The following is a 72089-nucleotide window of genomic DNA, read 5'->3' on the forward strand; positions in this document are numbered from 1 at the left end:
TTCTCATTTAGCTACCATGTATAAGAGTTTTTGTATACATCAGGGAGTGATGTTTGGGAAAATATTGGTACACTTATATTTTTGAAGATGAAAGGATTAACAAACTCTATGTTTGTTTAAGATTCCAAAGATATTCTTTCTAATTTTTACATAATGTAACTTAAAGATATTATTGTTAAAAATGCCAGCAATACTACATACCAACTGCAAGGGAGCTTGCTCGATTATATGGAGTTCAAAGAGCTCCGATCCTCCATCACTTTGCAGAATCACTCGCAGGAGCAGCAACAATTCGTGCTTTCAACCAAAAAGATCGATTTGCACATGCAAACCTTTGTCTCATAGACGGTCATTCAAGGCCATGGTTTCACAATGTATCCGCAATGGAATGGCTTTCTTTTAGACTGAACCAGCTAGCTAATTTTGTTTTCGCCTTCTCCCTTGTTCTGCTAGTCACACTCCCGGAAGGAATTATAAATCCAAGTGAGCATCAGAAACTATTTGTCTTTATGTTGTTATGTAGAGCAGAGGTAGGAACTAAAGATGGAAAAAGCATGTTATCCACCAAAGCCATGTTTCTTAAGAAAGTCAAGTTGATCAGAAGTTTCTTTTCTCGGTTTCGTTTGCTGATGTAGTGGTAGTGTACAGGTGTTAAGAAGTTCAATTTCATAAAATAAATCAGAGGAAACTGATATTGCTTTATATTCTACAGGCATTGCAGGATTAGCAGTAACATATGGGATCAATTTGAATGTTTTACAAGCTTCAGTTATATGGAACATTTGCTATGCTGAAAACAAAATGATATCAGTTGAAAGGATTCTCCAGTACTCTAACCTTGCCAGTGAAGCACCTCTTGTGATTCAAAATAGCAGACCATCAATCACTTGGCCAGAAACTGGTACAATTTCCTTCCAAAATTTGCAGGTAAAGACAGTGTCTCATAGCTTAGAATAAAATTAGACTCGATTATGAAGTTCACAATAACGCAATAGGATATCATCCAATAGTAATAGATGTCAAAGATGCTAGACAGTTCAAAAAACTGTACAATTTTGTGGTTCTAGTATGTCTTCACTATTCCTATAATGATCAGGATGCAAGGAATAAAGCTATATTTAACCAAAAAACTGGCAGGAATATTATGTACTTATTTACATATTTTTTAGCTTGATTGAATTACAATTTCCATCCACTGACATTATCCCCGTACCTCTATCTACAGATACGTTATGCTGAACACCTCCCTTTTGTTTTGAAAAACATAACATGCACATTGCCAGGAAGTAAGAAATTCGGTGTTGTGGGCAGAACAGGAAGTGGTAAATCAACCCTCATTCAGGCTCTTTTCCGGGTCATACAACCCCGAGAAGGAAGCATTATCATTGATGATGTAGATATTTGCAAGATTGGCCTTCATGATTTGAGGTCAAGGCTTAGTATTATTCCTCAGGATCCAACAATGTTTGAGGGAACAGTTAGAGGAAACCTAGATCCACTAGCACAACACTCTGATACTGAAATCTGGGAGGTACTTATTGCACTCAGTACTGAAAAACAGTAATTTGGATCAGTGAAATAATGTAGTCAAGTCTTCTTTTGTCAGGCTCTGGACAAATGTCAACTTGGCGATATAGTACGTGCAAAGCCAGAGAAACTAGAATCTATAGGTTAGACTAGAAATTTCATGATAAGAAGTAGAATGTTACGGCATATTTCTTTGTTGAAACCTACTAATGTGAGTATTAAGTTTCACAGTGGTTGAAAATGGAGAAAACTGGAGTGTTGGTCAAAGGCAACTTTTCTGTCTTGGAAGGGCCTTGCTGAAGAAAAGCAGTATTCTTGTTCTGGATGAAGCAACAGCATCAGTTGATGCTGCAACTGATGCAGTGTTGCAAAAGATTATCAGTCAAGAGTTCAGAAATCAAACAGTCGTCACAATAGCTCACAGAATCCACACAGTCATCGATAGTGATTTTGTCTTGGTCTTGAATGAAGGTAAAATTTCAATGCACCTAAATCTCTTTATTCTGTACGTTGAATTGAATAAGCTTCTAATTCCTTGTCCTTAAACAGGAAGAATAGCAGAATATGACACACCAGCGAAGCTATTGGAAAGAGAGGATTCTTTATTCTCCAAACTGATAAAGGAGTATTCAATGAGATCAAAAAAATTTAACAGCTTAGCTATATTACAGACTTGATCTTCATTTCTACATTCTGCAAGAGGCAGTGGTAGAAGAAACAAATGATAATAGAAAGCTAAAGCTTTTATAAAAGCTGAAAAAATCGATATTCTTCCCTCTGGATTCTATCACTATGTCACAGGATGTTGAAAATTTTGTAAGCTTAGTTCAGTATAGTGAAAAACTGAACACAAAATGAAGAATACACACATCCCAGCATTGGAACTCTGTAACATTTTGTAGACTTCGTTTTCGAAATTACCAATAATTATGTTCAATTCAAAGTTGCATTTTAGGAGAGGTTATGTTGATGATGCATATAAAACCTTCCGAATTCCCACGTGTAACCCGCCAGATGAAAAGTATAGGTTCAATAAGCTTGCAATTGTCTGATATTTATGTATTCTCAACTCAAAATAAACAGTTAAAACCCTCAACAAACTAGCATACCATAAAAAAGAAACTTGTGAACAGAGGCGGATCCAGGATTCGAAGGCTAGGGGTGTCTCATTATCTAAATAGTAAACAGGTCGGTTCCTTCATTTTAGGTTAAGATTCGGGTTATTTAGTTTTTTCGATTTCTATAAATACATTGATCAAATATACATATTTAGTAATGTTTTTTTCTTTTAAATATTCTAATATTAAAGATATACACCTAAATAGTTTGTTTTTTGATATTTTTTTTAGGAATAAGATATCTTATTCTCTATAAACAAAAGATTTTTCACCTTAAAAATTCAAATTTGTATACATCATCTAATACCACATAGTTGAGAAAAAATAAAAATTATAGCTTCAATCTAGTTATCTCCACTTAGTGTGACGTTAAAGATTGAAAGAACCTTTAAATTCAAAAGCTTTAACATAATATTATCCATCATTTTAAAAACTTTTTCAAAAAAAATAATTCTATTTAAATATATTTTTATTAATATTTTATGTGACGTTCAAAATTTAATATTAATCTGTAATTAATATAGAAAATCACGCAACACTCGTATCAATTAAAGATGGATAAATAAGCAAGGAGTAGCAAATAAAGGAACTAATTGAGGGGGTGAGAAACTAAAGTAAAGACAAAAATATTGGCGAGAAATTAAACTAAAGACAAAAAAAGAGAGGAAGAGCCTGAAAATCATTCACACAAGCAAAGAATTAAAAAAAAAATTAGTGCTGTAAAAGAGATTCGAACCCTCGACGCTTACATTGAAAAGTTACATCCTTTGCAAGTTGCACCATTGAACATATTAATTATTCACTGGGTGGCAGATGTAATATATATTCATTTTGTTATACTTATACACATATATATACAAAGTTTTAACCACGGCCACTGGGTGCCGTGGCACCCCCTCCCATAAGGCTAGATCCGCCCCTGCTTGTGATAATGTTCAACTACACACACAAAATTTAATGTGTATACGATCCTATGCAATATAAAACCCAAAGATGAGTTGGAGTTGATCGCACATGGAATGGATGAATCATGTGAGTTTTATCAAACCCCAACATGTATACTATTCAAATCATTCAAACACTTTGATTCAGCTAAACAAATTCAAGCTTCAACTGTCATACAAACTAAATCAAGTCATTATCAACCATGACCTTTCACTTTAATGATCTTTCACAAGTAACATTAAAGATATAAAGTAAACAAGAGTTTGCAACCTCAAATTATAGATGAAATCATAAAGACAGATGAATCCAGATCAGATTAACACTTAATAAGCAATAAATCAACACCCAATTGTGAAATTAATCATCCATACATTGCACACCCCTAAAAATAGGGAGATTGGCTACTCATAATAAAAGGTAAAAGAACTTTACTAAAGTTATCACTCGTAGTAGCTACTTGATTGAAAATCCTAAGAAATTAATCCTTAACAACCTTTAATCTCAAGAAGGTTCTCACAAATCTTCAAGTACTAGGTTCTTCCCCATATAAAAAGAGTTTTGCAGAGAGTACAAGAAAATTCAGAGAAGTGAAAAGTATTTTTCTCTCTCCTCAAAGATCTATTTTATACATTTACAAAATTATTCAAAAAATTGCCCTTTATGGCAAATATAATCTCATCAAAGAGCTATTTTATAGATTTGCAAAATTAGTCAAAAAAATATGCCCTTTTTGATCAATTGGCAAGTTCAATCAGGATCAGCGAACTAATCAGCGATACACCGAACTGATCGTCAGTACGCCAAACTGTAGTTACCATCATCAATCTAGCTTCACTGTTTAGTTAAGGGGCTCATCAGAGGGACCCAAATGGAATTTACTGCTACGTATGGTCTCCACACCATTGATGATCGAAGAGGGTTATGGCAGGGACTAAATGCATTTAAATGCAGTTGTTAATCAGCCCTGACTAATCATGGGGGGCTTTAATGCTGTGTTGAAAGGTGAAGACACTAGTCAGATATAATGATAGTCAGTTGGCTGATGCAGAAGTCAAAGATTTTGAAGAGTTCCTATTGAGCACATGGGTCACTGAGATGAAATTTGTTGGCAGATTCTATACCTGGACTAACAGCCATGTTCTAAGCAAAATTGATAGGGCCTTAGTAAATCCACTATGCATGACTACATGGCCTCAACTTGAAGTGGCTGTTATGGATCCCTACTTTTCAGACCACTCACTTTTGTGTGTTACATTGGAAGAGCAATGTGGGAAGCAATCGAAGCCCTTCAAATTTCTCAATCATCTGACCAAACATAAAGATTTTACTGTAGTAGTGGCAAGAATATGTGCAACACTAGTTCAAGGACAACCTATGGAAAGAATTTGGCAAAAACTCAAAGACATGAAAGGAGGTATGAAATCTTTGAATGCTAAAGAGTTCTCAAATGTGGAAAATAGGATAAATGATTTGAGAAAACAACTTGAAGCGGTCCAAATACAGCTCAGATCTCAACACGCTAACCCTGATACCTATGCACTTGAGAAAGATATCAAACTGGGATTGGAAAAGTTGCTTAATGTTGAAGAAAGTACACTTATGCAAAAATCAAGGGTACAATGGCTGAATCTAGGGGATGCAAGCTCTGCTTATATTTTTGCTTCTATGGAACAAAGGGTTAGCCAAAATTACATTAGAAGCAATTTTATAAGACTCTACTTGGTACCAGGGCTGATGAAATACCTTGTATACACCATTCTCTGATGGCTGGGGTCCTATACTGAATAGATCTCAACAATTGCAATTGATATGTCCAATTAGACAGGAGGAAATTCGGCAAGCTTTACAGAGCATTGAAGATCTTAAAGCTCCTGGTATTGATAGTTTCAATGCCCATTTTTTCAAAAAAACATAGCCAGTTATTGGAGAGGAGGTAACTGAAGCAGTGAGACATTTTTTTTGAGAACTCAAGAATGTTCACACCGATAAACTGCACCACTGTCACATTAATTCCCAAAATTCCAAATCCCACTTCAGTGAAGGAGTTCAGACCAATTTCTTGTTGCACTATGTTATACAAGTTGATATCTAAGGTGCTCACTAGAAAGCTACAACATGTAATGGACTGCCTTATAGATAGCAGTCAGGCTGCATTTGCTTACAGACAATATCCTGCTTAGCCATGAGCTTGTTAAAGGGTATGGAAGAAAAGGTATCTCCTCTAAGTGTATGCTTAAAATTGATATGCGAAAGGCATACGACTCAATAGAGTGGCCTTTTCTACAGCAAATACTCAATGCTTTGAATTTCCTTGCCACGTTCATTAAGTGAGGAATGACTTGTGTGCAGACCGTGTCCTACTCTATTAGCATTAATGGTCAACCAATAAAGAAAAGAAAGGACTCAGGCAAGGGGATCCCCTGTCCCCCTTCCTTTTTGTGATGGCTATGGAATACCTTAGTAGACTTCTTAAACAATTTGGACACAACCCTCAATTTAAGTTTCATCCTAAATGTGGTAAGATAAAGCTCATCCATCTAGGATTTGTCGATGATCACCTGCTATTCAGCAAATGAGAGTCAATATTTACCCATTTGACCGTTTCCAAAGGTTCTCAAAGGCATTAGGTTTTGTAGCTAACCTTAGAAAAAGCTCTATCTACTGTGGTGGTATGTCCAGGGCAAAGGAACACGAGCTTATTGACTTACTGGGATTTAGCAAAGGTGATCTGCCGTTTAGATTCTTATGGGTTCCCTTAAGTACTAAGCGAGTATCTATTGTTCAATGTCAGCCTTTGCTCGAGAAAATGTTGGGGAGAATCAAATTATGAACTACTAAGTTCTGCACTACAAGAAAAACGCTCAATAGAGAAGGGAAAACTAGTCCCTAAAAGTGAGTTTTTGGTCCCTAAATGCCAATAACGACCGGAAAATCCGGTCGCCACACCGTCCCTAAAGCCTCCGTCGCTAAAGGCCAATAAGGACGGGCTAGACAAGCCGGTCTCTAATTCATTTTCCCGACTGGAATAAAGCTGGTCCTTAAAACTGTTTTAGGGACCGTATTTATAGTCCATGATTAGCAAATATCTGGTCCCCAAAGCATTTTTAGAGACTATATTCACTGGTCCTTAAATATAAGATCAATTAGTTTTTGATGATATTCAACGACCAGTTCAGTGGTCCTATAAACCCAATTTGGATAATATTTATCAACAATAAGTTGTGGTCCCTATATATATATAATGCATTTATTAAATTATCATAGTTAGCTTTTATATATAGAAAATATAAATACACAACATCACACATCGGTCATGTTATTATTTACACACCAGCTTCATGGGAAAAGGAAAGAAAAGTAACATTCTCTATCATAAAATATAAATGTAGATGTCTTGTTGGATTATCCAGGTACCTAGGCTCTTCGATTTCTAGCTCCAACATTTTTCATGTATGATAAAAGTCCGGTCCAACAACTATTTTGAGCAATACCACCAAAGTCTAGCTTGTGTCAAGTCCATGGAGGAGAACTGATTGTCACAAGGAATTCAACCTTCTAGGAGTGGAGTGATGCCATATTTGCCTAGTGTAAGGTCTAACAATTAGCAAAGTTAAGCGAAAGTGTGAAGGACTGGCATTTGTTATTACACGTCCTGATTTGCAAGGCTAGCAATGTATTGATGATACTCCAGTAATATAATAAACCTGCAATAGTCAAGAAGGATATAAGATTTGGCCAATGTGTGTAGAATTTAATTTAAAATCAAGGGAGCTAATTATTTGACAACCAAGATAATATACAAGAAATGATTATTCCATATGCCTTATGCAAAATGCAAGGTTCAGTGATAGTGAAACTTCAATTGAGCTAATCAGCTAATGACATGTGCTTATAAAGAGGAATCTAGTTTTCAAAGCATAAAGAGTAAGATATTTTATAAATTTATTAGTGATTTACCCTTGTAAAGAATATTGAGCAAATTCAGACAGTAAGCAAGTTTTGATGACTTAAACCAAAAAAAGTGAAGAGTTAGAATTTGCTTAAACTTGTCTCATCTTTTTTCTCCTAAAAGAAGCACATGTATAAAATAAATTCTCAACATAATCAAGTTTTTATACCTTCAACCAAAACTGTGAAGAGTTCAAATTGCTTAAACTTGTCTCATCTTTATTCTCCTAAACGAATCGCATCTTGTAAAATGGACCAGCAAATGCTATAAAAGAGGTGAAATATCTCATCTCTATTTCTAAAAAGATCAAATAGTAATTTCTAGTTATTTCAAATTTATTAATAATTAGCTCAAAACAGGTAAAAGTTCTGAACTCTTTGATAATCTTCCCTCTCTCTATAAACTTCATTGACCACTAGACTACACTCTTGGGGTGAAAAAATTCTTATTTTTTGCTAATCACAAGAAAAAATTTCCATTGCTCGCAATTACATTGGAAAACAAAACAACTACTCTGACATGAATTGAGAGTGGATGAGTGATGATAAGAAAAACAAAATATATTTAGAAATATATTTAAATCATGTAAGAGACCTGAGATACTATTTTCGATTAAATTTCAAAAACACGTAAGATACCAGTCAGTGGCAAGGAACAAATTGTAAATGTCAACATGATATTCAATAATAGTTTTTCTTCTTCTTCTTTGTGCCACACCAAATTCATGGTTCTATAAGCTTGAAATGACCCCCAAAATCACAACACAAAACTAAAAAAACTGAGCATGTTTCATCTTTTATAGTAAAATTCAACATATAGAAGCTCATATCTATCTTAGAATTCTTCAAAACTTACTAATTAAATCTGTAGAACATTTAATTGCTCATCGCTTTGGTTGACTACTCACTTTTATCAACAATGGTATTTACACAGTTCTATTGCGAAATTTATTAACATGCCATCTTTATTTCAGATAAAAAGTTTGTATGCCATCTTTAATTAAGAAAAAAGGGAAAGAACCCCCACTAGTTCCCTTAATCAAGTGCAAACATCAGCTAGGAAAGGCATCACAAGGAAATAAGTATACCAAATCCATACATACTGAGAAGTATAACTAGTATTTCACTAAAAATAAGATTGTCGGAGCAAGATGTTTGCAACCAAAGGAGCAGAGATAGCTACAAACAGTATCATTAGAACAAATAACCTATAATAGCATCAAATGAAAAAATAATTAGAGTCAATTGATCATAGATAAGTATATGGTAGTAGGAACTAACCTGCCCGAGCTTACTGGCTTTTACCCTGCGATGGGGGTTGACAGTGAAATAGGAACGGTGGAACCTTGTCAATATTTGTCTTTTTTGATTTGGTAGACACAATTGCTAGTAGGTTAGAGTTTAGTGATTGAGAACCTACTCAAGATAGAAATATGATGTTCTTGAAAGTGGTTGTGCTGGTATTGAGAGTCTCCATATCATATTTTTTGCTTAAAATCCCTGGAGGTGTCTTTACTTCAAGCGAAGTAGCTGGTTTGCTTGTGGGTTCAGCAACACATTGGGGCTCTGGTGAGCAGCAAATATTTCCAGCTTCCCTCTCCCTTTAGCTAATTCAGATAAATTAAAGGTCCATTCAAGTTTATGTGACAGAATACTGAAATTTTCAGATTACAAAGTCCTTAGTTGAAATATACTTTCTAGTGTAATATCACAAGGGATGTCCGGGGAGGGTTGTGTCTACGCAATCTTACCCCACCTTACAAAGTTAGGGAGGCTATTTCCGAGATATCCTACGCTCAAATAAATTTAAAGAAAATGTGAGTTGAAAAAATCAACCCCACTCTTTTAATAGATAAGAGCAATTACAACATATGCACTACTATTTGTCACCAAATAAAAAATAAGACAAGTACTTCTGAATCAGTGATATGTCCTTCCTCTTAGAAACTAGAGATGTAATTGAGATAATTTAGTTGTCAACTTTTTATAGAGGACAACAAATAGGGAAGACAACAATTTGGGCTCTTTTACTACTTGTTTAGCTTGAAAATTGTTTGTTGGTACATTTTTTTTACTTTTCTCCTACAATTAAATCTACATAAACACTAAATTATCATAGATAATAGTAAAAGAGAAACAAATCATTAATACTGTAAACACTCTGGAACTACACTAATCTATACCCTTAAAGATGAAATTTAGGTATCCATACGGAAAAAATCCATGAATCACAACTGAAAATGACATTACACCTCAAAGAAGCATTTAATCAAATAACCTACTTGAAGTGGGTGCTTACCCTAGTGAAATGAAGAAGTAAATTGTAGTGAAATCGATGAAAATATAAAAATTTCTTTCATTTTGAGAAATCACCAATGCGGCGTTATTTGTCGATGCTTAGCAGCAAATTCTACAAATATCAATTAACCCCAAAACATTTCCAGAATTCAATCCCAAAATATTTCAAGATTTCAACCCAAAATGTTCCAGATTTCAACCCCAAACATCGCTGGACACAGTTTCCAAGCAACACAAAATAATTCTAGATTTATCCTCTACAGATATTTGTTGTCCCTTTTACGGGTCAATTCAAACGATATAAATGCCAAGATTAATCATAATAGAGTGTATTTAAAAGATTAATTTTGACATACCTAAAATCGCCAGAAAATTTGTACCAAATTATGAATAATACAACAATATTTGATAATAACTCAGCTTCAAGAAGAATAAAATTACTCAATCCAACAGCTACCCATACATCCCCAACAGTAGAAGAAGAAATCTTGATAGATTATCATTTTGAAATTTACGGGTTTTCCGAGATGAGGTCTAGGGTTTTAACGCTTTTTGAGAGGTAGAAATAAAAAAAATAGAGAAAGCTGTGTTTTAATATTAGAATTTCATTTTCTTTTTAATAAAAAACTAAAAAGGAGTGAGTATTAAGGACCAGATGGCAACAAATTTAGGAACCAGATTTAATCCCTTCGCAATTAAAACTATAAAATTGACAACTAGGGACCAGAAATTAATATCGTCCCTAAATATAGACTTTTAAGGACGAGTTTTTTCTACCCATCATTAAATGTTGGTCTCTAATAAGCCATTTTCTTGTAGTGCTGTCATATGCAGGTAGAACTCAACTGATAAAATCAGTGTTGTTCTTTATTCAAGTATTCTGGGCACAAGTTTTTGTATTACCTAAGAAGGTGATCCAGATCATTGAGGCCACTTGCAGAACCTTCTTGTGGACTGGGGTACTGAACTATCAGAAAGAGCATTACTTGCCTGGGATAAAGTATGCTATCCATAAGTCGCAAGGGATTTGAATATTCTAGATGTGGCAACATGGAATAAAGCTGCAATCAGTAAGCTATTATGGAACATATGCACGAAGAAAGATAAGTTGTGGGTAAAGTGGATTCACTCCTATTATGGGAACAGATTTGCTGATGGACATTCCTAACCAGGCCTCGTGGATCATTCAAAGGATCCTTAAGGCAACTAAAAACTTTTCTCAAGTAGGATATGGTATGGATGACATATTAACTATGCCTAACTTCTCAATCAAGCAATTTTATGTAAAGCTAAGAGGAAAGTTTCAGAAGGTATCATGGAGAAGACTGGTTTATAATAATAGTGGCCTTCCTAGATGGATTTTTATTTTGAGACTGGCTGCACTTGGAAGATTAAACACTCGAGATAGATTAGTCAAGTGGTGTAACTACAAATCAGATGTGCCCATTGTGTGAGAAGAAACATGAATGCTTAAACCATCTATATGTTGTATGTGAGGTATTTACTGAAGTTTGGAAGCAATTACTGAAGTGGATTAGCATCATGAAGGTCCCTGCTCAATGGTAAGAAGAACTGAAATGGGCTGAAGTGAATGCTACAGGAAGGAACCCAAAAGATGAGGTCTACAGAATGATGTTGGCTGCTGCAGTATACTATATCTGGAGGGAAAGGATTACTCGAGTTTTTAAAAACAAAAGGCAGACCCCTCAGATCAGACTCATCATACAGGAAATTCATGTTAGAGGCGCAAACAAGAACAAACTTGCAGCATGGCTGGAAAATTACAATTTTTATCCTATCTAAGCCTAGATATTGATGTAATTAGGTATTGACTATGAGTCTTTTCTGCCATTTGTATCAAACGATTCTTAGTAAAGATAACTGTGGGGGCTATGTCCACCAGTTGATCTTCTTATATGCTGTGTAATGTTTACTTTTGGTAATAATAATGATTAGTTACCAAAACAACCAATCTGGCTTCAAAAGGGTGATTTCATCCTTCATGCACCTGTTACTTTTGTCCACATGTCATCCTTAAGCTCTTATGGCTGAAATTCAGATACATTTTTTTTTTCTGAAAAGTATATAAATAGGCATTGAGGACATAACTTTGGTGAACTAGAAGCCTAAAATGAATCCAAAATCCTCAACTCATCAACACCCCTAATTTAAACTTTTGTTTGTCCTCAAGTAAAATATCATATCAATCAATTCAAAAAAGATGTCTTCAAAGAGTGCTTCTTGAAAGCTGATTTGCAAGTGACATCACAAAGTTGGTTTTAAAACTTATAACTTCCAATTATGCATTAAAAGCCTCAAGCCACGACTAGCCGTTATCAATCAAAGAAAATGCTCACAAAATCTCACTAAGACGCAAAGCTTTGCACAACAAAAGTATTCAAGTGTCCTTACATAAAGAATGATCCCTTACTCTCACAAACCACAAGCATTTTACCAAATTAGGGACCATAACGAACTCTCACACTTACAAAGAGAATAACATGTATGCTTCTACCCATATCCTTGCTCATATTTTCCAAATTATCAAAGAACAATCTCCTGCGAGATCACAAAGGTCTTCCAAGGCTTGTAATAAGGTTGATGGACATGGCATGATAGATTTGGTTTATAATGACTCTATCCTCTTGAAGCATTAGCAAGACCTTGCTTATTTTACATATTTCTTCCCCATTTTGCACACAAAACTTCACCCCAAGCTTTTTCTAGCAACATTCCATAGCATCATTGATGGAGAATTCTTTTACTGAAACAACAGTATGACAAACAACCTTATTTACACAACATAGCCCCTCTCTCTCTCTCTCTCTCTCTCTCTCTATATATATATATATATATATATATAAAAGGAAAGAAATGAAGAAAAAGGAAAGGAAGCAAAAATAAGATAATTAAATAATAATCCAAGTACATAAATATAAATACAAATGCAATAAATTAGATGGCAGAGATGACCATGTGTTGCAAATAATTAATTAAAGGTAGATGACGGTGTCAACCATCATATCATATCATCATCATAATATCATATATGTTTGTCTGTCTGTCTATCTATCTATCTATCTACCTACCTACCTATGTACCTACCTACCTAGCTACCTAACTACCTAACTACCTAGCTACCTAGCTACCTAGCTACCTATCTACCTATCCACCTAGCTACCTATCTACCTATCTACCTAGCTACCTATCTACCTATCTACCTATCTACCTATCTATCCATCCATCCATCCATCCACCCATCCAACCTATCCATCCATCCACCCATCCAACCTATCCATCCATCCATCCATCCATCCTACCTATCTACCTAACTACCTACCTACCTACCTATCTATCTACCTATCTACCTACCTACCTACCTACCCTACCTACCTACCTACCATCCATCTATCCTACCTACCTACCTACCTACCTATCCAATCCATCCATCCATCCATCCATCCATCCATCCATCCATCTATCTATCTATCTATCTATCTATCGTTCTATCGTCTATCTATCTATCTATCTATCCATCTATCTATCCATCTATTTATCTATACATCTATCGTTTATCTATCTATCTATCCATCTATTTATCTATACATCTATCCATCTATCCATCCATCCATCCATCCATCCATCTGTGAGACCCTGTGGTTCTTCCGTATAGTATGCGTATCATTGCATGAGTGTATGAGGTTTATATGACTTGGAGTATCATTAGAAGAATAAGTTTGCATAGGGGTGGTAAAAATGAAAGAATTAAACTAACGTTATGGGTCAAGGATTCCCTTAAACAAGTTCGAGTTAAAGAATGTCTCTTCTAACACCCCACCCGTTTGTAAGGTTTAAGTTAACCAGTACCTTTAGGGTAAGACAAAGAGTGTCTTATAAGGTGATATAGTCTCCCAATGATCGTAAGTTAAGTTTTGAAGTCAGCAAGTTGGGAAATAAAAGTTGACAAAGGTTGGAGTAAGTTTCTTTAATAAACCTTCTGAAATTTGGGTTAAATGTCTCGGAGCTTTTCTCCCAATATATAAAGCGTTAGAAGAACCCCAATAAATGAAATTAAAGGTCTACGAGTCTACTTTCCAACGCACTAAACCATTTGTCCATATGACTTCAGAATTGAGAGATATTTAGATTTTAGTGAGACTGCACAAGCAGGCATGTGAAGGTGGGTCCCTCACCCCTATGTCGGTTTAGCTCTATAAGATTATGTTTCCCTTCGTTCTAACTCTTTTTTTTTTTACCAAAATAAGAAGAAAACAGTCCTAAATCCTCTCTAAAGGTTCCCCTATCAATCAAGCAAAGATCTACAAGATTTCAACGTGGTTTCACCATCGGAATGTTCATAGAGATTGTGTTACTTCTTTCCTCCTCGTTGGTTGTGATTTGAAGGATTCTTCGTGGTGAAGGAGTCTCGTTTTTAGGTGGTGTTGTTGTTGTTTTGAGATAATAATTAACCCTTCATTTTATTGAGTGATTCCAAGTTATAGCTATGCTATATAAGCAATAACATCAATAGACGGCTGGAAAATCGTAATTTGATAGTTATGTGATGTTGGGCTGTTTTTGAAGTATTTTCTGATGTTGTTGTTGCTGGAATTTTTGGAAATTATTTGGTTGTGTGTGGTTGTTGTTGATATGAATCTGGAAGAGATGAAGAAGTATGATGGGTAATTAATTATAAGATAAATAAGTGTAACGTTGGTTCTATTATTGCATTGCAACTTTCAAATGACTTCTTCTTAGTTCAACGTCTTGTGTTTAAGGAGACTCTTTGTAATTGAGGAGACATGCTAAAATACTATAAGCTCCATGAATTTTAAGTTAAGGTTCTGCCCTTTTATTCTTGTATTGCTTATGAAGATAAAGACGTGATTCCAAACGTAATTATTGGACGAACTTACAGGATGGTGATTGGAAGTCGTAAGTTCGACTTTTATGGTTATATTGAACAATTATAGGACTGTATTACATATTATTTTCTGGATTTAATGGTTTGAAGACTCATGGTTTGGATTTGGTTGTGGTTATTTTGTGGTTGGAGAGGAGGGGTGTGGCGATACGCCGAGTTTTTATTATTGTGCAGGCATACTCTATTTAGTTGTTGTTGACTATTGTGTAGGCCTCCACTAGTTAATAGATGCTGCAAAAATGTATGTTACGTCATTAATTTGGGGTTGTAATTTGCAGAAGAAAAGGTAATGAAGCATACATTTAATAAGGGTCTGGTGAGCTAATTACTCTGCTAGTAAAATCTAAATTGCTACTTTGACCCTGCCGTGTTAATATTCTGCCTGTAATGGTTGGTGACATGATTTTCTGTAGATTACATACTGTAAGGAAGGGGTACAATCCATATTGATACAATAAGACCCAGAATTGAGGTATTTTAAGGCTAAGCTTTGTACTTCCTTTGAGCACGAACTTTGAAATCCTAAATCGTCAAATATTGTTTTACTACTCTATTACTAGAAAGACCTTTGGTGAAAGGCATTGATATTGCAGCTGGTGTATTTTTGTGACTCCATTATGTTGCTATTCCACTCGTTCGGTTAGATAGGGTATTTGGCATCTTTATGTCATTTTGTTGATTCTCTTGACTATAGGTCTATGTGTACATATTCTTATTCTTCTTTAGGTGTAGTCACTTAAAAAGATTAGAGATGAACAATATGAATTTGAAATCAGTCTTCCTTCCTCGCTAATTTATATTTTTGAAAACTTTAAAATAAAACGTCGATCTCCAAAACTCTTAGATATAAATCGTAGGTTTAAACTACTAAAGTACGGGTTTTTCTGAAATACTTTCTTTTAAAAACCACTAAGGAAACATATATAGATACTAAGTGAAGAACTTTAAGCTCTTTATGAACATCCTCAAGTTTAAGTTGCCTTTCTAAATCCAAGTTAAGTGTTCTAGTTTAATCTACAAGTATATAAGTTTCACGAGATATTTATATGTGATACGAAAGTGATTACGAGATTATGAGGACAAGAGTACCAATGAGCCAAGATTGGCAACATGATTCGGGTAACAAATGCATTACGGATCCATGACATTACATGCTATGCATTCTACTTTCGAGCTATAATCGGAAGGTATGGAACCTATTGCCTATATTTATAAGTATGAGACACAGATGGCCACAAGTTGGCGAATATGATGCAGGTTCGCTACCGAAAGGCACCACCATTGCTAGCACTTGCTTGGGTATGACATGCATTTGCATCTATATATATATTCACGACATATGATTATGCGGGCATACCATGCATATTTAATTTATATAAGGTTTGATGTCAGCCATGGTGGCTACCCGAGTTTCTGTTTCAGGTGGCATCTTTATTCCCCTTTTTACAGTAACTATTTATTATTCTATTTTCTGCCTTACATACCAGTACATTTTTATTCGTACTGACATCCCGTTGCCTGGGGATGCATTTTTGTTTCGTGAGTGCAGGTCCAGGTAGGGATTCTGATTGACCCCTCTGCTAGGATTCGGGGTTCATCTGTGAGTTGGTAAGCTCCACTTCTTCCTGGATCTTTCATAGGATGTTACTTTTATTGTACAGTGTGGGTATAATCGGGGCCTTGTCCCGACCAGTTCTTATGTCACTCATAGAGGCTATTGTGGACACAATATTCTGAGTTTCTTTTTGCAACTTCCAGTTTCCAGCCACATAGGCTTGGCATGTATAGATATGTATGTATGTGTGTATATCTTCATTGTAGCCTTGTCGGCTAGCTAGTACCTTATTATCTTTGGCTTGTCTACCTTCGTCTATATGACTTACCGATATTCAGGTTATGACCTTAAGGGTCCAGTCATAGTATTTTAGATGTTATGTTGCCCGACCTTCTAAGCCCTCGGTTAAGTCAGTTGGTATGTTTATGTGGCTAACTCGATTGCTTAAAGTCTCGAGTGCCAGTCACGCCTTCTCTAGTTTGGGGCGTGACACCATCCATCCATCCATCCATCCATCTATCTATCTATCCATCCATCCATCCATCCATCCATCTATCTATCTATCTATCCATCTATTTATCTTGAATGTTGAATTACTATAATACCACCAATTAGAAATACTCCATTTATTTTAATTATTAATTCCTTAGCCAGAAAGAGTTGTGACATGACCTTTTTTATATGTCAACAGTATTGGAACATTGGGGTTCCACTGAACAAGCAGTTGAAAAAGTTGTAGCAATTGAGAAGGATGTAGAAGACAACAACAATATTGATGATTGAGAGGAGAAGGACATGTTGCTAAGATGTTGAATATCAAGCACCTTGATAGAAGAAAGCATGTACATGATTGTAGGCTGATCAACTGTCAAGGAGATGTGAGAATGCTTGGAAGAAGCTTATCTTCTAGCAACGAAAGATAAGGATTTCCAGCTCAAACAACAATTGCAAAGTGTTAGGCTAGGAACCAAAACGATTGATGAATATATTAAGGAATTCAAAGACATATGTGATGGTCTTGCATCCATTCACAAACATGTGGGCGAAGGTAGCAAAGTAAGTAATTTTTCTAGAGGTTTACATCTCAAGTACAAGACCTTCAGGAGTGTCATGCTAGGTAAGACACCATATCTCACTCTTAATCAATTTGTTAATGCTCTCAGGGGTTTTGATATGATGGAGGATGAAGAAGAAGTGTCACAACAAAACCATAACATGGCATTCTCTTCCCAAAGGGGCAGGGGAAGAGGAAACTACTCTCAAAGAAGAGGAAATAATAACTTCAATTCCAGAGAAAGAGGCTTCAAGCCTGCTGGACAAGGAACAAGTTCGTATAACAACAAATATGGACCAAATTCTCAGAATAGTCTGTCAAGTGGAAATCAGGAGAGGACAGTAGTGATGCGTGTCAAATATGTGGTAGGAATAACCATACTGCTTTGTAGTGTTTTTATGGGTGGGACTACTCTTACCAAGCTGTAGATGAGCTACCACAAGAATTGATTGATACTAATCTACAAAACACTACTAATGAAACCTTGTAGATGGACTCAGGAGCAAATAGTCATATGACACATAACTCAGGTATTCTAACTGATTTTAAACACTACAATGGACAAGATAAAATCATTATTGGGAATGTATCAAAGTTAAAAATAACACATGTTGGGAACATATTTCTTGTTCCCACACTCGCTAACTTGGCTAAGTTTGTGCACTTACATCACTCCACTTTGACTTTGACTTGAAAGACTAAGTTTTTGCCTTTGTTGTTGAAAAGTCAGGACCCATTGGGGAATCTATTCTAGACCCGCCTGTCGGCCCTAAATGTATCTTACTCTTCCTTGGTCTGTTCCACAGATCGGTTGATATAAATAGAATGAATTCAAGGACAAAGTCACCGGTATACTGTGATCCAGACCCAGGAAGGGCCACACATCAACCAGAATCAGGTGTAAAGTTAAGAGGAGTTCTTGTAGTTCCAAAGATTAAAAATCTACTCTCAGTTAGTAAAATTTCAAATGATAATTGTTGCACTCTTGAAGATGAAACTAACTTTATTGTAAAGGACAAGAAGACAATGACACTACTAGCCAAGAGATCTAAAAGGAATAGACTCTATGTTTTGGAAGATAATAATCTCTATGTTTTAACTGCTGCAAGATAACGTTCAAATATACTTCTTGAAAAGAAATATAAACGATCGTATGCAATATATTTACCCAACTATGAGTCGGGGTCGATCCCACAGAGAATATGAAAGAATATTGTCAATAGTAAATATTTAACTCGATAGTTGTTATAAAAATGGGGGATTTAAATTGAAATAAAATAAAATTAAAACAATAAAAAAATAGCTTTGAACTAAGTATTTATTTATATTCAGATTATTAAATGTAACTAGGAATGTGTTCCCCATAAGCTCATAACGCAGTAATCCTAATAATAGTAATCCTTTTTTAGTGTATTACATGCAAAGTGATAAGTTAGGTATCTCTAAATCCTTGGTCCGACATCTAGAGAATTTCACCCCGCACCTTGGTCCGGCTACGTGTGTATAATTTACTAACCCTTACCTTTACCTCATATTAGACATCATAATCGATGTTTGGCTTATTTATTACTTCACACCAATCGACACTAGCCTATTAGATAGTATCACACTAAATCTATGTTGATAGTTCTTTTCTTGTTAATTACCTCCTTGGTCCGGCAAGTAGTAACAAGGCGAGTTCTAACGTTGGCCACCGTTAAAAAGACTTCTAAACGAAAGAATTATCAATGCATGCAAAATACTAGTCAAGAATTGCTTATTTACTATTCATACTTTGTTAATCGCTCATGGTTCCCACAACCCTAGTTATGAAAGTTAGCTACTCATTATCTCAAAAACACAATCAAAATTTATTAAAATAAATATGCTTGTGTTAATCATAAAATGTTAAGAACAATAGCTAAACTATCTTTTATTAATCACGAATACAAATAAATAATAAAGGAGAAGAAAGAATAAACCACAATTCTCCGGCCTCCACGACGGCTCTTCCAAAGTTCCTAAGCTACAAGAAAATTTATATTGTGTCTTGTATCTTGGTTCTTGGCGCCTTTTCTCTCAAATAATTATTTCTATGCACTATTTATAGATGTAGGAATCCTAAATAAAACAATTAAGTTCAAGACAAATTAGGAAAACAAAACCCAATTAAATTGGGTTGTCCGTCTCTTTTTTTTTTCGCGTTGCTGGAAGTGTACGCCGCTTCAAAATTGTGACAGCTTCAATACTTGGCACGTGTACAACAAACATAACAATTAAAATTCATCAATTTGCAGCTGCCGTTTCCTTATATATATAAATATATTATTTTATTCAATTTAATCCATTAAGATGTCTGCTTGATTTCCTTTTTCAACCTTCCATCTTTAATTCGTTTTAGCTCCAAACTTTTTCATTTTTCCTCTAATTTAATCCTACACATAAAATACACAATTTAACACAATCCATCAAATTAATGCTCAAAAAGGACAAATATAAATAATAAATGTGAGGAAATAATGATTAAAAATACGTATTTTTAGCCTCACATCACTGCACACGATTGGAAAACATCAGACAACATGTGGCATTCTAGATTAGGACACCCTAGTTTGAAGTCTTTAAAAGTTGTGAGTAGTAATAGCTGCATCACTGTTAGTAGTGAAATAAATGGTTACTTGTTTGTTCAAGTTGCCAGATGGGCAAGAGTTGTAAACTTTCATTTGGTTTGAGAAAATGAAAAGGAACCTTTATTAAAATTAATTGGGACTTTTGGGGGCCTACTCTCGTTGAATCTTCTCAACATATGAATATTATGTCATTTTTGTAGATGATCACACAAGATATACATGGATTTATCCACTGAAAAAGAAATCCAAAATTTTTGAGTTCTTTGTAAAATTCCAAAAAATGGTGGAAAAATAATTTCTAAAGAAATTAAGATATTTTAGTGTGATGGAAGTGGTGAGTTTATCAAAAAAGACTTCATCAACCATTTGGAAGATTGTGGCATTATGAGACATATTTTATGTCCTAACACACCTGAACAAAATGAAGTTTCAGAAAGAAAACATAGGCACATTATGGAGACTGCTTAACTCTAGTACCTCATGGTAACCTACCTTTGTTTCTATGGGTTGAGGCTTTTGTCACGACCCAAGGGTAACCCTTAGACGTAACAAGGAACATAGAACCCCGAAAGGCACCATGTAAGCCACTTAGCATATCATAACATAAAACATTAGAACAATAAGAGTAAAAATGCATTTAAGTCTAAAAATCTTTATAAAGGAAAACAGAAGTCTAGATTTGTCTCAATTAACCATCTATTAAAATACTTGAGTCAAAATAGAGTCATACCCCAAAACAACATAATCCGAAAGTGAAAGTACAAGAATGAAACAACAATGATAGCATCCCATCCTCGAATCATAAGGACTCATCACGAGCAAGGAGAAATGAGCAAATCCAAGCTCTATCCACAACGGGGACCACCTTGAGAACCGGACCCTACACTTGGGAAAAAATGTAGGAAAATATGGGTTAGGACAAAAATGCACTAAGTATGATAGTCATGCACAAAATCATGAAGACATGCTAAAAGGGACATTTTAGTTAAATGCATGCCATTTACTAGTTTAAAGCATCACTTAGAAGATAATAGAAAAGCATAAGTCATAAGCACAATCAACTCATATACCATCATATCATAATAGGATCATACCATAAATACCCTCAAAGATTACTTGTGCAATGCATGAATAAGATCCCATAATCCCACCCATACTAAGTGAAGCTTCTTGAGTAACTATAGTTCATATCTCATATTCTTGTTCATACTATCATAAATGGAGATTAGCCTTAACTGACATAGACCATGTGAGCTTACCATAGAATCTGGTGTCTACCTCACACCGAAAAGGGGTTGTCCTACTTGCCTAAGGTAGAACCATACTCTTAGCTTAGGTGGATCCACTAGCTAAAGACCTATGTGGGCACATAGTTATGGGATAGGGAGATTGCTACTAGAAACCCGGAATCTACTAAGGTATAAGGTTTCGATCTCATGAGATACATACTTTGGGAACCCAAACTCAACTATGGTAGAAGGAACCCATTTGGAAAGACAAACTCAACTAGTGTAAAAGCTTTTATCTCATATTCATATCCACTTGGTGCTAATAATTAATTCCCATAGATTACATATTAAGTCTTGACTTAAGTGCATATTCATGGAAGAATGTCTTGACACTCAATCCAACATAATTCATACTATAGCTAATAGATTCAATAGGTGAGAATAGCCTTTCAACCCTAGAATCATTATATTGTGAGAAAACCTTTCAATTCATATCATATTCATACACAAGTGTGTACCCGAGGATAATCATCCAATCAACACAACAACTAGATCATAATCATATTCACTTTACTCTCAAAGTATTCGAAAAGCATTACATAACCCTCATAATCATGCATAATTATCATACTTTGCCCTTCAAGGGCCATAGCTCATATTTAATCAACACATCTAGAATTACTACATTAGACATGGATAATAACATGATTCAATTAATCAATTCACTACATTCACAATTCTATAATATTCTACTTGTATGAAGCGATGCCCACACTTTGAGATCCAATTTGGGAAAATAGGGGAATTCATGGATTCTTGGGGAATTCAACATTAAACCATATAAAATCATCAATTTATCGATAATAAAACATAATTCAATCATTAAAAAAAAAATTGAAATGAATCCATGAGATTGAAGTCAAACCCTAACTTTTAGGATTTTTAGATTTGAAATTGGTTTGGAGGGACTCAATGGATGAAAACTATCTATGGATGAAAGACTACCATAACTTAGCTTTGAATTCCAATGAAATTGAGTGGAAAACGTGCTCCTTCAAACCCTAGATTCACCTTTCTTTTTCTTCTTCTTTGGAGTTATAGAGAGAGAGTTTTGGGGGAAAAGTTGGTTTTGGTTTGGGATTTTGGAATTACGAGGAAGATGACTCGATTTGGGGGTCTTAAATAATTATATAGTTAGTCTAATTTAGTGTAAAACAACGTCACTTTATATTAAATAAAAATGGAAAACCCCAAAGTACCCCTTAACTAACTCCCAAAAATAGTTCCCAGTCATCACCCATGACACCCTCATAGACGGACCGTGGTTCGACCATAGCCCGTGCTGGTGAAGCGTGGGTCGGGGTCTGAGACCAGATCCTGCAGGTTCCATCAACGGCCCCTCACCCATGAGGCGTGGGGGGCATACGGGGAGTGAGTGTCCCCTCGTGGGTCACTGCCCAGGTGCATTCTTGGTTCATTCCTCAAGGACCCATGGTTGGTCCTTGGGATTAGAACCTTGACGTTTTAACATGAAAACATTTATTTTAAGGTACGTGGAGGTACATTTCAAGGCTCTAACCCTAACATCAAGCTCTAGTTTAGCCTACTAGTTTTCGAAGTGTTACAATATCTCCGCCTTGAGAACATTCATCCTCAAATGACGATCTAGACACTTTACGAAATTAAAGACTCAAAACTAGCAACCCAACATGCATGAAACATCAAAATAATGTATAATTCAAAAGGAGGAAACTTCAACTCCGTCTAAAACATAGCCAATGCAACACAAGGAAGTAAGAATTACATCTAACAACCCATTGTGTATGAAACTCAATATTTCACATATTCATAGGAGGAACTACCTTCTCCAACTAATATCATGCTCAACACAATATCATGGAGCCAATATGCAATTACTCTCAAAAGCATACTAAAGCATGTTCATCAACTTTTCTCATGAAGTCAAATAGGCACTCATACTAAATGCACAACAACATGAGGAGCATATATCATGAAAACTCATTTTTCTAATAAACATGAATTTATCAAGAACATGCATAACATAAGGAAATCATGGAAACACACATATAGAACATATGACTTCCAAAACATTAAAACTCAAAAGGAACTACTTACCTTAAGCTTGAATAGAAGTAGAAGGAAAGAGATGAGGGTACTGGGACTTCATATTGGCCTCGGCCTTCCAAGTAGCACCCTCAACTAAATGATTTCTCCATAAAACCTTCACGGAGGCAACTTTCTTGTTTCTCAACCTCTTGACTTGCCGGTCTAGAATTTCAATCGGCACCTCTTCATAAGCAAGATTCTCTTTAACCTCTAAACCCTCTAAGGGGACTATGGTTGATGGATCCCCAATATATTTCTTCAACATTGAGACATGGAACACTGGATGCACCAACACCAGCTCATTCGGCAAATCTAACTCATATGCAATCTTGCCCATACGCCTCAAAATCTCATAAGGACCCACAAACTGAGGACTAAGTTTCCCCTTCTTTCCAAACCTCATAACACCCTTCATGGGCGAGATTCTCAAATAAACCCAATCATGGACATCAAATTCTAAATCCATTCTTCTAACATCAGCATATGACTTTTGCCAACTTTGGGCCGTTCTCAACCTCTCTCTAATTACCTGAATCTTCTCAATAGCTTCATAAACCAATTCAGGACCAATAAAAGCAATTTAACCTACCTCAAACCAACCAACCGGAGACCTACATCTCCTACCATACAAGGCTTCAAAGGTAGCCATCTCAATACTTGAATGGTAACTATTATTATAGGCAAATTCAACTAACGACATATGGTCATCCCAATTGCCTTTAAAATCTATCACGCATGCCCTCAACATGTCCTCTAAAGTACGAATGGTGCATTCCCCTTGACCATCCATTTGTGGGTGAAAAGTTGTGCTAAGCTTCACCTTTGTACCTAGCCCCTTTTGGAAGGACTTCCAAAACTGTAAAGTAAATTAGGGGCCCCGATCTGAAATAATAGACAAGGAAACTCCATGTAACCTCACCATCTCCTTCAAATACAATTTAACATATTCTTCTGCCGGGTTGGACACCTTGACGGGAATAAAATGAGCGGACTTAGTCATTTGGTCCACTATTACCCATATTGAGTCATGTTGCTGCCTAGTACATGGCAAGCCTACAATAAAATCCATGTTCACATCTTCCCACTTCCAAGTAGGAATAGGATTATCTTGTGACAAGCCTCCCGACCTTTGGTGCTCAACCTTAACTTGTTGACAATTAGGACATTTGGCTATAAATTTTGCGATGTCCTTTTTCATCCTATTCCACCAATAAACTTCCCATATGTCACGGTACATTTTGGTGGCTCCCGGATGAATAGAATATCGAGAACTATGAGCTTCCTCTAAAATTTGCCCCCTTAAACCATGAACATCCAGAACACATAATTGACCTTGGGAGAAAGCCTCAATGGACTTTTTGAGTACCAACTCTTTCAATTCAACTAATATAGGATAAAGGCTTTGCTTAGCCTTCACATCTATTACAAAGGATGATTCAGACCCATTATAAACCATGACACTACTCTTGGCGGAATCCACTAGTTGAACACCTAGCCGAGCCAACCTATGCACATCACGAACCAACTATTTCTTTTCATCATCTACATGAGCCACACTACCCATAGACAACCTACTAAGAGCATCTGCTACCACATTAGCCTTGATGGGGTGATAAAGGACACTCATATCATAATCTTTTAATAACTACAACCACCTTCATTGTCAAAGATTTAAGTCCTTTTTGACTAAACACATATTGAAGACTTTTATGATCAGTGAAAACATCCACATGGACCCCATACAAATAATGCCTCTATATTTTTAAGGCAAATACAACCGCCGCTAATCCAAGATCATGGGTAGTATAATTCTTCTCATGGACTTTAAGTTGCCTTGAAGTATAGGCAATCACCTTACCGTTTTGCATAAGCAGACATCCCAACCCCACTCTAGAGGCATCATAATACACCATAAAACCATTCGTACCTTTCAGTAAGGTCAACATCGGAGTGGAAGTAAGTCTATCTTTCAATTCTTAGAAACTTTTATCACAAGTTTCCGACCACTCAAACTTAGCCTTCTTTTGAGTCAAAGTTGTCAAGCAATGGAGGAAAACCCCTCAACAAACCTCCTATAGTAACCGGCCCAACCCAAAAAACTTCTAATGTCGGAAGGAGTTAGAGGTCTAGGCACCCTCTTGACCGCATCCATCTTCTTAGGGTCTACCTCAATAACCTTGCTTGACACAATATGACCAAGGAACGCTATGGACCTTAACCAAAATTCACACTTGCTAAACTTTGCAAAAAGTTGATGGTCCTTAAGAACTTGAAACACAATCCTCAAATGGTCCACATGTTCATTCTCACTCCTTGAATAGATCAAGATATCATCGATAAACACAATCACAAACATGTCTAGGTATTGCCTAAACACTCTATTCATCAAATCCATAAATTCCGCCGAGGCATTTGTCAACCCAAATGACATAACCACAAATTCGTAGGGAACATACCGGGTCCTAAAGGCTGTCTTTGTAATATCAACCCCTCTCACTCTTAATTGGTGATAACCCGAATGAAGATCAATTTTGGAGAAATAGCAGCCCCTTGAAGTTGATCAAACAAGTCATCAATTCTTGGAAGGGGATATTTATTCTTAATGGTCACTTTGTTCAATTAACGATAATCAATTGACATTCTAAGAGACCCATCCTTCTTTCTAACAAACAACACTGGAGCACCCTATGGAGAGATACTCGGTCGAATAAAATCCTTATTTAGAAAATCTTTTAATTGCTCTTTCAACTCTTACAACTTGGCCAGAGTCATTCTATAAGGAGGCATGGAGATAGGTTGCGTATCCGGTAAGAGGTGAATACCAAAATCTATTTCTCGTTCGAAAGAAATATCTGGAAAATCATCAGGAAAAACTTCCAGAAACTCATTCACTATCAGAACCGACTCTAAAGAAGAAGTTCCGGACTCAACATCTATCACCCTAACTAGATGGTAAATACACCCTCTTGAGATCATTTTTCTAGCTTTAAGGCAAGAAACAAATTGACCTCTAGGAATAGAATTTCCCCCCTTCCACTCTAAGATAGGCTCATTTTGAAATTGGAACCTAACCACCCGAGTCCTACAATCGATAGAGGCATAACATGCATGCAACAAATCAATACCCAAAATCACATCAAAGTCTAACATGTCTAACTCTACCAAATCCACCAATGTAACTTTAAGGGACAAGGAAATGGGACAACTTCTATAGACTCTTTTAGCCACCACCGAGTTACTAATCGGGGTAGAGACCGAAAAAGTTTCTACTAACACTTCGGGTAGTATTTCAAACTTCATGGACACAAAAGGTGTCACAAAGGACAAAGTAGCACCGGGATCTAACAAGGCATATACATCAATAAAAAAGACTTTTAACATACCAATCAGCACATCCAAGGATCTCTCTTGGTCACCTTGGGATTGAAGAGCATAAAAGCGGTTTTGCTTTAGCGCATTGGAGTTGGAACCGCTTGGAGGAGCTTGTTTATCTTCCCTTCCATTAACCTTGAGCATTGGACAATCCCTCATCTTATTTCCAATCTTCCCACAACTAAAACACCCATCGGTACCAGCAAGACACTTGCCATCATGCTTTCTACCATATTTTGCACAATTAGGCCTAGCAACATAAGAGCCACCACTATCACCTCCTTGAGGTTTAGGGTTGGAAACCCCATCCTTTTTTACCCTTGGAGAACTACAGGAGCCTTGGTTGGAGAATCTTTGTCTAAACCTTGGTCGACCTTGTCCATCGGACCTAGCATTGGAGAAGTTCTCATCACCGGTTCTAGCTCTTTTCACCTCTCTATTTCTTTTCTTGAGTTTTGACTCCTCAATTTGTTGAGCATACACCATGATCATTGAGATATCTATGTCATGAAGGATCATTGCCGTACGACATTCTTCTTGAACCAAATCGAACACACCCATCAAAACCTACTCATCGCAACCCTTGAATCCGCCACCATAGATGGAGCATACTTGGATTGTTGGGTAAATTTCAAGGCATATTCCTTGAAACTTATGCTACCTTGCCTAAGGTTAATGAATTCCTCCACCCTAGCTTCCCTCAACTCTCGGGGAAATAATCTATCAATAAATGCCGATTTGAACATTTCCCATTCTAGTGGCCCCGCTCCTACGAGTCTTCCCCTCTTCCACAATCCATATCATACTTGAGAAACATCCTTTAATTGGTAGGTGGCTAACTCTGCCTTCTCTCCCGAAGATACCCCCATAATATCAAGGACCTTATACACCTCATCGATAAACCTGTGGGGATCCTCTTCAACTTTAGAGCCATGAAATTCGGGAGGGTTCATTCTAGAAAAATCCCTAACCCTAGAAGCAGCCAAATTCACATTAGGATTTTCCGTAGCTATCACTTCTCTATTGGCTTGAGCCGTCATGACTTGAGCCAACATTTGGATTGTAGATCTAAATTCCGCATGGGTCACATTCTCAACCGGGATCAATCAGAGCTTGGTTAACTTGAGTAGCTTGATTAGCTTGAAGATCTTCCTAATTCACATTGCCACCCTCCATTCTTCTAGTGTTTTCCCTTCGTGTGTTCATATCCAGAAGACACAAGAGAGGGATTAGTAGAGAGACTTTATAGAGTTAAACTCTAAGGCACGACTTAAGAGTAGTGAAAGAACTGACATTTCCTAAACATCTTATAGCCTCTCATTCATAAGTTTGGCGTGCTTCACACTCATGAACAAGACACTACAAGACGTAGTTTATGAGACATCATCTTAGAACCATTCTAAACCTTATGCTTTGATATCAAGTTTGTCACAACCCAAGGGTATCCCCTAGACGTAACAAGGCACATAAAACCCCGAAAGGCACCATGTAAGCCACTTAGCATATCATAACATAAAACATTAGAATAATAAGAGTAAAAAAACATTAAAGTCCAAAAATATTTATAAAAGAAAGTGGAAGTCTAGACTTGTCTCAATTATCCATCTATTACAATACTTGAGTCAAAATAGGGTCATAATCCAAAACAATATAATTCAAAAGTTAAAGTACAAGAATGAAATAACAATGATAGAATCCCGTCCTCGAATCATAAGGACTCACCATGAGCAAAGAGAAATGAGAAAATCCAAGCTCTAGCCATAACGGGGACCACCTTGAGAACCGAACCCTACACTTGGGGAAAATATGGGTTAGTACAAAAATGCACTAAGTATGATAGTCATGCACAAAATCACGAAGACATGCTAAAAGGGACATTTTAGTTAAATGCATGCCATTTAGTAGTTTAAAGCATCACTTTGAAGATAATGGAAAAGCATAAGTCATAAGCACAATCAACTCTTATATCATCATATCATAATAGGATCATACCATAAATACCCTCAAAGCATACTTGTGCAATGCATGAATAAGTTCCCATAATCCCATCCATACTAAGTAAATCTTCTTGAGTAACTATAGTTCATATCTCATATTCTTATTCATACTATCATAAAGGGAGATCATCCTTAACCGACATAGACCATGTGAGCCTACCATGGAATATGGTGTCTACCCCACACCGAAAAGGGGTTGTCCTACTTGCCTAAGGTAGAACAATACTATTAGCTTAGGTGGATCCACTAGCTAGACCTATGTGGGCACATAGTTATGGGATAGGGAGATTGCTACTAGAGACCTGGACTCTACTAAGGTATAAGGTTTCCATCTCATGAGATACATACTTTAGGAACCTGGACTCAACTATGATAGAAGGAACCCATTTGGAAAGCCAGACTCAACTAGTGTAAAAACTTTCATCTCATATTAATATCCACTCGATGCTAAGCATTATTACCATAGATTACATATAAAGTCTTGACTTAAGTGCATATTCATGGAAGAATGTCTTGACACTCAATCCAACATAATTCATACTATAGCTCATAGATTCAATAAGTGAGAATAACCTTTCAACCCTATAATCATCATATTGTGAGAAAACCTTTCACTTCATATCATATTCATACATAAGTGTGTACCTGAGGATAATCATCCAATCAACACAACAACTAGATAATAATCATATTCACTTTACTCTCAAAGTGTTCTAAAAGCATATACATAACCCTCATAATCATGCATAATTCTCATACTTTTCCCTTCAAGGACTATAGCTCATATTCAATCAACACATATATAATTACTACATTAGATATGGATAATAACATGATTCAATTAATTAATTCACTACTTTCACAATTCTATTATATTCTACTTGCATCAATCACTGCCAACACTTTGAGATCCAATTTGGGAAAATAGGGGAATTAATGGATTCTTGGGGAATTCAACACAAAACCATATAAAATAATCAATTTATTCATAATAAAACATAATTCAATCATTAAAATGAATTTGATAGGCATCCATGAGATTGAAGTCAAACCCTAACTTTTGGGATTTCTAGCTTTGAAATTGGGGTTTTGGAGGGACTCCATGGATGAAAACTATCCATGGATGAATAAATATCATACCTTAGCATTTAATTCCAATGAAATTGTGTGGAAAATGTGTTCCTTCAAACCCTAGCTTCATCTTTCTTCTTCTTCTTCTTTGGAGTTCTAGAGAGAGTTTTTTTTTGGGGGGGGGGGGGGGGGGAGTTGGTTTTGGTTTGGAATTTTTGAATTATGAGGAAGATGACTTGATTTGGGGGTCTTAAATCATTATATAGTTAGTCTAATTTAGTGTAAAACGTTGTCACTTTATATTAAATAAAAATGGAAATCCCCAAAGTACCCCTTAGTTAACTCCCAAAAACAGTTTCCAGTCATCACCCACGATCCCCTCACAAACGGACCATGCTGGTGAATCATGGGTCGGGGTATGAGACCAGATCCTGCAGGTTCAATCAATGGCCCCTCACCCATGAGGCATGGAGGGGTCTACGGGGCATGAGTGGCCCCTCGTGGGTCACTACTGAGGTGGATTATTGGTTGATTCCTCAAGGACCCATGGTTGGTCCTTTGGGTTTGAACCTTGACGTTCTAAGATGAAAATATTTATTTTAAGGTACGAGGAGGTATATTTCAAGGCTCTAACCCTAACGTCAAGCTCTAGTTTAGCGTACTAGTTTCCGGAGTGTACAACTTTCCTCACAACAGTGTTCCTCATTAATAGACTGCTGATGATTCCTAGATTTTGACTCATGTAGGGATTTGTTTTGATTGTTTATTATCCTCAAATGCCTATTTTATGCTTCGAATTTATGTTACAGTGTTGATTTGTAGCAAGGAAGCAAAATGAAAAAGGCAAGGACATTACCGGACAAAAAGGAGCTAAAAAGATGAAAAAGATTGAAGATAAAAAATGCCGAGAATCGCCAAAGCTTCTTGGCAACTCACTGAGTGGCAATTCAGCTCGCCTAAACTTCCAGACTACCAACCCTGGGGAGAAGCCAACTTGGCGATGGATTTGGACCTTTGGCAAACCGCCGAATGGATCGGCGACACAATCTGGATCGCCTAAAGTTACAAAACCTTGAGGATAAATAGCCAAGGAAGACCGGCGATGGAATAGAGCGATTGGCGCATTGCCAACCTGATCGGCGACATTCGACTTACCTCGCCTAATTGTTCTTGTAGCTGAAATTTGAGAAATGATAAATTGAATTTAAAAGAGTTCAAAGGAATCCTAATTTTTATTATTGAAGTCCAGTTTTAGTTTTCTTCCATTTATAGAGAGTTTTCTTAGTATTTTCCATTGGAGAACAACTTTGAAGGGGTTTTCAAGTAGATTCGAAGTGGGTCTTTGAATTTTAGCACTTTGGATCATTTTAAAGATTTGGGTTGCAATACTCAGATCATGGAGAATGTTTTTGGTATTGATTTCTATCTTTTTATGATGTTTGGATAAAACCCCAATTCTTGGGGTGTGATCATGTGATTATTTGCCTAATTAGGTTATGGGTATTGTTGTTTAGTGATTTAAATGTTGTTTTAAGGCAGAATGACTTGAGAGGCCCTTGTACGTGACTTGATTTGTAAGTTGGATCCCTGTACTTACGATATTTTCAACTGAACCCTTAAACTTATTCAAACACTATTTTATACCCCTTTTTTGTCTAATGGGTGTGCGTGTAGTACACTCATTTTACACATGAAATACCACATCATTTTTTAATGAAACGTCATTATTTTTATTAATTTTGTAATGACACATCAGAAATTAAATATTTAAAAATAAATAATATTTAAAAAAATGCATTTTTTCTCTCTCGCTCTCTCACTCTCTCTCTCATTGTACTCATTTCATCCCCTTCCCGCTTCATCTTTTTTGTTCCCACCTTCTACCATTTTCATCCCAAAAAATAAAAACCACAATTTTCATCTTTCATCATAGTTCACACTCAAAGATTTCCTCAATCACAAAACGTGATAGATTATAATTAGTTTTCGCACATGCTTTAGGGTTCTATTTATTTTGATTTGATAAAAAGAGATATCAAGAAAACTTCAAATTGAAGTTTATATGTAAATTCAAGTAATAAATTTTAAAGATTTAAGTTTATAAAAATGGTGAATGGTGTATTTTCTTACAAAACCTTTTTTCAAATTGTTTTTTGATGAATTTATTGTGATGATGTGTACGTCAAAGAAGAAGAGTAGAAAAGGAGTAGTGGCGGGGGAGGTGGGGGTGAATGAGGGTTGAGGTTGAAGAAGATGAGAAAAGGAGTAGGGGTGGGGTGGGGGTGGGGGCTGAAGTTGAAGAAGAAGAGAAAAAGGGTGGGGCTGAAGAAGAGAGAAGGGGTGGGGGTAGGGCGAGGTGGGGTGGAGTGAAGAAGAAGGAGGTTTTCAATATTTTTTCTAAAATTTATTATTGTTGTTTTTCTTATAATTTTGACAATTTTAAAATAACAATATTGTATTCACTTGCTTAAAAAACGTGTGTGGTCATGTATTTGTCCAACTCAACCATTTTAGTGTCACATAAGTTTGGTCAATGGTCAAAGGGGCTTAAAAATTAGAGTTTCATCGAGTTTAAAGGTTCAGTTGGCAAAATCATAAGTACAGGGATCCAACTTACAAACCGAGTCAAGTACAAGGGTCTCCCAGGTCATTCCACCTTTTTTAAATGTGGGTTTGATAGATAGCTGAGTAGTAATTTATGAATTGTAGTTGCAAATACAATTTTAGTTTAGTATTCTCGGATTGCTCGAGAGAGAGGTTCCATTACCAAAGTTATCGATTGATGATTGTAGTGTGTGGATTGTTATGGGTTCAGCTCGAGAGAGTGAATCTTAACTAATTCCTACGTATCTAGCTCGAGAGAGTAGATAAATTAAGGTTTTGGGTTGTGTTGTAGTGTCAAGCCTGTCGAGGTTAGAGAGAAATCGCCTGAACTGTAGTAGTTATTCGAGAGAAAACTGTTGCACCTATAGTGTAGCCTACCCACAGTGATTCAACACTTTATTAATAAACTTCAATTACCCATATAGTGATATTAGCCTATAATCGATCACATCCCAAGAATTCCGTCCTACTTGTCTAATCCCTTTTTTTAGTGATTATTGTAGTTGTTGATTGACACCTTAAACCTCCCCGCCCCCTCCCCATCTGACATTCATTGTCAAACCTTTGACTTATATTGTTTGATTTCGACAATGTCTACTTCTATAACCAATTAGAATCACATCTCTACTTCCTAATTGAATTTGATACGATACTGTTCCTTGTGGGTTCGACCCCAACCTTTTGTTGGGTTATATAATAGATCACGATCGCCTACACCTAGTATTGGATAAGGTGTAGTTGAGCGTTTATTAAAAAATAGCACCGCTGCTGGGGAGTGGTGTTATTGAATTCTTTTATTGAAGTGTTTGTGATTTTATTGTGTTATAGTTGAACCCACTTATTGTTTGTATTGTTTGTTACCTTTGAACATGTGACTAAATGAGCGTAAACGGTAGCAATGCCAACCAGCTAGGCCATAATGACGATATTGGCAATCTGAATGATGTGAACGAGGCCAACGTAAATGATATACATTTGGGTGGTGTTGGAGCGATCAGGATAATTCCCGTCATGGGGAATGTAGTGTTCCATGTAACGAGCACAATGATGCAACTCTTACAAATGAATGGGCTATTTGGTGGTTTAGCACATGAAGACCCCCACGACCACATTAGAAACTTTAGGGACATTTGTGGCCCTTTCTCGTTCATGAATATATCCCAAGAGTCGGTTAGACTCAGGTTGTTCCCATTCTCACTTATGGGAGAGGCTACCAAATGGTTAGCCGATCTCCCAAGAGACTCAATCACGAATTGGGATGAATTGACGAAAGCATTCTACACAAGATTCTCTCCTCCTTCGAGGATGATGTCTTTGATAGATAATATCCAAAGTTTTAAATGCTTGGATGGTGAACCCATCCACGAGACTTGGCTCTTGTTTCAAAAATTGCTAATTCAATGCCCGACTCATGGACTCCCAAACAACGTCTTGCTACAGTATTTCTACCGGAGTCTAGATTCGGTGAATAAGGGTATGGCTAATCAACTTGTCCAAGGTGGTATTATGCAACAGCCGTTTGAGATTGCTTTTGTGTTGTTTGATAACATGACCAAGATCAACCGAGCTTGGTATACAAGAGAGGATTAGGTATCTCCCTTGCCATTTAGGATGACGAAAGAACAGATTGAAAAGGATCAAGAGAGGGATCGGAGCATGGCCAAAATGATGACCCAATTGGATCTCTTGTCAAAGAATGTCATGGGTAGTGGTATTAGAGCGGTGAATGTTGTTGGTGTTAGCGGGTGACCCCCGAGGATGCACATTTTGATGCTCTTTACAATGATGAAGTGACCTTCCTTGAAAATCAAGGTGGTGGTTTCTGTCTGAGCTATCCTAGGTCGGGTGGGAATAGAGAACGTGATGACGGTTGGAGAGACCGTGAAAGGGAATGGCATGATCCAATGCAAGTTGGAAGGAGAGATATGGGGACAAGGAGAGATATGTACCTCTCCATAAACGTCAAAATCCCAAATATCAAAAGGTTAACCCGGAGAAATTCCACACTGAAGATATGCTCTCACGCATTCTCAAAAAAGTGAAAGGGTCAGACAAAGTGTTGAAAGAGATGAAGGATGACGTCTCAACTCTCAATCAGAAGGTGACCTCTCACTCTGTCTCCATGAAACAACTGGAGAAACAAATGGATAAAATCTCGACTCATTTGAATCCAAGAACAAAAGGAGGGTTGCCAAGTGACATAATGGTAAATCCCAAAAATGAAGCTTGAATTGGTATCTCTGTCGTGCAACGACATTAAATAAGGAGCTTCTTGAGAGGCAACCCAAGTTTTTAATGTTTTTAATATTACTTTTGAATAACGGGTGTTGATTTTGTAGGGTGGAAAGTTGAAAGTGATGAAAAAAGTGCAGTAGGCGAGCCAAAAGTCTAGTCGGTGACACGCCAAACAGGTTGGCGTGCCCGATTTGGACCATCATTTGAACCACCCAGCCTGATGGGAACTATGTAAAACTCAGCGAGCCAAAAGTCCAGTAGGCGACTCGCTGAATAGGTCGGGGAGCCCGACTAGGACCGCCGTTTGAACCCCCCCAAATTGCTGGGAAGTTCTATAAAACTCGGCGAGATGAAGTACCACTCAGCATGTCGCCGAGTGGGTCGGCGGACACGACTTACTTCGCCGACTGGTGCGCGAACTAAAGGGTTTTCAAAAGTCCAACCGTTTTAAATTCAAATTCTCTTCATCTTCTTACTTTTATACTTTCGCACTCTCACAACTGATATTATATTTTTCGTATTTGTGTTCTCGTTTAGCTTGGGTTCTTTTACTTGGGGATTATTTTGCTTCCTAGCATTTCAAATCTTTTGACAGTACGTGTTGATTTTCCGAACCTTGTTTTTAAATACTTGGTTGAAATCGAATGCAAGTGCTTTTTGTGATGTATGTATGTGCTTAATTGTTGTTGGGTTGATCGTGTGGTAGTTTGTTTACCTGTTCTGAAGTGAAATGGTAATTAATTGGTCGTAAATGGTTATATCCCATGTCGTTAACTAATTAAATTGTTAGGTTGCCTCGATTATATTGTGAGTCTAGCGGGGTGAAGTCTGAGTAACCCTGAATTGTGCTAATTGTCGAAATTTGCCTAATGATGGAGTAGTTGACATCATTCTTAAGGGCAAAAGACATCAATTGGCCAATTTGGGCTAAATCGGGGGAAGTCTGAGTACCCCGAGTGTATGGGTCTTGCTTTAATTGCATAATATGAATGTTCAATTTTGTATTCATGGGCTGCGGGATTGATTTTTAAGTACGGGGTAAAAATCTGGCACGTTGGCTATTTGGCGAGTTGGGTCGAGCTCGCCGAGTGGTTCGGTGGTTCGCCCAATGTCCCCTAGATCGCCCATTAATTCTCTAAATTTTGAGTTTGAGTTCTATAACTTTCAGCTATATTCCTGGGCTCGCCAAGTTCACTCGGTGACTCACCGAAAGTATTCCTTGATCGCGCTTGTACGCCCTAAATTATTGGAATTGTTCTATAACTTTTGGTGAGCTACTTCTAGTTCACTGAAAAGTGTCGACGATCCTCCGAATAGCCCTAGACATCGCCAACCAACTTTTATTTTTGAGCATTTCTGTTTTGGAACTTTCGGCGAACCCAACCTGGCTCGCTAAAGTGGTTCGGCGACACGCCAACTGTTCGGCGAGTCTTCCTGCATTTCTTTTTTCTGAAATTTTCTTAAATTTATCTAACGTTTTCTACATTGTTTTGAGGGAATGGCTAGACCCAAAGTTGCTGGTAGAGACATACCTCCCAAAATGCGAGCACAAGGGATTACAATTAATGAGGAAGCACCTGATTATCGGGCTAAAGCTACGAGACTTCCTCCAAAGGGAGGCAAGGGCAAGGGCAAGGCGCCCATTGAGTTGACATTTAGGGAGGAGAGCTCTGTTAGTGAGGGGGTATACGCCACACACTTCACTACCTCCGACAGTGGGAACCAGCCTGAGGAGGATTCTCCGGCTTCCATATCTAAGCCGGAAGATGACCAGCTTTTGCAGGCACGGAGAGCGGAGCTACGCTCCAAATCTTTAAATGATATGTCTAAGGTCCCAGTGCCTCCAATGCCTACTTCTCCTCCCACTTCTCCAGCTCCTCCTCCAGCACAAACAGTGGTCCCGGCACCACCAGTTCAGGGTTCTCCTTCCCAGTCTCTCAACAGACTAAAGGCCAAGGGATTGAGGACAAAATTGGAAGAGAAAAGGTTGTCTACCAACAGTGTGGTGGACAGACATCCAGAGGTGTGGAACACTCTAAAGTTCCACAAGTTTGAGGTTTTTACCAAACCCCGAGGCCAATACATTCCTACTTGGGTCCGAGAGTTCTATTTGGTCTACAGAGAATTGGTACCGAAGGGGAAGAAGAAGGCAAATGCCTTTAAGCCTGTTGACTTCATGGTTGTTTGAGGCAAGAAGGTCAAGTGTAGATGTTCAGATATCAATGAGATACTTGGGCACTCAACAAACTTCATGCACGATTACATCAATCTAGTGAAGAAGAAGACAGTGGATGATCTAAAGGGTCGGTTGGCACCCTTCTCTCTGATGTCACCCCGAGGTGGATTGAGGCAGGTGCCCCTATAGAGTAGAAGGACCTGAACGTTGCTTCCAGATACTGGTTCGAGTTCATCAGTAGCACCATTATGCCATCGCAAAATGATTCCATTCTCTGACACCCGAAGGCAATCTGTCTAGGGTTAATCATAGATCACCAGAGGCTGAACCTGGGACTGCTGATTGAGGAAGAGATGGCCATGAGGGACAAATAGAGCAAGACATCACTCTGGTTCCCCGTAATAAGAGCCTATTTAGATTGTTTTTAAAAAATAGCTTTTAAGTTAAAAATAAAAAGTCAAACTGAAATGACTTTTAAGTCGAAAAATAAAAAGTAGGGGGAGACCTACTTTTGATTTTTGACTTATTTTAAGTCATTTTAAACTTAATTTTAAGTCATTTTTACCTTGCCAAACACTTTTCAACTTATTTTAAGTCAGTTTTTACTTCTTTTAAATTATTTTTTATATTTGCCAAACACTTCCAGAAGTCAAAAACTAACTTAAAAGTAGGTTTGACCAACTTTTAAGCCAATCCAAACACCATCTAATTACTAAGCTGTGTCGACGAGCTCGAGTTTTGAGAGATGAGAAACGAATGTGGAGGTGACACCCACATCTTCTACTGATATCCGGTGTATTGAGGCCGATTACATGCGGCATGAGGCTGACATAAGGAGGGCAACACAGGTGGATATGTCCATGGAGGTCGATGTTGATATGTTGCCGACTTAGGCAATCATGCCCCCTCAGGCTAGTGGACTATCATGTACATTAAGCCCTTATATTTCTGAGACTCCTAGTACTATTGTTTCATCCCCTCCCTCTTCTTCTGATGCTTCTGCCTCTAGGCCCTCTATCACCCAGGCCATACTTTATAAGATGGGCCATCTGGCTCATTCAGCCGATGTGTGTACTTTTCGGGTTGAGGCTGCTATACCTGGGATGACAGAGTGGGCAATAGCTGCTGCATTGGTCCCAATTAGGGCTGAGATAAGAGATCACAGGTTGGCACTAGATGCCCTTAAAGTTAGGGTCGAGGCTTGTGAGCAGAGCTAAGGTGCTACAGATGAGGTAACGACCTTGAAGGCCGATGTGATTGGGATGAGGAAGGATGTGGACCAGCTGAAGTCGACTTATTTGACGATGTCATTTGGGATGGTGAAGATTCCCAACATGCCGAGCACTGATATTCCAACCAGTTCTGAGGTTCCTCCGGCTCCTACCGCAGGAGATGATACTATGCCTGATGATGTAGTTGTCGAGTCAGAGGCTAAGAAAGATGAGGAGAAGCTTGGTGTCATAGAGGAGGCTGTGTATGGTGATTTGGCAGACTTAGAGGGTGACATGGTGGAGACAATTGTGCAGGCCTCGTTGAGGGACGTGTCTATGGTAGGATCCAGTGGAGCCAAGGTTGTTGATATGCCGGGCACTAATGCCCAGATAGAGGGAGTTGATGACATACAGACTTCACCCCAGGCCTAGCCTGGCAGGATGACTCTTTGCCTCTCTTTCTATTATTTTTAGACTATTTTTATTATCTCTTTGCATTTGAGGATAACTGTTATTTTTGTTGGCGGGGTGAGGTATTTTCATACCCACCTCTATTGGGCTGTTTTTGTTTTGTGAATATTGTTACTTTTGGGTTTTTTGAATGTTGGATCTGATATTTGGTTTATATATCTATATCTTGGTTTCTAATCCATATTGGTCTATTGTTTTGAATTACAAATGGTTTTGAACCAATTTTTAAAAAAATTGCCACCTCTTGTTGTGTGAATGTTGTTTTTATCTTTCAATATCGAGTGTCGATTTTGGTCAATATCAATGACTTGAATAGTGCTCTTGTTTGAACGACATGTGTGTGCAAATCCGAAGAGGGGAATTCTGTTGCATAAGCCATATGTGAACTCATAGCATCTTATTGTGACTATGCAATTTGTTGAGTGGAACTCTTGTGATGACCATTGCACGTTTGCAAAAATGGTTAAGTCTTGCTTTGATAATTGTGTCGGATGCCATATGTGGTGATATTGACTTGTAATACATGCTTGGTTATACCTAGAACTTGCCCCGTTGGTCTGATTGGCTAATGTGAGTGAATGAAAGAGATGATCTTAGGTAATTTGTGGAGAGTGTGCCAATGTTTTCATTATACCTCTTTGTGACCACCTTGTGAGAGTGTGAACCTAGCTTGGCACCATTTAAGCCTATTCTTTTCTTCGGTAGAACCTTAAGCACAAGTGACCCTTTTCTTTCCCACCTATAATCTTCGTTAGGTGTTGGTTGTTATAAATAACCAACTTAGTCCAAAATCCTAAGTTAGGGGTGCGGTGAAAAGGGAGGTAAATATAGAAGTTTGAGAAATTCTCCCTTTAAAAGATCTTGTTGGAAAAGATGGAGCCCCTCCATACAAAAAAAAAGAAAGAAAGATGAAAATGATTGAAAAAGAGAAATGTTGTGGAAATAAAGTGTGTGAAATGAGCAAAGGAAATGGGATATCCAATAAGTTGTGCTTAAAAGAATGGGGTGTGACTTTTGAGAATCAAATAGTGTTGTAAGAGAAGGTGAAAGAATGGGATGCAGGTCATGCTTTATGAAGGTAGTAGTCACTAAACATGAATGATCATACAATTAACCTCAGCCTCATTACAAACCTTAAAAGACCTTTGTGATCTTGAATGAGCTTATTATCTTGTTGATTGGAAAATACGGGCAAGCCTATGGAGAATGATCATGCATGTGTTGGTTTTTGAGAGAGTGAGAGTTGTTTCTAATTTCAAATTCTTAAAGTTGATGAGCTTTGTGTGAGCATGAAATCGTTTTTTTTGTGTGAGGGCATTCGAATGTTGTTGTTGAGCTTGAACTTGCATTTGAAGCAAGCATTGTGAACATGGATCCATTTGATGATGTTTAGTCACAATTTGAAACTTAGAGTGCACAATTGAACATTGCATGTGTAGTTTTAATCTCTTGTGTGCACGTGTGTTGAGTCTTGAGTAGCACTGTTTGTAGACATCCCTGTTGAACTGATTGATCTTGAGATTTACTTGAGGACAAGCAAAAGTTTAAGTTGGGGTTGTTGATGAGTCCTAGATTTTGACTCATTTACGGGTTTGTTTTGATAGTTTATTTTCCTCAAATTCCTAATTTATGCTCCGAACTGATGTTAAAATGTTGATTTGTAGCAAGGAAGGCAAAAGAAGCAAGGCAAGGACACTACCGGGCAAAACTGAGCTAAAAAGGTGAAGAAGGCTGAAGATAGCAGAATGCTGAGAATCGCCAAAGCCACTCGGCGAATCGCCGAGTGGCACTTCAGTTCGCCTAAAGTTCCAGACTGCCAGCCATGGGGAGAAGCCAACTTGGCGATGGATTTGGACCTTCGGCGAACCGCTGAATGGATCAGCGACATAGCTTGGATAGCCTAAAGTTACAGAACCTTGAGGATAAATAGCCAAGGAGGACAGGCGATGGAATGGAGCAATTGTCGCGTTGCCGACCTGATCGGTGACGTTTGACTTACCTCGCCTAATGGTCCTTGCAGCTGAAATTTGAGAAACTATAGATTGAAATTTAAAAGAGTTCAAAGGAGTCCTGATTTTTATTATTGAAGTCCAGTTTTAGTTTTCTTCCATTTTTGGAGAGTTTTCTTAGTATTTTCCATTGGACAACAACTTTGAAGGGTTTTCCAAGTAGATTCGAAGTTGGTCTTTGATCTTTAGCACATTGGTTCATTTTAGAGACTAGGAATGCAATACCCAGATCATGGAGAATGTTTTTGGTATTAATTTCTATCTTTTTATGATGCTTGGATATATAAAACCCTAATTCTTAGGGAGTGATCATGTGATTATTTGCCTAATTAGCTTCTGGGTATTGTTTTTTAATGATTTAAATGTTGTTTTAATGTGGGTTTGATTGATAGCTGAGTAGTAATTTATGAATTGTAGTTGCAAATACAATTTTAGCTTAGTGTTTTGGGCTTGCTCGAGAGAGAGGTTCTAAAACCAAGGTTACTGATTGATGATTGTAGTGTGTGGGTTGTTATGGGTTCAGCTTGAGAGAGTGAATCTTAACTCATTCCTACCTATCTAGCTCGAGAGAGTAGATAAATTAAGGTTTTGGGCTGTGTTGTAGTGTCAAGCTTGTCGAGGTTCAAGAAAACTCACCTGAACCGTAATAGTTATTAGAGAGAAAACTATTGCACCTATAGTCTAGCGTATGCACAGTGATTCAACAATTTATTAATAAACGTCAATTACCTATATAGTGAAATTAGCCTATATTTGATCACATCCCGACAATTCTGTCCTACTTGTCTAATCCCCTATTTTAGTGATTATTGTAGTTGTTAATTGACACCTTAAAACTCCCCATCTGACATTTGTTGTCAAACCTTCGACTTATTTTGTTTGATTTCGACAATGTCTATTTCTATAACCGATTAGAATAGCATCTCTACTTCCTAATTGCATTCGCTACGGTACCGCTCCCTATGGGTTCAACCCCAACCTTTCGTTGGATTATATACTAGATCACGATCGCCTACACCTAGTATTGGATTAGGTGTAGTTGAGCGTTTATAAACTGCCCTCCTCAGTCCTAAGATAGTGACTCAATTTGTTGAGTTGTATGGAGAGCAACCTGATTACAACAGCCTAAAGGTGTTTGGGTGCATATGTTTTCCATATATCAAGGGTAGCAACAAGTTTAGTCCAAAGACATACCCTTGTATGTTCATAGGGTAAAACAGCTTACACAAAGGATATAGATGTTATCGTCCCTCTACAAGGAGGGTGTACGTGTCCAGACATATTTTGTTTGAGGAGAACACATTACCTATGTGTCTCCAAGTAAATCTTCGACTAACGTTGATGTCTCACCTCACCTTTCTAATTTTGTTGAATCTCTCTCTAAACTTCAGACACATAATAATCATTATTGAGGGGGAAGTACAGGCAGATAGTATGCAAGTTACTGGTGAAAATGCTACTACAATAACCCATATACTCTTTGATGATAAAAGTGCTATTGACCCCTCAGGTGCAAGATCAGATGATCATCCTAAGGAACATGTTGAAAGTGATGATCCTAAGGAACATGTTAAAAGTGACGATCTAGACAATGGTAACGAAACTCAAATTGAGCAGATTTCAGATGTGCAGGTAGGAGTGAGGAACATGTTGCACGTGCAGGTAGAGTTAATGGTGGTTTATCCTATCTCACTTTCTCTATGTTTATTCCACATGGAATACATTTAGAAGTTGACTTCTTCAAGTGGAATCTACCAGAGCATCATCAACATGAATATACTACACTACAATCAACTGCTTCAACTGATGTACTTCCTACACCACCAGGGCATCATATGATCACTAGAGACAAGGAAAAGGAACAAAACCTATCACTTGTTACTCGCAGCAGCAAAGAGATCTTAAGGGAACCAAATACTACTAAGGAATTACTAAGGTCACCCTATTGGCTTGCAGCAATGCAAGAGGAAATCAATGATTTAGATACTAGCAAGACATGGATATTGGTGCCCAAATCTCCTGGTATAAACTTGGTTGGTTCAAAATGGGTGTTTCAAGACAAAATTGAAAGCTGATAGAACAGTAGATAGATACAAGGCCAGACTTGTTGCCAAGGGATTCTCTCAGCTTGAAGGGATAGATTTTGAAGAAACATTTAGCCATGTGGTTAATGCCACAACTATTAGGGTACTATCCATTACAATAATCTCAAAGTGGAAGTAGGCAACTAGATGTCAAAAATGTCTTTCTCCATGGTTTCCTACAAGAGGAGGTGTACATGATTCAACCTTCTGGATTCATTGATCACATGTATCCTAAGCATGTGTGTCTACTGAAAACGACATTGTATGGTCTTAAATAAGCACCAAGAGCCTTGTTTGATAGGTTTAGCATACATTTCCTACACCTTGTTTTATCTGTATTATTGTAGATCCCTCATTATTTACTTTACAAACTCACCAAGGCATCAAATTTCTCTTTTTATATGTAGATGATATTATTTTCACAGGAAGTCACCATCACATTTCTCAGAGTTGGTTCTACAACTTGGGAAAGAGTTTGTTATGAAATATCTTGGCCCTTTACATTTCTTTATAGGAGTAGAGGTTAAGTATTTTGAAGGAATAATTCACATAAGTTAGAGTAAGTATGTTGTCGAGCAGCTGGACAAGACATAGATGACTTTGGAAAAGGGTATAGCCACTCCTTTGGCTCAAAAGCATGGCTTACACGAAGATGTGGGGAGTCTTGTAGATGCACCCTTATACAAAATGATAGTAGGGAGTCTTTAATACTTGACACTCACAAGACCTGATATCACTCATTCTTTGAATTTAACAAGCCAGTTTATGCAAAGTCCAAACGTTGAACATCTTTAAGGAGTAAAAAGAATTCTCACATACATCAAAGGTACTCTATACTTTTGTAACACCCCAGATTCGAAAGAGGGAAGCATAGAAAAATTGCAGAAGTTACAGGTGCCATCCACGCAGGCCAGCCATGGCTCGTGGGTTGAACCAAGAACCATAGGTAGGACCATGGAAAGGCCACTAATAAGTCTGCCTAGGCCATGAACCATGACTGGACCTACGAGCCATCGATGGGTCCACACCTCATGGTCTAGGGCCATAGGGCCAGGCAAAGCCTCTGACCACCAACCACGAGTATGCAGGACGGACCATTAGTCAGCCCAAGGTCCATTAGTGGTGGGTCAAGGGTCACTGCTGGCAGTTGAGTTTCAGGGTTAGTTGGGTCTTTTCCTAATTAATTAATTCCAATACTACTTCGTTTTACCATTCACTAAAACCCCTATATAAGCTTTTTCAACCCATAAATTAACCCATTTACTTCATTCTTCCAAATTAACAAACGAACAACTCTCCAAAATATTTCTCTCTCTAGAAACTTGAAGAAGAAGAAGATTCAACCTAGAATTTCAAATAAAGGTCTCAATTCCTCCATTGAAGGCTAGTTTTTGGATTCAAGCTATGATAGTTTTCATCCATGGATTCCTTTCATGCATGGAGTTCCCGAATTCCTCTATTTCTAAAGGTAGAATTCCCCTATTGAGTTAGGGTTTTCTTCAATTATCATGGGTTCTCTTCAATGTAGATTTAAATGATTGAGTTATGATCTATTTTGAATGAATTGATGAAATACTATGATTTTATGATGAATTCCCCATGAACCCATGTAATCCCCATGTTTTCAAGTGATGAATCATATGATGTGGGATTTTGATCTTCAATAAAGAGTTTTTTGAAATTAAGCAAGTATTGAAAGCTTTACATGATTTTATGATGAAATCCATATCTAACCCATGTTTTCTAAGCATTGATGATTGAAAGTGGATTTTGAGCCTCAAGAGATAAATTATGAACTTATGCATTTTCTTATGAAATCCATACAAATGTTTTAAGGGTGCTTTGAGAGTAAAGTACCAATGATGATGTTGTGTTGTGAAAAGATATTCTCATAAACATATACTAGCATGATGGGAAAGGTTTTCTCACATAGAAAGTATTATTAGGTTAAGGCTTTCTCAACTAATTGAACCAAAGAGTAGGAGCTATCTTAATGAACTAGCTTGGATTGGTTGTACAAGGGTACCATTCCATGTTTAATGAAGTCAAGTAAGAAATGACTATTATGTGGGATTTATGCTTAGCACCGAATGGATGTTGATGATGAGATGGAAGCTCTCCCGTTAGTAGAGGCTAGATTTCTAGAAGCAATCTGATGAGATGGAAGCTCCCTCGTTAGTAGAGGTCGGGTTTCTAGTAGCAATCTCCTTATCCCTTTACTATGTGCCCCTATAGCTTGAATTGTTAGTGAATCCACTTAAGCTAGAGTTCATGGTTCTACCATGGCATGTATGAAAACCCTTTTCGGTGTGGGAGACACCGGGGGATCATGTTGTAGCTCACATAGTCTCTACGTTTATTAAATCTAATTCCCCACAAGTAATAATGAACTAAGGTTACTATAAGAAGTATCGCATATGAGTTCAAAGGTTTTAAAAGATGAAGTTAGCTTGCATTGACCATGATTTTATGACTTATGTTTCTAACTCTTTTATATCATGTTTTAGCTTGGTCAATTACATGTCATGGAATGAAATGTCCCCTTTAGCATGATTTAAATGTTTTATGCATGGCTATCATACTTGGTACATTATTTTGTATTAATGCATACCCTTGCCTACATTTTCCTAAATGTAGGGTCGGGAAGTCAAGGTACTCAACTTTGTGGCTAGAGGTTTACTTGATATACTTCTGAGCTTTGGTGAGTCTCATGATTCCAGGACAAAGTTCTATTGTTTCATTTTTTTTCATGTATTTTCTCTTTTGGACATGATGTATGGGCTAGGCCCAATTTCATTCTATTGTATTAGATGGCTATGATGAGACAAGTGTTTTAGACTTTCTCTTTGCTTTATAAAATGTTTTGGACTTGGACTATTGTTTTACTCTTATTGTTCTATTTCTTATGTTATGAGAGCTAAGTGACTTGTATGGAGTCCTTCGAGGTTCTATATGCTATGTTACATCTAGGGGGTACCCTTGGGTCGTGAAATACTTGGTAATCAGAGCACAAGGTTTAGAATCGTTCTATGATGTCTCATAAGACACGTCTAGTAGAGTCTTGTTCATGAGTGTGAAGCGCACCACATTTATGAATGAGAGACTACAAGATGATTAAAAAACTTTACTCTTTTCTTTACTCTTAAGTTGTGCGATGAAGTTTAACTCTATAAGGTATCTCTCCTAATCCTTATCCTATTTTCTTTAGGATATGGCCTCACGAAGAGCTTATACTAGAAGAAATGTGAGGGAAGATCTGGAACAAGAAGCTCCTCCCCAAGATCCTCAAGTTTCGATCGATCCTTTGGCCGAACAAGTTTCTAATGCAGAGTTTAGGTCTGCTTTTCAAGTGTTGGCTCAAGCTATGACGGCCCAAGCCAATAGGGAGGTAGTGGTTCCCATGAACCCAAATGTGGATACGACGGTCTAGAGTGAGGGATTTCACAAGGATGAATCCTCCGGAGTTTCATGGTTCTAAAGTTGAGAAAGATCCTCAAGAGTTTATCGATGAGGTCTATAAAGTGTTGATGATCATGGAAGTTATGCTGGTGGAAAAGGCAGAGTTGGCCACTTATCAACTAAATGGTGTGACTCAAATAAGGTATAACCAATGGAAAGAAGGGAGACAAGAAGATGCGGGTCCTCTTGATTGGGGGAAGTTTAAGGCCACTTTTCTTGATAGGTTCTTTCCTCTTGAGATGAGGGAAGCCAAGGTGCTTGAGTTCATTAACCTTCGACAAGGAAGTATGACTATGAGGGAATATGCTATAAAGTTCACTCAATTGTCTAAGTATGCTTCATCAATGGTTGCCGATTCTAGGGCTAAGATGAGTAAGTTTGTTTTGGGTCTGTCCGAAATCATGGTTAAAGAGTGTCGAGCCGCTATGCTCATTAATTACATGGACATCGCTCATCTCATGGTTCATGAACAACAAATTGAGTAAGAGAAACTCAAGGAAAAGTCTAGGGAGGCAAAAAGGGCTAAGACCGGTGATGGTAATTTCACTAATGTAAAATCTGATGGACAAGGTCGTCATAGATTTTGACAAAGGTTTTTCGATCAAGGTTCCTCCAATGCTCTTCCTAAGTTCAACCAAGATATGGTGTCTAACCCTAAGCCTCAATGATGTAATGGTAGTGAATCTTCATTCCCTAGGTCTAAATGTACTAAGTGTGGAAAGAAGCACGTGGGTAAGTGCCTAGCCGGCATGGATGGTTGCTTTGGTTGTGGTATGAGTGGTCACAAAATTAGGGATTGCCCAATGCTTACGTCTTAAGGAAGAGAGGGCAAGAAAGCTACTACTAGTGGTGCGAGTTCCAATGCTCCTAAGCAAAATCGATTCTACGCACTTTAGACTCGTGGTGAACAAGAGAGTTCTCTCGATGTGGTTACCGGTATGTTAAATGTTTTCCAACGTGATGTATATGTTTTACTTGATGCCGGTGCTACCTTGTCTTTTGTGACGCCATATGTGGCTATGAGGTTTGATGTTCTTCCAGATGTGTTGCTAGAACCTTTTTCTATCTCCACTCTTGTTGGTGATTCTATTGTGGCTAAGAGGGTCTCTAGAAAGTGTCCCGTTTCCTTGTCCCATAGAGTTACTCTTGTTGACTTGGTAGAGCTTGATATGTTAGATTTTGATGTTATCTTGGGTGTGGCTTGGCTACACCCATGTTATGCTTCTATCGATTATAGAACCCATGTAGTCAAGTTTCAGTTCCCAAATGAGCCTATCCTAGAATGGAAGGGGGGAAATTCTAATCCTAAGGGTCAGTTTGTTTCTTATATTCAAGCTAGAAAGATGATTTCTAATGGTTGATTTTACCATCTAGTAAGGGTGAGGGATGTAGATGTTGAAACCCCTTCTCTCTAGTCGGTCCCTGTTGTTAATGAGTTTCAGGAAGTGTTTCCACATGACTTACCCAGTATTCCTCCCAAACGGGAAATAGACTTTGATATTGACCTTCTCCCAGATATGCAACCTATATATATATTCCTCCTTATCGTATGGCTCCGACAAAACTTAAGGAGTTGAAAGAACAGTTGAAAAATTTGTTAGATAAGGGTTTCATCCAACCAAGTATCTTTCCATGGGGTGCTCCAGTTTTGTTTGTGAGAAAGAACGATGGTTCTCTCTGTATGTGTATTCACTATCGACAGTTGAACAAGGTGACCATTAAGAATAAGAATCCTCTTCCAAGAATAGATGATTTGTTTGACCAACATCAAGGGGAAAGTTATTTCTCTAAAATTAATCTCTAATCGGGTTATCACCTACTGAGGGTGAAACATGATGACATTCCGAAGATGGCTTTTCAAACTCGGTGTGGTCATTATGAGTTTTTGGTAATGTCATTTGGGTTGACTAATGCTCCGGTGGCGTTTATGGATTTGATGAATAAAGTGTTTAGACAAAACCTAGACATGTTTGTTATTGTGTTCATTGATGACATTTTGATCTACTCAAGGAGTGAGGATGAGCACATTGATCATTTGAGAATCGTGTTGCAAATTCTTAAGGACCAACAACTTTTCGCAAAGTTTAGCAAATGTGAATTTTGGTAAAGGTCTGTAGCTTTCCTTAGTCATATTGTTTCAAGTAATGGTATTGAGGTAGATCCTAAGAAGACAGATGATGTCAAGAGTTGTCCTATACCTCTAACTCCTTCGAATATTAGAAGTTTCTTGGGTTTAGCCGGGTACTATAAAGGTTTGTTGAGGGATTCTCTTCAATTGTCTCTCCTTTGACGGCTTTGAATAAGAGGAAGGCTAAGTTCATATGGTCCGAAGCATGTGAAAAGAGTTTCCCAGAGTTGAAGGATAGACTTACTTCCGCTCCGGTGTTGACCTTACCGCAAGGGACGGATGGTTTTGTGGTTTATTGTCATGCCTCGAGAATTGGGCTAGGGTGTGTTCTTATGCAAAAAAAGAAAGATTATTGCCTATGCATCAAGGCAACTTAAGATACATGAAAAGAATTATCCTACTCACGACCTTGAGCTAGCGGATGTCATTTTTGCATTAATGATTTGGAGACACTATTTGTAAGGAGTGCATGTAGATGATTTTACCGACCACAAGAGTTTGCAATATGTATTTAATCAAAAAGATTTGAATTTTCTCCAAAGAAAGTGGCTTGAGTTATTGAAGGATTATGATATGAGTGTCCTTTAGTCGGTAATCTATGGTAGTGTGGTTCATATAGAAGAAGAAAAGAAAGAGTTGATCTGAGATTGTTCATAGATTGGCTCGACTAGGTGTTCAATTGGTGGACTCCACTAAAGGTGGTGTAATGGTTCACAACGGTTCCGAATCTTCTTTTGTGGCAGATGCAAAAGCTAAGCAAGGTCTCAATACAATTTTGGTAGAATTTAAAGAGGCGGTGCTTAAGAAATCTGTTGAGTCTTTCTCCCAACCAGGAGATGGTGTGCTTAGATACCAAGGTCATTTATGTGTTCCAAATGTGGATGCCTTGAGGGAATAGATCTTATTAGAAGCTCATAGTTCGTGGTATTCCTTTCACCCGGGATCCACCAAGATGTACTGTGATTTACGAGAGGTCTATTGGTGGAATAGGATGAAGAAGGATATTGCGGGATTTGTGGCTAAGTGTCCAAGTTGACAACAAGTGAAAGTTGAGCATCAGAAATTGGGAGGTTTGTCCCAAGACATTAGCATTTCTACTTGGAAATGGGAAGACTTGAATATAGACTTTATAGTTGGTTTGCCTCGCACCCGGTGACAACATGATTCAATTTGGATGATAGTGGATTGGATGACAAAATCGGCTAATTTCCTTCCCGTCAAGGTTTCCTATTCGACGGAGGAGTATGCCAACATATACTTGAGAGAAATGGTAAGGTGGAATGGAGTGTCTTTGTCCATTATTTCCGATCGTGGTACCCAGTTCACTTTTCAGTTTTGGAAGTCACTCCAAAAGGGTCTTGGCATTAAGGTTAAACTTAGCACGACTTTTCATACCCAAACTAATGGGCAAGAGGAGCGTACTATCCAAACATTGGAAGATATGGTAAGGGCTTGTGTGATCAATTTTAAGGTCAATTGGGATGACCATTTGCCATTAATAGAGTTTGCTTGCAATAACAATTATCACTCGAGTATTGGTATGGTTCCATTTGAGGCCTTATATGGTAGAAGGTGTAGATCTCCTATAGGTTGGTTTTAGGTGGGTGAAGTTTCCCTAATAGGTACCGATTTGGTACAAGAGGCCATAGAGAAAGTTTGGCTTATAAGGGAAAAGTTGAAAATGGCTCAAAGTCGACAAAAGTCTTATGTCAATGTGAGAAGAAGGGATCTAGAGTTTGATGTTAACAATTGTGTTTACTTCAAAATCTCACCCATGAAAGGTGTAATGAGGTTTGGTAAGAAGGGGAAGCTCAGTCCTCGGTATGTAGGCCCATATCAGATTTTGAGGCGTGTTGGTAAGGTTGCTTATGAGTTAGACTTGCTGAATAAGTTGGCAACAGTGCATCATGCTTTCCATGTCTCTATGCTTAAGAAGTGTGTTGGTGATCCGACATCCATAGTTCCCCTAGAAGGGTTGGGAGTTGATGAGAGTCTTTCTTATGAGGAAGTTCCGGTTGTGATTTTGGACCGGCAAGTCAAGAAGTTGAGAAACAAAGAAATAGCTTCTGTGAAAGTATTGTGGAGGAATCAGTTAGTTGAGGGTGCTACTTGGGAGTCCGAGGACGTTATGATGTCCCGCTATTCTCATCTTTTTACTTCTAATCCTACTCTAGCTTGAGGTAACGAGTTCCTCTTGGTCTGTCCTTGTTTTGGGATACATGTGTTTTATGTGTTTCCATGATTTCCTTATGTTATGCATGTTCATGAGAACTTGTGTTTTGAAAGAAAGTGAGTTTATATGATTAATTTTCCTCATGTTGTTGTGCATTCATTATGAGTTGCCAATACACTTGATGAGATGAATTAATGAACATGCTTTAGCTATGCTTTTTGAGATTGAATTGCATATGAGCTCCAGGAAATTGTGTTGAGCATGCTTTTATCTTGGAGAAGGTAGTTCCTCCATGAACATGAGTAGTTTTGAAAATTCATGCATATTGGGTTGCTAGATGTAGTTCCTACTTCCTTAAGATGAATTTGAGTATGATTAGCTTGGAGTTGATGTTTTCTCCTTGTTTATGTGAATTACATGCATAATGGGTTGATATAGTTAGTTTCACCCCTCTTATGACGTTTTGAGAACGTCCTACTTGGAGTCGATAGTTCATCCTTGGTTGTATTCATTGCATTGTAGGTTGGGTTGTTAGTTCCTCTCCTACTATTTTAAAACCAGTTTGAATCTCATTTGAGGACGAATGGTCCCATGGGGGAGATATTGAAACACCCCAGATTCGAAAGAGGGAAGCCTAGCAAAATTGCAGAACTTACAGGTGACATCCACACAGGCCACCCAAGGCTCGTGGGTTGAACCACGGACCATAGATGGGTCTATGGAAAGGCCACCAATAAGTCTGCCTAGGCCATGAACCACGGCTGGACCCATGAGCCGTCGATGGGTCAACGTCTTGTGGTCCAGGGGCTGTAGGTCTAAGAAAAAGTCTCTGACCACCAACCAAGAATGTGCAGAACGGACCATTGGTCAGTCCACAGTCCGTCTGTGGTGGGTCTTGGGTTACTGCTGGCAGTTGAGTTTCAGGGGTAGTTGGGTCTTTTCCTAATTAATGAATTCCTATAATACGTCATTTTACCGTTCACTAAAACCCCTATATAAGCTTTTTCAACCTCCAAATTAACCCATTTACTTCATTCTTCCAAATTCACAAAAGAAGAACTCTCCAAAATATTTCTCTCTCTAGGAACTTGAAGAAGATATAACCTAGGGTTTCAAGTCAAGGTCTTAATTCCTCCATTGAAGTCTAGCTTTTGGATTCAAGGTATGATAATTTTCATACATGGATCCCTTTCATCCATGGAGTTTCCAAATTCCTCTATTTCTAAAGGTAGAATTCCCCAATTGAGTTAGGGTTTTCTTCAATTTTCATGGGTTCTCTTTGGTGTTGATTTAAATGATTGAGTTGTGATCTCTTATGCATGAATTGATGAAATACTATTGTTTTATGATGAATTCCCCATAACTCATGTAATCCCCATGTTTTCAAGTTACGAATCATATGATGTGGGATTTGGATCTTCAAGGAAGATTTTATGAAATTAAGCATGTATTGGAAGCTTGACATGATTTTATGATGAAATCCATATCTAACCCATATTTTCTAAGCATTGATGATTGAAAGTGTGTTTTGAGCCTCAAGAGGTAAATTATGAACTTATACATTTTCTTATGAAATCCATGCAAATGTTTTAAGAGTGCTTTGAGAGTAAAGTACCAATGATGATGTTGTGTTGTGAAAGGATATTCTCATAAACACGTACTAGCATGATGTGAAAGGTTTTCTCATGTAGAGAGTATTCTTAGGTTGAAAGGCTTTCTCACCTAATTGAATCAAAGAGTAAGAGCTATCCTAGTGAAATAACTTGGATTGGTTGTCCAAGGGCACATTTCCATGTTTAATGAAGTCAAGTATGAAATGAATGTTCCGTGGGATTTATGCTTAGCACCGAGTGGATGTTGATGATGAGATAGAAGCTCCCCCGTTAGTAGAGGTCGGGTTTCTAGAAGCAATCCCATGAGATGGAAGTTTCCCCATTAGTAGAGGCCGGGTTTATAGTAGCAATCTCCTTATCCCTTAACTATGTGCCCTCATAGGTTGAATAGCTAGTGGATCCACTTAAGCTAGAAGTTCATGTTTCTACCTTGGCAAGTAGGACAACCCTTTTCGGTGTGGGAGACACCGGGGATCATGTTATAGCTCACATGGTCTCTATGTCGGTTAAGGCTAATTCCCCACAAGTAATAATGAAGTTACTTCAAGAAGTATCGCATATGAGTTTAAAGGTTTTAAAGATGAAGTTATCTTGCATTGACCATGATTTTAAGACTTATGTTTCTAACTCTTTTATATCATGTTTAAGCTTGGTCAATTGCATGTCATGAAATGAAATGTCCCTTTTAGCATGATTTTAATGTTTTATGCATGGCTATCATACTTTGTACATTGTTTTGTAATAACGTATACCCTTGCCTACATTTCCCCAAATGTAGGGTCTGGTAGTCAGGGTACTCAATTTCTTGGCTAGAGGTTGACTTGATATACTTCCGAGCATTGGTGAGTCATCATGCTTCTAGGATGGAGTTTTATTGTTTCACTTTATTTTATGTATTTTCTCTTTTGGACGTGATGTTTGGGCTAGGCCCAATTTCATTCTCTTGTATTAGATGGCTATGATGATACAGGTGTTTTAGACTTCCGTTTTGCTTTATAAAATATGTTGGACTTGGACTATTGTTTTACTCTTATTGTTCTATTTCTTATGTTATGAGAGCTAAGTGACTTGTATGGAGTCCTTCAAGGTTCTATACGTCATGTTATATCTAGGGGGTACCCTTGGGTCGTGACAACTTTGGACTCAGAATTATTTCACAATCACCATGTAGGTTGTATGGATATTCAAATATTGATTGGGGAGGTTGTACCACTACTAAGAGATCAAACTACAAGCTATAACATCTACCTAGGTGCAAATCGTATTTCTTAGACTTCCAACAATCATACTACAGTAACCCGATCGAATCTTGAAGGTGAGTATAGAGGACTAGCCTCCACTGCAGCAGAGATGACATGGATCATGTATCTACTTCATGATCTTGGGGTGTTCCTTTTATATATTCCTACATTGTATTGTGAAAACTTAAGTGCCTTGTACATGACAGTTAATCCAATTATGCATGCTAGAACCAAACATGTTGAAATGGACTATCATTTTGTTCGTGAGAAGGTTGCCAGAGGACAACTTCTTACTCAATTTATGATGTTTAAGGATTAGCTACCTGGCATTCATACCAAAGCATTGACAAACGAAGTATTTGCTGGATTTCACAGCAAGCTAGAAGTTACAGTTCCTCCACTCACTAGCTTGAGGGGAAGTGTTGAAGATGAAGAAAGATGATGATTGGAACATGTCAAAGAAACTGGTCCAAGGAAACTGACTGACGCGTTTACTGTTGTAGAGTTGGAGTCACACTAGAACTAGACTACTAAATCTTAACTTCTGTACGACTAAGTTGATGTATCGTGTATGGGTCTAAAGTCGACTAGGATAAGGTGTTTTAGTTATTGTAGTCATGATATTCATGTATATATATATATATATATATATATATATATATATATATATATATATTGTGGTAGGACTCCTAGTGTAGGTAGCATATGACTCTTCTCCTATATAAGGAGCACGTACTTAACAATTTTCATTATCAATACAATCCTTGATTTCTCTATACTTTACATGATAATTCTACAATAAATATAGATGATTAACTTCTCAACTTTCTTTCAAATTATTTTGTCCCCTTTCAATAACTTCCCTTCATTTTTTTAAAAGTGTCAAAGCCGTCGAATTAATAGGTTAATAATATGAAAATTAGATCTTTATAAAATCTCCATATATATCATCAAAAACAAGTTTCCCTCTCATATGCAATATATATATATATATATATATATATATATATATATATGGTGTGTGTGTGTGTGTGACACCTACAAAAATGAAGATGTTCGGTACCCTTTGACTACACCATTCACAAAGGCTGAAGCTATCAAGATCATCATTGCAAAATAAAAATAGAGGAGAGAGAAGAAGAAAGTTACTCCTCTCAACATGTACTAATCTATGCAACGATTACCACCAACATGTCAATAAATAGGAAGTAAACCTGCAAAATTAATTAACTTAAAATCAATAAATTATGAAAATTATAAACAACAAACAAAGAGAAAAAAACACAACATTTTCAATTGAAATTAATAAATCATAGAGAAATAGATAGCAAAATTAATAATTCTTATCAACTACAATTTGAGATATAACCAACAACATAGAAAACAAAAGAGGTGAAGAAAGATCCCAAGCTTGTAGTTCCTCTTTGTCTGAACATTTGGATCCATAATATATTACAACGGGTTAAATGAAGTTTCTATAATTAAGAGGTTTAACGAGTTTAAATGATATATAAGTTACAATATTGAGTGTAACTTAAATGAGCTAATTATGGTGCAAATATTGTGTGGGTATAAAAACTACAATAAATAATTTGTTGTGCTTATATGAAATTATGGTTCTGTTTTTATTACAAAATGAATAGGAAGAAGTATTGTGATTAAGAAGAATTAAATATAAACAATTATAAAATTTTAAACATGTCAGTCATCTACTTTTGGAAAGTCCAAATCCAATTGTTGATCATTATTAATTTAATTACTGAATTATTACATTATATAAAGAAATAAACCAACAAATGCTCAAAAAAGAGAAAAAAGATAATTAGGAATACTGCACATAAAGATGTGTCACGTCTTTGGCTGGGCATTCAGTTGGTTCGGTTTACAAATTTTTCGATTCGATTTTTCGGTTTGGTAAAAATGTAAACCAAAACCAAACTAAAATAAATTTGGTTCAATTCGGTTTTCACAATTTTCGTTCGGTTTCTTGGTTTAAATATTATCATATTGGGAACTTTTCTTTTCATCATTATCGCTGGACTTTTAAAATTGGATCAATTTTCTTTTTTAAAAAATAGCTTTCCAAACTAAACTAATGAACAAGTCTACAATATCATAGATATGTGAAGCAAAAACAAGTGATTTGGTACATTGAAATCCATCCAAAACCATCAAACACTTTTATCCAAAACCAACAAACATTTCAGAGTTCTTTGATTGTCCACATTGGATACGGAGTTGTGGAAGACACCATAGTTGGCATCGGATCGACGTGGTCTTGTAGCGTTGGTGATGGTGGACTCTACTTTGAGCCTATCGGCAATGCCACAATGGTGGTTGGGTTATGTGAATTTTGAGATTGGAAATTTTTTATTCACTAATTGTGGTTAAGTTTAGGGAATTAACATTTGGGTTGGGCTGAAATTTTTATTTGGGTCAGTTTTTCTGGGCTGTAAATGTTGTGATAAATATCTAAATATTTGAGTTGCAACAAAATTTAGTTTTTCGGTTAACCGAATTTAATTATTTCAAAATTGAAAAACTGAAATTTTAAAATATAAAGCCAAAATTTAAAAAGATTCAATTCGATTGTTTTTTTCGGGTTCAACCAAAATATGCCCATCTCTAGTCACATAAACTTCTATATATATATATATATATATATATATATATATGTATACTAGAAAGGGCTCCACATCATGTATTGAGGTAAACACTCAGAAATGTGCCAATTACAATCACCAAAAGATGCAGTTGACATAAACTAAGAGCACTCACGCTTGATTTTCGACAATGATGTAAGAGAATGTCGAACGCCCTCCTTTGAAAACCAAAACACAAGATTACAGGTTGAAGTGAATTAAATACTTAAGTTTAATCTAATATTACTAACACATTGGAAACCACTCAACAATATACTTTTTTTCCGGTAAACGAGTTTTTGACAAAAAACATCTTTTAACTATAGCCAAAACTTAATAAACATCCTTCAACTATCAAATGAACAAAAATCATCCTTAATATATTTTAACCTTAGCAAGTTCCATCCTTATATGTTAAGAAAACTAACAGACCCCTCTCCATGGTATCTTAGTTTAATTTGCTTGTGTCTTTTGGTTAACAAAGATATATTTACTTTTCTTCTAGAATATATACATATAAAATAATGCATATGTTTAAAGAGAAACAAAAATTGATTACGAAATGAGAATATCATACTAGTAGTTAAATTAATTTTTTCCACAACAACAATAACTAATATGATAAGCACACATGAGCAATATCCTACGCTTAGCGAAGGGATGAAGGGACATAGATTGCATTATTCATAAATACACAACACTAGCAACAGACCCAAATTTAAAAAAATGATAAACACATATCTATGTCCCATACATAGAGAAGGGACACATAGACATTATTCATTTTACGACATACAACACAAAACTAGTGTCGAACCCTAATTAAAGCAAATCATTAGCTCTGACGCAGTTAGGGTGGACCTCCTCAACCACAACATTACAGGTTGCGCACCGGACTATGTTGTCAGGGTTAGGTAGGCGATGAACATTCCTTCATGACATATCCCCCATGAGTAGGTTGAGGTAACATCGTGTGTGCAAGGTGTGACGACACGGATGTGTAATGACGAACCACTCTCGAGGCAAGTGGGGGTAGTTGCAACAACTAGAACGGTAATTTGGAAGTGCAACATACAGCTCCAAGGGGATGTTATACGAGGTCAATGGGAGATGTTGGGTAGAGGGAATCAAATGAGGATGAGGTGGAGACACGGCAGTAAGGTGAATGTAATAGTTTACTACGAGCGGCATTGCGCATAGTGAACAGATGGGATTGACATGGCGAAGATTACTGAGTCGCTCTTGAAAGAGGTTTGAAGCTTCTTGATCACTCATGTTGTTTGATATCACAACAGTGTCGATCAAATGTTGACGAGCATCATAGTATTGTTGCTCCACGTGAATTATCCAGTTCAAAAAGCACATGCACGTGGGCAGGGTGTCCATGACAACCTTGGACGAAGGTAATGGCTCTTTTGGTGCCATTTTCTGAATAGTCTGTTAAGTTGAAAATACTGTAGTTAAATCATGCACATCCTTTCGAGAACAAGTTGAAGGAAGGGGAACCTAATTATAAGATCATTATTAGCAGCCATTTGATATTTATTTTGAAATATTGCAAACACAATTGAAAAGTAATAATTTTTTGTAGTATTCTAAGGCGGTGTACAAATGTTCAATTGAACTTGTGAGCCCATTTTATACTTAAACTTACCATTCCTAAGATGTCACATAGCAGAATGGGCTAAGAAACCACACAATTTAGACTTAATTATCAAAAACACATTTAAACTATTTTTTTTTAATTTCGTACATAAACTATTGAGAGTACAAATCTATACCTAAATTGTTACTTATTTGTTTAAGATTTCGTAATTAATTGTAATCTTTTTTTTCTTATAAATTTTAGCTAGTATAATTGTGTATCTGTCTATAATATATACACTAGTATCTACGTTAATTATACAAACTATTATGACTAGGTGAGTGAGTTCTTAGTTTTAATTCATTTAGCTAAAACTTGTGATTCTTCTTTTTGGTATGAAATTAACAAGTTATCCCGTTAACATTTAAACAATTTTTTTCCACTTTTAACGAAATTTCTGTGATCCAAAAATCAAAGTTATAATGTAAAAAGTCTAATATGATTTTCCATAAATATGGGAAGTTAACAACCCCTTTGCTTCAAAATATTTCAATCAACATCACATGCATGTAAATTTGCTTTCCCCTTTGTGACTACAAAGTTTTAACAGTTCACTCATGTGATTCCAAAAGTTATCTTCATCCAAACAACTTGACTCTTTCTAATTTATAATTTAGTTTATATATATATTTATATATATATATATATATATTAAAAAAAGTGTCACGACCCAACCCACCGTGCCATGCGGGCACCTACGTACTATCCCCTAAGTAGGAGAACTCTCATATCCCCATAATTAAAACCATGCAGAGCATTAAATAAAACAGAAATAAAATATACCAATGAAATTTTATAAATAAGACCTTTAACCCAATTTGGTTAAGAATTGTAAGATAATAAACACCCCCAAGGATCTAGTCTAAATAGATACAAGAGCTACTAAGAGTACAAAATGGACATAATAAATAAAGACACAGCTCCCACCATGCGGAAGGAAAGATAGAAATTGCTGGAGAATTTCTTCGTCTTCACCTAATGAAACATCACCAACCTGCATCCAGACTATGTCAAAAGACATAGAAAGAGTAGTATCAGTACAAAACATGCGTACTGGTAGGCATCATCGGACAACCCGACACCCACCACATAACATAAGAAACCAACTAGTAAGATCATGGAATAAACCACTTGCTTCTCCACCTTTACCCTTTCTTGAAATACCTCAAAATTACACTAGTACCTTGACTACTAACCACCTTCTTGATTAACCTACTTACCAGGTACTTGATCATAGCCTAACCATTCTAACACATAGAAAAGTCCCTGAATATAACCACAAGCATTCCAACTAACCTCTCACATCATACCCTTACTTCCTCTTCACATTACCCAACCATGGTCACATAGTACATTATGTCACGCTTTCTAACCACTACACACAATTACCTTTCTCCAAGTGAAATCTACCTAAGCACTTACAACACGTACATTCCCCCCACTCCTTGCCATTACAGAACACGACTCCCTCAATTGGACATTAGCAATTCTTGAGATGCTGACTCCCCACCTCCATTTCACCTTTCATCAATATAATTACCAAGTCTACTCAAAATAGAAGAACAATCAAGCATAAGACCCCATGACCATAACACAACTCTGAGAAGTACAACATTAATATCATTGCGAACCATGATCAAATTCACAATATCCAGTTACACAATTATGACAAGTAGTTGGTACTCTCATGGAACCCAAACCCAAATCATTAGCATACCGGAATGTGGTACCCGATCCAATGATTATCTCGAAACGTGGCTACCGATCCAAATTAGTTATGCTTGAATGTGGCAATAGATCTCATAATTATGCCGAAACGTGGCAACCGATCCAAGTTAGTTGTGCCGGAACGTGGCAACCGATCCATTCAACATACCACAATCACAAGTACATTCTCAAGTTCATACAAATTAGTCATGATTCATGGCATTCATCATCCCTCTATCTTATTTACACAAGTGTGATCAATAATGCAACATTCACATACATACATGTATCATAATGAAGCAAGAACAAACATATATCACACAATTATAAGATTATGACCATCACCTAACCCTAGATTATCATCTAAGGCTTCTTCCTAGGATTGAACCATATTATGTTCGGTGCACGAGGGCCTACACATAATTCTACCATTGATTTACATATATTACATGGTGAACACAGATTTATAACTACTCAATTCATAAAAACCTAGCCTACCTGGGCGCCAAGCAGCTACACGGAGTTTTGGTCTTTGGTTCTTGTTTCTGGGATTCGTGATGGTAATCTTGACCGGAAATCCGCAATATATCGATATCTTTACTCTATAAATCCCTCTCTCCCTTCTTCCCAAGCTTGCAGTAGCTTTTTGGGGGATTCTAAGGTGTTTTACGACTAAATTATATATTTTAGGAAGAAGAAGAAAATATGTTTTCGCATTATTTGCATTCTGTCTCACTTATCTCGCTCTGGCGCCAACTTGCGCTGCCCTGGTACCGCTGCCCTAGAGACATCTGGCCTGCCCTGGCAGGACAGTGGCCCAAAATTTCCTGAATTTTTGTTTCTCCTAAATAACGATGGTTTGGGTCGTTACAATAGATACCAATTTACCCCTCGTTTGTCCCCGAACGACTAGTGCACGAATCATTACGCACCCTATCTCGTATTAATTTTGTCTAACAATTTGGTCTATTACCAAGTCACGGGTGGGGATGGTTTTTATTTATCAAGCGCGATTCACGACAGGTTCTATACTTTAAGAGGCCGGTCAGGGATATGACGCAACGTTTGAAAAAATTGTGTCCTGTATTACACAGCCTGACCCCGCTAGGGCGGCAGCCCTCCCGCTAAGGTAGGGCCGTTGTGGCGAGAGATCTCCCGCTTCACCAGTACATAGGGGGAAAATAATTTTTTTCTCCCATTTCTTTCTATTCTCTTCAAACTCTCTCCCAAAAATCCTCTCGGCTCAATTGTTCGAAACGTCAACTAAAGGTAAATTTCTCATCTCTCACACTCTTTACTTCTGTATTGATTAATAATGATTGCATAATACTATTCGCTTGATTATAAATGGTTTTTTTGGGGGGAGGGGGTTTCAAAAATGAAGGAGGTTTCTAGTTTGGTTAGATAATCGTAGCATGGACATTTCCCTTACGTCCCCAACGTATTCACAGCGTCCTGGACGAAAGGATTTCGTAAAAATATGGTTAAATCGATACAAAAATGGGTAGGGGAAGTTGAAGGGTATCTTGGTGTAAAACTCCCATTTAGGCCTCATTTAGGAGTTATTTTACCGAAATAAGTGTTTATTCAAGTTCTAGTATAGTTTATATACTCCGATCTACTGAAATTCTGTCGAAATAGAGGTTTTGGGACGAAGAGACGCCATTATCGCGCCTGATGTTCGTCTTCATAATCCCTTAAAGGCGGGATTATGGCCATTGTGGCAGGATACGCCAGACTAGTGGCTTGCACCCTTAACACAGAAATTTCTCTCTTCTTATTTTTGCCTTAAACCGACTATCCTATAATGTTCTACCTTATATTCAACTTATTGCAGGCTCTCTAAATGGCAGGTCAAAATGAAGAAAACTTACCTTTCATCCGGTTCCCCGATGCCGTGAGTCGGGAAAGGCATCACGACAACCGCAACACGGGGTTATGTTGCAAGAGAGGGTTCTTGTTATGCAAGCTAGAGGAGAAGGCACCTACATTCTATGCTCGCCTGATGGAGTTTAGATGGGCTCTACTAACTGAGGCTCCCCCAGATGCACGTTCCACTTAGGTGAGGGAGTTCTACGCCATCCTGCCTATTGTGTGATGGGACGACTCTCACCCCGTCATTCGTATTCGGGGAGTTGATATTCCCCTGAATGCCACTGCCATTAATGAGGCTCTAGAGGTGTCGGAGGTCTCGAATGCAAAGTACGAGGCCAAGCTTAGGGAGATGGATTTGGAGTGGTTTAGATACACCATGGTGGAGCCTGCGCGTCGGGATCCGGTCTACTGGGCTACTGTAGAGGGCATTACTAGCACTGATTGGTCGTCGGATGCAAAGAGGTGGTTGCACTTGGTGACTAGGAGGATCCACCCGTCGGGCAACCACACCGACATGACCTTTCCCCAAGATTTGGTGGTGGTGTGCACCATACAGGGTATAGATTTGAATGTGGGGTGCAGATCATTTCGGAGCGGAAGATGTTCTATCGTGGTAATAAGAAGGTTTTGTTCCTACCGGACTTATTACTGTACTGTGCGAGCAGGCGGGAGTGCTATTTTTTTACGCCGATGATGTACTTACTATGGATCCCCCCTCCACCCTATTTTGGTCAGGTCAGATTCTACTTCTAGGGGAAACAGGAGGAGAACGGGCAAGGCTAGCAGCAGTAAGGAGGCCGCGGGTTCGGACGACGAGGGCCCACTCTCAGGTGCACAGGTCGAGGAGGATCTGGCGGCCTTTCGAAAGAGACTAGGTAGTGCCTATGTTGACTTCACTATGATTTCACCCAGCACCGCCCTAGAGGTCGAGATGATCCGTCGTGAGCTACGCCAGGAGCGGAGGAAGGGTCTGGAGAGGGATCGTCTGATGGTCCAGATATGGAAGACCGTGAGGACCATATTCACTTGTGTTGCCCCTAGTCATGAGCTTCCCGAGTAGAGAAGGGAGATTTCTAAAGTTCTTTCCTCGACGAGGCCGTGACAGGCCTTGTGCCTCCGGAGGATCTAGACTCAGATGTTGACACCTCTCAATCCCAGAGTCCCTAATTTGGCTTTCTCCCTTCTTGGGTTTGTAAATTCTCGGACAACACTGTTTTTATCTTTCGTTTTCCTAAGATTTTGTAGCACATGGATGCTGGTTTTCAAGCTGTTTTACGCAGCTTGTAATTAATTGCTAAGTTTTTAAAATCTAACTGAACACTGGAAGGATTGTAGGGAATTACCCGGATCCCATTTGGGGTTGAAAATTTGAAATTAGGGGGAGACAGGGGAGGCAGGGCTGAGGTTCTGTCTCGCCCTATCCCTCTCTGGCGGTCTCGATATGGCGGGAATAATCTCGCCCCCGCAGCTCAGACGGTACCAGAACCTAGGCCAATAATTAATGGGTTCTTTTCATTTTCTAAAATTCTCCCAATGTTCCCAGCCTCACCAAACAAATTTAGGATAATTTTCCGAACTAGGAAAATCATCGTCTACCCCAAAGCAATCCCATGATACACGAACCAATATTTATTCTCGTTATTTTAGGACCACAACCCACACATCCCCAGGATACACCCAGACACTCGTATAGTTATTACACAAGCACAAGATACGTTCAGCTCTTCCTCGCAATTCGCCTCGTAGTTTTATCTATCCCTTGTATCGAACCTTGTTAGGATCTTCTTTTCACCACTAGTTTTTCACGATACTAAAGCATGTATGACTCGCATAACTTCGATCAATTAGGCCAACACATTGAACATATCAAAGTTCAAACACATATTTATAGTTCACATAATTACCTCATCACATTCAAGCAATTACAACTTCATATTGCAATTTGTTCAAACAGGAAGAATCATGCATTCCCAATTTCCAAGATACACACACAGTTAAGTCCAAATTATTAGTTAATTCGCTCCATGGATGATCATTACCTATCATGCATGTATTTATATCCCCCCTAAGGATAGATACCAATTAGAACCTCCTCAGTTCTAATTTACCTTGCTTGTGTTCCTTCAGTCGTGACTACGACGTCCGGTCCACTTTGTTGAGATACAAATTGGAATCGGAAGTGCCAATTGGACTCAACTCATACCACAAGCGACACTTCGCAGGAAAGGAGAGAATGAGTGGAACTATTTCCTAGAATGCTTCCTAGCTTCCTGAAGATTAGATGTAGACGTCAACACACCAATCCGCATGAGTCTAGTCCACATTTTGCTCTTGTACTGGAGACCGGTAACCTAGGCTCTGATACCAATTTGTCATGACCCAACCCATCGCGCTGTGCGGGCACCTACGTACTATCACCTAAGTAGAAGAACCCTCATATCCCCATAATTAAAACCATGTGGAAAATTAAATAAAATGAAAATAAAATATACCAACGAAATTTTATAAATAAGACACTTAACCCAATTTGGTTAGACTTGTAAGATAATGAACACCCCCAAGGATCTAGTCTAAACTGTTACAAGAGCTACTAAGAGTACAAAATGGACATAAAAAATAAAGACACAACTCCCACCATACGGAAGGAAAGATAGAAGTTGCTGGAGAATTTCTTCGTCTTCACCTAATGAAACATCACCAACCTGCATCCAGAATATGTCAAAAGACATAGCAAAAGTAGGATCATTACAAAACACGCGTACTGGTAGGCATCATCGATCAACTCGAAGCCGACCACATAACATAAGAAACCAACTAGTAAGATCATGGAATAAACCACTCGCTTCTCCACCTTTACCCTCTCTTGAAATACCTCCAAATTACACTAGTACCCTGACTACTAACCACCTTCTCGATTAACCTACTTACCAGGTACTTGATCATAGCCTAACAATTCTAACACATAGAAAAGTCTCTGAATACAACCACAAGCATTCCAACTAACCGCTCACGTCATACCCTTACTTCCTCTTCACATTACCCAACCATGGTCACATAGTACATTATGTCACGCTTTCTAACCACTACACACAATTACCTTTCTCCAAGTGAAATCCACCTAAGCACTTACAACACGTACATTACCCCCACTCCTTGCCATTACAACACACGACTCCCTCACTTGGACATTAACAATTATTGAGATGCTAACTCCCCACCTCCATTTCACCTTTCATCAATATAATTACCAAGTTTACTCAAAATAGAAGAACAATCAAGCATAAGACCCCATGACCATAACACAACTCCGAGAAGTACAACATCAATATCATTGCAAACCATGATCAAATTCACATTATCCAGGTACACAATTATGACAAGTAGTTGGTACTCTCATGGAACCAAACCCAAATTGTTAGCATACCAGAACGTGGTACCCGATCCAATGATTATGTCAGAACGTGGCAACCGATCTCATAAATATGCCAGAACGTGGCAATCGATCTCATAATTATGCTGGTACGTGGCAACTTATCCAAGTTAGTGATGCCAAAACATGGCAACTGATCCATTTAACACACCACAATCACAATCACAAGTATATTCTTAAGTTCATACAAATTAGTCATGATTCATGGCATTCATCATCCCTCTATCTCATTTACACAAGTGTGATCAATAATGCAACATTCACATACATACATGTATCATAATGAAGCAAGAACAAACATACATCACACAATCATAGGATCATGACCATCACCTAACCCTAGATCATCATCTAAGGCTTCTTCCTAGGATTTAACCATATTTTATTCAGTGCACGAGGGCCTACACATAATTCTACCATTGATTTACATATATTACGCGATGAACACAGAATTATAACTACTCAATTCATAAAAATCTAGCCTACCTGGGCACCAAGCAGCTGCACAGAGTTTTGGTCTTTAGTTCTTGTTTTCAGGATTCGTGACGGTGATCTTGACCAGAATCCTCAATCCATCGATATATTCACGCTAGAAATCCCTCTCTCCCTTCTTCCCAAGCTTGCAACAACTTTTTGGGGGTTTTAAGGTGTTTTACGACTAAATTAGGTATTTGAGGAAGAAGAAGGAAATAGAATTTCGCGTTATTTGCATTTTTTCTTGCCTATCCTGCTCTAGCACCAACTTACCCCGCCCTGGCGACATCTGGCCGCCCTGGAGGGACAGTGGCCAGGAATTTCCCAAATTTTTGTTTCTGCTAAATAACGACGGTTCAGGTCGTTACAAAAAGAGAAGTATCGTTTAAAAATATTGGTTTATTGGGTAAACTAATAACTCATTAAAACTATAATAATTATTTATTACTTTACTCATACATAAATATTAAATATTAAATACTAATTATTTATATTCTTTCTACTATATTAAAAGCAAGAAGACCAAAAAAACAGTCAAAGAAAAGTTCAAATAATTGGAGAATCTTGCAAATGCAACCCTAATGCTTTTCAGACGTTTGCATACTCCTCTTTCACGGTCATGGACCAAATGCAGTATATCCCAAAATGGAGTAAAAGAGGGATTCACGCTTATAATATGTATGTCCCAAAATGGATCATACAAACAATATTTAAAAGTAAAGAAATGACATGAAAGCACACACATTTATCTATATTGTTTATAGGGCTGCACATGGACATGTTGGTTCGGGTTTTCAAATATCAAACCAAATCATTTGTGTCGAACTTTTAAATTTATAAATCAAATCAAATTAATAAAACTTGATTTTTTCAACCTCGATTTTTTTCAGGTTATTCGGATTTTTCCGATAAAGTATTCATACATGATACAAACATATAATTATTTTGTGCTTTAAATATTTCCTTAGTCCTATCAAAATGCAATATATAAGATGAGTGATGATACTAAAGTATTCAACAAAAAATAATAATGGAATCACAGAAAATGAATATTACAAATTAATTAGTCATAATAAAAATAATCATAATTTAAAAATACTAAGTCATACTAAAATAAGGCTAATAAATATTAGCTACATCACTAAATATTAAAAAAACTCCAGAATAAAATTATATATTTTAGTTGTCTAAGAAATGTAAACTAAAGAACAAATATTCACCCATTCCTTATTTTAATAGTAATATTTTTTACCGGTCGTCTATTTTAGTAGTTTTGGTTGAGTTCTAAAAGGTAAGCATATTAGAGCACGTGCTTGGATTCGTTGTTTAAAGCTTATAATAATAAGTCTTAATGATGATTTTGGATAAACAAAGCTTTTTAATTATGTCTTAAATTAAATTCATGTCAAATATATTAAAATGATTTTTAATTTTATAATCTTAAACACTATCAACTATTGAATTAAAATATTGTCGAAAAAGGAAATGCAACTATTGAAAAAACCACATTATCAACTATTGCTTTTGGCCATGAATTACTTATTTTCCATCTTCACTCTACTGATCATATAGTGTTGACGGACAATAGTACCCTTGGTTTTTACAAATAATTACTTTTGTGATTTCTTATAATATTAATTACAAGTTGATTTATTTATTTATTTCAACAATTACAGGTTGATTTATTGATTTTTGTATTCTTTTATATTCTAGATTATTTCTTTTATATTCTTCTTTATTATTATAATAATTACTCATGATTTCCTAGTCTACATAGCCTCCAACAATGATTAAAGAATTTGGAGGGTAGATTTTCGTTTTCCTCCATGGAGCGAAAATTTTGCTAAATATTTTAAATTTATTGATAAGAAGGTTATGTATTTATAGTGTTGTTGAGATTTTTTACCTTTTCTTATATAATTTCACTGTTGTATTGTCTATTTTAAGCTTCATCTCTATTTTAATCTCCTACTATATGTTGTACATACAAAAACAATGAACTCACAATTAAACTCAATTACAGTAAATTCAAGACTAAACTGTAAGGATCGCCAAGCTATTGGTGAATGGCTTTTGAAAGAAAGCAAAGCAGGGCACCTCTAATATGGGTCTGTAAAGCAAGTTGCAGAGTTATTTCACACTTTGGAAAGTACGGTCAAATGAATTTGGAGACAAACAAGATTATCTCTTGATAATGGCACTACATTAAATCTTTCACCGAGACTTGTTGGTACAGTTGGGAGAAAACAAATTCAAATCGATATTGATAGAATAAAAGAAATTTCTCTTTATCGTCGAACAAATATTCGATCTTTAGTATGTGCAGTCGACAAGAAGGTGCTATAAGGTGATTAGTCTGAGATTTCAACTCATTTAGTGCTTTGTTTTGATAGTTTTAGTGTCCTCAAATGCCTAATTTATGCTCTAAACTGATGTTAAAGCATTTATTTGCAGCATTTAAGGCTAAGGAGCAAGGCAAGGACACTATCGGTCAAAAAGGAGCAAACAAGCTGAAGAAGTGAAAAAAAGTGATCCTGGTGATTGCCAAGACCACTCGGCGCACCGCTGAGTGCCTCTTTTAGCTCGCCTAAAGTTCTAGCATGCCAGCCCTGGGACGAAAACCAAGTCGACGACAGAAATGGGCATTCGGCGAATCGTCGATCAACTCTGCGATGGCAACCTTGATCGCCTAAAGTCACAAAACCCTAAGGACAACTGACCAATGCAAATAGGCGATGGATTGGGGCAAACGGCGGATCTCCAACCTGTTCATCGAAGCCTGACTTATCTCGCCCAATAGTTTTTCAGGCCAAAAATTGGGCAACTATGAATTGAAATTTTAAATGAAGATTTAGGAGCTTGCGATTATTCAGTAGAGTTTATTTTTAGTTTTGGAGTTCCATTGTAGACTTTGAAGCTTTTGAGGCTCAAACTTGAAGATTTGCAAGTGGGTTTTTGAATTTACTTAATTAGGACCATTGTAAAAATTTGAGAACCCTTACCCAGATCATGGTTAATGTATTTGGTAATCGTTTCTCTATTTTTATGATGTGTAGCTAAAACCCCAAAGGGGTGTGATCATTTGTTTATTTGTCTAATTATCTTATGAGTATTGTTATTTTATGATGAAATTGTTGTTTTAATGTGGGTTTAATCATTAGCTAAGTTTTAATCTATGAATTGTAGTTGCAATTGCATTTCTAATTTTGAGTTCTTAGCTTGCTTGAGAGAGAGGTTTTAGAATCAAAGCTTTTGATTAATGATTTGTTGGCATTGGGTTGATTTGAGTTCAACTCGAGAGAGTGAATCCTAAACCCAAATCTACTCATCTAGCTCGAGAGAGTGGATGCATTAAGGTTTTGGGTTGGTTATCGTGTTAAGCTTGTTGATGTTCGAAAGAAATCACCTGAACCATAATAATTGTTCGAGAGAAAGCTATTACACTTAGAGTCCAGCCTACCCACAATATTTCAGCAAATTATTGTTAAATTTAAATTACCCATATAGTGTAATTAACTTATAAACGATCACATCCCGAGAATTCCTCTTAATATTGTTATTTCCCCTGTTTTCATTCTTGTTTCAGCTGTTAATTGCAAATCCAAACCCCCCATCTGACATTCGTTGTCACCCCTTTAGATTTATTTGTATGTTTTTGATAATTTTTATTCCTATAACAGCTTAGACCACGTTTGCACTTCATAATTGAATTTTGAACATGTACTGCTCCATGTGGGTTCGACCCCGAATCTTAGTTGGGTTTTATACTAGTTAACGATCCTTTACACCTAGAATTGGATGAGGTGTACTTGAGACATTCTATCAAAATGGCGTCACTGCCGAGGAGTGGTGTTGTTTAGAATTCTTTTATTTAAGCTGAATTGTGATCTTTTTTGTTGTAGTTAAATCAATTTAATTTGGTTTGTGTTTGTGTTATTTATGTTGAACAAAGGAAGAAATAAGCGTGAACAAGAGTAATGGTAGCCAAGTGGGCCACCAAGACGATATTGGAAATTTGAATTATGTGAATGACCCAATCCAATTAGGTGGTGTTGGTGCAATACGTCTACCTCCTGTTGAGGGGAATATCGTATTCCATGTTACTAGCATAATGCTACAAATCCTCCAAATTAAGGGATTATACGGAGGGTTGGCCCACGACGACCCCTATGAGCATATTCGAAACTTCTTGGATGTTTATGGTTCGTTCTCATTCAAGAACATATCACAAGAGTCCATCTGTCTCAGGTTGTTCTTATTCTCTTTGATGGGTGAAGTGACTAAATGGTTGGCTGAATTACCGACAGATTCTATCACCTCTTGGGATGAACAGACCACAATGTTCAATGTGAGATCCTTTCCCCCCGTAAAATATGATGACTCTCAGAGATAGCATCCAAGGTTTCAAATTCTTGGAACGTTAACCAATCCATGAGACGTAGCTGAGATTTAAGAAGTTAATACATCAATGCCCGGCTCACGGACCTCCAAACAATGTGTTGCTACAAAACTTCTATAAGAGTCTTGACTCGGTGTACAAAGTATTGTTGATCAACTTGTTCTCGGAGGTATAATGCAACAACCCTATTCTCAACTCCTTGATTGCATGACCAAGATCAATAGAGCATGGTACACTCGTGAAAACCAAATGTCTCCTCTCACGTTTAGGATGACAAAAGAGCAGATCGAGAAGGATCAAGAGAGAGACCAAAACATGGCCAAAATGATGACCCAACTGGATATCTTGGCGAAAGATGTGATGGTTAGTGGTGTGAAGAGTGTAAATGTTGTGGGTATTGGTGGAGTAAACCCCGATGAAACACATTTTGAGGCATTGTATAATGGGGAAGTGAACTTCCTTGCAAATCAAGGAGGAGGTTTTCGTTCCAACTGTCAAAGGCCGAGTGGAAATCTGGGTTGGAATAGTGATGATGGATGGAGAGATCATGATAGAGAATAGAGTGATCGAAATGCTACTTGGAAGGAAAGAGAGGGTGACAAGGATAGGTACGTCCCACCCCATGAGCGTCAAAATCCCAAGGAGTCGAAAAATGTATGTACAGAAGACATGCTCTCACGTATTCTCAACAAAGTTGAAGGGTCAGACAAAGTTTTGAAAAAATGAAAGAAGACGTCTCTACACTTAAACTGGTGGTCACCTCTCATTTAGTATCAATTAAGCAGCTGGAGACACAAATGGGTCAAATCTCGACTCATTTAAATCCAAGACCAAAAGGAGGGTTGCCTAGTGATACAATGGCAAACCCTAAAAATGAAGCTTTAATGGGTATTTCCGTCGTGCCACGACGTTAAATAAGGTGCTTCTTGGAAGGAAACCCAAGTTTTTGATGCTTTAGTTTTGTTTTTAAATAACGGGTGTTGATTTTGCAGGTTGAAAAGTGAGAAGTGTTGGAAAATGGGTACTTTGGCGAGGCAAAAGTCCAGTCGGCGACACGCTGAACAGGTCGGCGAGCCCCGACTTGGATCACTATTAGAATTACCCAACTTGAAGGGGAACTCTGTAAAACTCAGCTAGCTAAAAGTTCAGTCGACGACTCACCGAACAGATCGGTTAGCCTGACTTTGTCCGTCTTTTAAACCCCCAAATCGCTAGAAGTTATGTAACACTCGGTGAGCCAAAATACCACTCAATGCATCGTCGAGTAGTTCGGTGATCACGACTTATACCGTCTAATAGAGCGCGAACTGAGAGGTTTTAAAGACCAAATGGTTTAAAATTTCAAAATCATTCATTTTCTCCCATTTTTAACTCTCGTAATCATACCCAAATAGCATATTGTTCATATTTCTCACACTTTTACTCTCATTTCACTTTGGATCTTTGCTCGAGATTTTGGATTCTTCGCCGCCTAGCATTACAATCTCATCTTCGGCATAAAGGTTGGTTTTCTGAACCCCAAACTCTATTTGTGGTTGAACTCGAATGCAATCCTTATTGTGTTGTCAATATTTCCTGGGTAGTATGATTTTATTGTTGTTTCATTATTGGATTGCCCGTAAATAATCAAATTTGTGCCTAATTGTTAGTAAATGATCGATTCCCGTGTTTTTGCTTGTGGAACTTGAGTCTAAATTATTGGGTTGTGTGGAATTTGTGTTGGTTTTAGCGGGGTAGAGTCTGAGTAACCCCAAATTGTGCTAAATGTCAGATTCTTCCCAATTATGGAGTGGTTGACGTCATTTTTAAGGGTAAAAGACTTCAAATGGCCAAGTTTGGCCAAACCACGGGACGTCTGGGTCCCCGTGGGGATGGGTAGTATGGGTCCAACCTTAATTTCATAGTGTAGGTGTTTAATTTTATTTTCAGGAGTTGCGGGCTTGATTTTGAAGTGAGGGATGAAAAAATTAGCATGTTGGGCTGTTCAGCGGTTCACAAAACCCTCTAGATCACCCTTTAATTCCTTAAATTAGTGAGTTTGAGTCTATAACTTTGGGTGATATGCCTGACCACGCCGATTTCACTCAGCGACTCACCGAAAGTCTGTCTTGATCGCCCTTCTGCTCCCCTAATCCTTAAAATGCACTGTAACTTTCGGTGAGCTACTTTTAGTTCGTTGAATGGTGTTAGCGATCCATCGAAAGGACCTGGATATCGCCGACTTTCTTTGAATTTTTGATACTTTTGCTTTGTAACTTTTGGCGAGCCCAACTGGCTCGCTAAAGTGATTCGGCGACTCGCCGAACGGTTCGGTGAGTCTTTCTACAGCCTATGTTCTGTGATTTTTCTGGAATGGTTTCTAACGTTTTTCTATGTTGTTTGCAGGAATGGCTAGAACCAATATGACTGGTAGTGACATTTCACCCCGAAAGCGGGCACGTGGAGTAGTGATCGATGATGAGGCAACTATCTCTAAGGCCAAGAAGTTCCCTCCAAAGAGAGGGTTAGGGCAAAGAGCCCATAGTTGTGCCTCCGGAGGAAGCAAGCTCAGACAGTGAGAGGGTCTACGAGACTCATCTCACCACATTAGACAGTGAGGGGGACTCATATGATTCTCAGGCTTTTATCTCTGAGCCTGAGGATGATCAGCTGCTACAGGCCCGGCAAGCGGAGCTATGCTCCAAATCTCGTCATGATCCGTCTAGGATTTCGGAGCTGACCCCTCCAGCTTTAGCTCTA

At 37.6% G+C, this 72089-nt stretch overlaps 3 protein-coding genes and 1 pseudogene across 3 annotated transcripts in view; 1 reads left to right on the forward strand and 3 right to left on the reverse strand.

Moving 5' to 3' along the window:
* LOC125840588 (putative ABC transporter C family member 15) overlaps nucleotides 1–10867 on the forward strand; it is a 15527-nt gene extending 4660 nt beyond the window's left edge. The window contains exons 5-12 of the mRNA XM_049519559.1: nucleotides 189–483; nucleotides 713–927; nucleotides 1226–1531; nucleotides 1607–1670; nucleotides 1759–2032; nucleotides 4610–5267; nucleotides 5727–5802; nucleotides 10671–10867. Of these exons, the coding sequence (XP_049375516.1) occupies nucleotides 189–483; nucleotides 713–927; nucleotides 1226–1531; nucleotides 1607–1670; nucleotides 1759–2032; nucleotides 4610–5267; nucleotides 5727–5802; nucleotides 10671–10867 (2085 nt within the window). The remainder of the gene's footprint in view (nucleotides 1–188; nucleotides 484–712; nucleotides 928–1225; nucleotides 1532–1606; nucleotides 1671–1758; nucleotides 2033–4609; nucleotides 5268–5726; nucleotides 5803–10670) is intronic.
* A 12477-nt stretch (nucleotides 10868–23344) lies between these two features.
* On the reverse strand, nucleotides 23345–23671 carry LOC125840589 (uncharacterized). Its single transcript, XM_049519560.1, has one exon. The coding sequence runs from the start codon at nucleotides 23669–23671 to the stop codon at nucleotides 23345–23347; it is 327 nt and encodes a 108-aa protein (XP_049375517.1).
* A 2414-nt stretch (nucleotides 23672–26085) lies between these two features.
* Nucleotides 26086–27746, reverse strand: LOC125840590 (uncharacterized). The gene is made up of 3 exons (XM_049519561.1): nucleotides 27547–27746; nucleotides 26718–27094; nucleotides 26086–26186 (listed from the first exon to the last, which is right to left on the reverse strand). The coding sequence occupies exons 1-3, from the start codon at nucleotides 27744–27746 to the stop codon at nucleotides 26086–26088; spliced, it is 678 nt and encodes a 225-aa protein (XP_049375518.1).
* A 28896-nt stretch (nucleotides 27747–56642) lies between these two features.
* Nucleotides 56643–57457, reverse strand: LOC125840591 (uncharacterized; annotated as a pseudogene).
* Between the last annotated feature and the right edge of the window lie 14632 nt (nucleotides 57458–72089).

The sequence above is a fragment of the Solanum verrucosum genome, unplaced genomic scaffold, assembly GCF_900185275.1.
Source record: "Solanum verrucosum unplaced genomic scaffold, falcon-dt-bn FXZP01000188.1, whole genome shotgun sequence".
Classification (NCBI taxonomy): domain Eukaryota; kingdom Viridiplantae; phylum Streptophyta; class Magnoliopsida; order Solanales; family Solanaceae; genus Solanum; species Solanum verrucosum.

Excerpts from the sequence above, each read along its gene's own strand:
- LOC125840589 (XM_049519560.1), bottom strand. The coding sequence starts at position 23,671 with ATGGGCAAGATTGCATATGAGTTAGATTTGCCGAATGAGCTGGTGTTG.
- LOC125840590 (XM_049519561.1), bottom strand. The coding sequence starts at position 27,746 with ATGACGGCTCAAGCCAATAGAGAAGTGATAGCTACGGAAAATCCTAAT. Across the intron at positions 27,095-27,546 it reads TCTTCGGGAGAGAAGGCAGA|GTCCGATGGACAAGGTCGAC; the intron begins GTTAGCCACCTA and ends CTCCAATGCTAG. Across the intron at positions 26,187-26,717 it reads ATCCTTGGATGTGCTGATTG|ATATTTCTTTCGAACGAGAA; the intron begins GTATGTTAAAAG and ends ATGATTTTCCAG.